Below are 72,089 nucleotides of genomic sequence, written 5' to 3'. Positions count from 1 at the left end.
GCTTGATGTAGCACTACAGATACCTGGTGACACAACGCACCATCAACAGCAACTCGTGACAGACGTCAAGGTAACAGCATTACGTCATGTCCCAATATGTGACAAGACATCAGAATTTTGGGTCTTCGTTTTCAACTGGGTTGTTTGCTTGCTGCTGGCAGTGACTGCAAGCAGCACTGTATTTCATGCCGATGCTTAAAGGAGCCCTGCAAAACTTTTCCAAGAAACCATCGAATGGCTTTATTAAAAGGAGTTAATTGTATCCCGATTGTACAGCTGAAATACGTTTTAGAAATCCGTCAAGCACGAGCGGAGTTACAGGGACTTGTCGCACGCTTTAAGCGCTTTCTCTCTCATTTCGTACCAGCGAGCGCGCACAAAGTTACACGGGGGCGGGGGGCGGGGGAGGGCTAGTGAAAAAAGGGCAAGAAGCTACGTCCGTTCGTCAGCGTGCGTCATGACCTTGAGAACTTTCTTTACTTTTTTGTCTTCAAACACGCGGCTTGCTTTCAGTGTGATTGCGAGCGAGCGCGCGGGCACGTCGCGCCCTACCGCGGCGACCGCAGTAACTATGCAGCTCACGATGTTCAAGTCAGCCAATGGCCGTGGACTTGGTGTTTATGGCGCGGCCATCTGGGTTTATGGCTAGATTTGTCGAGAGAAGAGGGAACGATATCTAGCTGACTTTGAGGATTCATTGTAAATTCCAGGCCGCGTGCTATGCTCTAATGTTTGGCTCGCGCGTTCTGAGGAGCCTCGACTACCAATCGGCAGCGTTTTCTGACCATGCTGAAAAGTGTCGCAGGATCCCTTTAAAGCGACACCCAGCCACATCCTCGACTGGAGACAAAAGGGCGTCGCATGCGGGTTTAGCTTTTCAAGCAAAAAGCGTAGGCTACTCACCAGTAGCTGAGGCAGAGGGCAATGGCCACCAGGGACAAGGTGATGACGCCGAAGAGCGGCACGTACCGGTTGAAGAAACGATGGTGCCAGTCATCTGCGTAAAGTGAACCATGATGCTGGTGTGCTTAGACTTGGGTGCACGTCGAAAAACCCCAGGTGGTCGAAATTGATCTAGAGTATCCCACTTCAGCACGCCTCCTAATTGTATCGTGGTTTTCGCGCATAAAACCCCAAAAAATACTTTTCGTAGCAGATTTGTTTTGTACCATTTACCTGTGCTTCCTACACTGCTGATATCGTGCTGGCGTAATAACCAAGTATTATGAACAACAGGTGCACGGCCGAATTGTGACTGGAACAGCGGTCACGCGCTTGACTAAAGGACACTGAACTGAGACACCAAGTCACATTGAACTGATAGAGTGAGTACTCTTTCAGAAGCCAATGTTTGTTTGTTTTTGCTGCGGGAATCGCGCCACACTATTGAAAAAGAGACAAATGTCAAACTTCAATTTCTCGAATGCCGATATAAAAACCCCAGCTCCTCTATGAGGGCGTGATCTCGCAGATGTTAATAGATTTTCTCATATTTGGGCACCTAAATTGTGGCGTACTAGAATTTTTTCGTGTTCCACCCATACTTAGATTCCTTTGATTATTCGAAGTACTTTGTTTTTACTAGTAAAAGTGTACTGGGCCCAAGCTGAACGCCGTCGAAATCAATGACGTCGCGTTCGGCTAGTGTGGGAATCTCACGGCGGCATCGCCGCCTGAATTTACTTTTTGTGTGTTTTCCTGGCTTGTCAAGCCTTCCGCCGAGCTGAGAGTGGCTCTACGTATCTCTTAGTTTTCTACTTATGGCGTCTCTTCGAAGGAGTTGAGACTCCAGAGCACGTCCTGTGCACCCTCCACCCCCACCTATGTACTGATTAAGCACAATGACAGACGTTTTTCACCTTCAGTTGATTAATCACCGTAGAAAATTTCAAAAAGCATTTTCCATCTTTCATTGAAAACAGTCATAACACGAAAGTCATACATATTTTCACATAAGCAGCTCCAGCATCGTTGTAGGTTAGTACAAGTGTTTGATTTCGCACAGTGCATTGTAATACAAAAAAATGACAAGAAAGAAGGAAAGAAGAAAACAAAAGGAAGAGAATATGGCAGCATATTCGAACGGGCCCCATAGGCACATCCTTACGGAGAAGCTGCTTCGCATTTGCGTCCTTTACACCGGGCTCTTACGCCCCCGACGCGACCTGCCTACCTGGACCTGTACTACCCACATTCTGCAACAGTGCATGATCTTCAAAATGTCGGCGATCGTTCCTGGCCGAACCTGCCTAAAATACGTTCCCTGGCTGGACTATAACGTCTAGTGTATCAAACGACCGAAAGCGAAAACCTGAAGTAAATGAAACACTGGAAGTAGAAACAGGAAATAATAAGAGGCCGGAAGCTAGTTAATTAGAAACCGGAAGCTCGTTACGGAACCAGAAGGGAAAACCGCAAGTTAATCGAGAAACACCTCGTACGGTCGTTGAAAGGACTATCGTGCTACGTCATTTCCGTCACGGAAATGACGGCCAATTCTTGGTGAAGGCAGGCGTTCAACATTTTCGTGCAATAAAGTGAGGTGTAGTTGTAAACTATTCATTACAAAGCAGCACAAACAGGCTCACATCAACAGAAAACTAGAGGACTGCTTGTCAAGTCAACCGAAAAGCTCTTACATGAGTAACAAAGGAAAGTATGATCGTATCTGTCTCGCCAAGACAATGGCAGCAATGAAGAAACGGAACATCTCCAGCTGCACCTACGAATTGTAGCGCTCGTTTAAAGGGCTAACGGCAATACTACACAGCACAGCGCATCGCTTTGAAGTGTATCTGGCTGGTTGATATTGATTAAATAATAAATTAAAAAGTCTAAACCGAAACAATAGGTGGGCTGCTTAAACATAACATGCTGACTAAAGATATGGTTGTTAATTTGCATATTTTCATCTTTCAGATGTTCTGTGAGGAAATGGATCACCTGCTTACAAAACCGACGTTATCTAAGTCATGATCCTCTGTAAAAAGTCTCCGTATGCAACAATTCTTTTTTCCGTAGACTGCAAGAACTGTTCCGCGCCTCTTTATGATATACGGACTCGGCAACTTAGAATACTAAATTCAATTCTCGAATCAAATAGTAAGGGTCTTTCTATCCGTGCGTTCCAAAGTTTCAGAATTCGTGCAGCAATAGTAAAGGCATGTATACGTGAACTCCAATTTGTTTGTTTTTTGTTTGTTTTGTTTCTTCGAACTGCTAGTCCTCAAAAAGGGTCACCACAGGAGTGGCAACACAGAATATAAGGCCTGGTATACGTCACACGTAACTTGCACACAGAATAAAGTCACAACAGAAGGATGTACACAGCTGTAGGTACAATAGCGCCATTGTTTAAACAGCGCAAAAAGACGAAGACAAGAGAAGGAGGACTACACAGTACAGGCGCTGACTAACAACTGTTGGGTTTATTGAGCATAAAGGAATAAATACACGTAATTCGAGTGCGCGCGCATCATCGCATTACAGATAATTGTCACTTATTTCAAGCAGACTAAATTCGCAGTCAGGAAGACAGATAGATGGGGTGGAAATGCAAACATCATGGTTGTATTTTATGGGAAAAGCTTCCTTCATTTCACGAGACCTTTGGTCAACGTGCCTGAAGATGACATGCGTGCGATTAAACAACGGTTTACAGCCACAAGAACGACAATGAGCAGACAAATGTGAAGTAGGCGTGCCTTTTGAAGTGTTATTGTGCTGGCGTAGTCTCTCGTTAAGGCAGGCACCCGTCTGTCCAATATATTTCCACAAGTTAGCGGGATGTCATACACTACACCACATGCACATGATACAAAACGGGTGCGATGATTGACGGAGCACAAATTTCTCTGTGACTGGCCATTCTTCCTGTCTATCGCGGCACATGCTTTTCCAACCTTGCCACGAGCAGAAAAAAAACAACATTTAGCCCCGCCACGGTGGTCTAGTGGTTATGGCGCTCGACTGCTGACCCGAAGGTCGCGGGATCGAATCCCGGCCGCGGCGGCTGCATTTTCGGTGGAGGCGAAAATGCTTGAGGCCCGTGTACTTAGATTTAGGTGCACGTTAAAGAACCCCAGGTGGTCGAAATTTCCGGAGCCCTCCACTACGGCGTCTCTCATAATCATATGGTGGTTTTGGGACGTTAAACCCCAGATATTATTATTAAAAAAACAACATTTACGTCATAGCCCTTAGCAATCTTTTTGAGCCTATGCGAGAGCCCATGGACATATGGGATCACGGCAACATTCTTTGGCTTTTTGGTGGCGTTGGTGCACTGACCAGTTCGATAGGCGGACAGTTTTGAATGATTTTAGCAACCTCAGCGAGATGGACGATAGGGTTGAGACAGGAAAGCCAGCATTCTTTAGCCTAACCAATTGTTCCTGAAAGCTGACTTCAATTTTATGATAGCACGACTTCGTCATTGTCGAGTTTAGTGAATTGTAGGCAATGCCGTTTTAAACAATGAAGTTAAACCAACTAGCCCAATTTTGCACACTGTTGCAGTACAATAGCGCACCCGTTTTTTGCTATTAGGCAGTATACTTCCCAGCACCAACAACTCATATTACATCTCAATACTTTTATTTGATTGGTGCGAAAACAAAGTACGACCAAAGTTCAAACGAAACAAAAAAAAAGCCTCTCATACTTACGTTTATGCGCGTTGTGCTCCCCGAGCATGTAAGTCCTGAAGGACGCCCAGAAGCCCGGCTCCTTCTCTTCGTCGGCCATGGTACCGGAAGTGACGACAACCATATCGCGCGATACACTATCTTCACCGCGCACCACCGCTTCCGGTTGCCGCCCAAGCACAACCAGCAGCGCGGCGACCAGGCAAAACACGAAACGAGCCGCCGATGCCGGAAACATGGCGGTCTCGTGAAAACAAAACAAACGTCTTGTCCCTAAAAAGCGGGTGTCACCGACGTCTTTCAGGCCGTCGCCTGCTCGAGGATGCTTTACGCATCGTCTGCATTCCGTCCTGCTTGCACTGCAGAGTTTAAATAGGGTACTCAAAGCTTTGCGTTAGCGTTTGTCACCACTACGCATGCGTCATACGCTATCCTCTTGGGTACCCACGTTAAGTGCCGAAATGCGCGCGCGAACGAACGCTAACTTTGCGTACCCTATTCTAAAACTGCCTTAACACTGCGAGCGACGCAAGCGCACGCTGCTGGGAGAAACACGGAGGTTAGCGCACGAACCACACAAGCGAGGCCAACGAGCGACACAACGAGCAGGTCTTGCGCACGATTGTAAGGAACACACGGAGCCTAATGAAAAGCTGCGCCGCTTGTCAGATGGTCGACGCCTGCGCGCGAGAGACGGTTCGCGAAACGAACAGCCGCCGTGGAGAGGATACCGAACGCACTCGAGGTACTGGCGTTGGCCCCCGGCTTGTCACGCAGGGCTTGCGGCTGCAGCTGCTCCAAGTGTAAGGGGTTACTCCGAGGACTCCGTAGGTAATGGCGTACGTATGCGAAACGCATCCGTCTTCGGCCACCTGTAAGCGCATTGTGTCGCCGCACTGGTCAGCGGCGAATGCGAACCGCTCGCTGCATCATCCCCGCGGGAACTTATTGTGTATCGCAACAGCAGAGACGTCAGCCTCGACCCTTTTGACGCCTATTGTAGGTTTAGAGAGAGTTAGGAGTCTGACAGTTTTTCACCGAAATCGGCTGTACAGATCTCACGGGGAGCAGGAAAGGAGGTTGTGCGTTCGATATCCGGCTGTCGCGTTCCGACTGCCTGTAGCGTTGCGTGAAGATTTATTTCCCTAATTAAACTTGTATGCGTTTCAAGTAGGACGCCCTCACCTTTCAAGGTCAGGACTTACGACCGTCATATCGTACGTCAAGAGCAATTTTGTACTCATGACAATAATATCAGCAAGCGTATGCAAAATACCTCCAAAAATTCGGGTTCCACCATCCACACAGGCAGCGTACAAAGTTCACCAGATCTAACACATAACAGGGTAGCGCGAAAAAGCACAGACAAAAAAGACAGTACACAGGACGGGCGCAAACTTTCTCATTATTGATCAAATTAGTTGCAAGCCTATAAAGCAACCCAGTTAACCGCGTCAAGCCACCTATATATATTGGTAGCTGGACGCGGTTCACTTAATTAGTGGAAGCTTCAAAGCATGCGTAGCCGTGTCAAGCTACGCACTGGTAGCATGACAATTGTTAACGAAGTCGTCCACAACCGAGAGTGACGTAAAGAAGCCAGCAACGCGAAACAAACGCAATAAATATTTAATCTTAACGTGATCTCCCCGTAATCGGACCGACCGATACCAAAACACCAAAACAAATCCGCGCATGTCATGTATACACTTAGTGATTATAATTAGTGTAACAAGCACGCATATGTGTGATACTGGCGCTCTATGTAGCAAGGCGAGACAAGAAAAACTCGCGTCTTTCCTTTTTTTTTAATTTTATCGCTTTATTTTTTCTCACCTATGTAGGCTGTCTAATGCCTGCCGTGTATAAAAGAAATCGTAAAGAGCAAACTGCGCGACATATCTTTCGCGTGTGCATGCTGGCACGTTCTCCGCCGTATGCAAAAAAAAAAAAAAAACAGCCGTTCCATTCGTAAGAATTCTCGTTCTATTTCTTCTTGTTTGTGCGCAGCTCTACGCAGCTGCAGGTGTCTGTGTCACTTGTTGAATTCGGACAAACGGAGTGAGGTGAAAAGCATCGTGAGCTACGCAGAAAATTCGCCCGGATATTGTAAGAGCTCGGATGACGCTGGAGAAATTTGAATGCGACCGCGTCATTCCGAGTTCAGCTTATTTACCGTACTTTCTTTTTCTTTTTCATAATTTAATTCCGCCACTGCCTCGCTGTATTTTCTGAGGCCAAGAAAACCGGCAAAATTTGTAGGAGATGCAGGAAATCCTCCCTATCTGATACAGCCAGGGAGGGCTGAAACAGCTTAAACTCTTATCGAACGCTGCAGTGGGGAGTGGTAGCTTGTTAAATGACGGCTTTCTTCCACACATTCCGACTATCCAAATTTGTGATGGCGTACTACGGATAAGTGTGTTCGCATTGGCATAGCTACTCTTCTAGTTCACTGTAGCATAGCTTCAAAACATACACACACGTCTTGAATTAAGTACAATAGCAAATAGCAAATGTATACATAAACTTCCCTACGGCTCCCCCTTCTTGCTCTGTCTCTCTCAAATGCGTTACATAAATGCGCTTGTGCTCGTGTGTTCTCAGTGCTTTCTTCTTCTATCGCGGCGCCCTTTCATTATGATAAGCCCATAATAACTCGTCCAATTGTCAGTTCCATACCTAACATAAATACTATGTATGTACTATGTACTATGCATGGTATATACGTCATGTAAGAGGGCACCACTCTGAGAGGCGGTGTCTAATAGCGGCATATTAACAATTAAAATTAACAACACGCACTTTATATACATATACACAACTAATGAAACCGACAGACAATTGTCTGTCGGTTTCATTAGGTGGTGACCTGGTGAATACTGGGCTGGTGGATACACCTGTTGAGGCCGCAGGTAGATCGGCTGTATTTGCAATGTCTCCTGCAGTGGGCTGGCCAAGGTTGGGTCTGGGTCGAGGGTGCCAGCGCAACTTGGAAGACCCGGTTGCTCAGGGGGAAATGCCCGAGTGTCCAGGCAGTCTTCCTCATCTTGCCAAGGCAACTCAACACAACCACTCCCATTCTTTAAGGCCTCATTTAGAATTTGTATATCTTCATGCGACAAATTATCCCAGTTGAAGAACTCCAGGCTCAAACGCGCGTCGCCCATGTCAGAAACCTCTGCGTCATGGCATAGAAACGCCGCAAACCGACATGTTTGCATATTCAAAATAGAATTATTAGAGAGTGTGCGCACATTTTCATAGGCAATTGTGCCTATTGTGCCTAGTGTAGGCAATTGTGCAATTGTCTTTAGTGTATTTGGCAAGCAGTAACACAATGCCTCAAAACCATAGTTAGTGCGCGGCCTCGGAACGTACCAATGTTCGGAGTGTCGGTTTAGGCGCATAGAAGGATCTATAGTTGTAGGTTAGCTAAACTGCGTATACAACCGCGACTTTTTACGGTATCAGATCTAACTTCTCCCGTTTGATGAGGCATACAAGGCTTTTGCCTTAATAAGTAGAGATTGATAATCGTGGGTTAAATTCGAGGAAATACGGCTCATCTAGCTACGTCTCGAAAGCGCACGCGGTGCGCTCGTTGCCTTGACTCGACGCATGACTCGCACGTAGAAGGGTCGACGCACCTGTGATCTTTTCAGGCCCGGGCCCGAACACGCAAAGGCTTTCCAAGCAAAGGCTGCTGCGTGGTGTCGGCGCAGCTGCGAAAGAGACCCGTCTGCAAAGGCTCGCGTCACGGATCCGACGTCTCTGTTAGCGCAGCGTCCAGTCTCTCGTCAGTGAGCGCCGAAGAGCGCGTATGTGATTGCCATGCACGTAGTCCACGAGGAGAGGCGAGTGACCGGTGTGCCGATGGCCCTAGACGATGTCACTGTCGTAGCGTACACTGATGCCAGCGTTAGTGGCACCACCATTCATACCGCTCTTGTGTGCCCATTAATACCAGAGGCTGGCCGGACATGCTCGTATTTTGCGGATCCTGCACCAACGGCACACCTTGCCGAGCTTGCCGCCATGCGTGACGGATTGGACGCGCTGCTTCCTTGTCTTCGAGCTGATATATATTCTCAGCTGATCATTCGTACAGACTCGACGCAAGCTAGTCACGATATACGAAGAGTGTATCGGTCTACATAACCTTCGGATAGCATTCACCACCTTGTTGCCTCCGCAACTGCACGAATACGCGTTCAGTGGGTGCCTCAGGCCGCTTTGCCGGACCTTGTGAAAGCCGATTTGGCAGCTCACCCACATGTTACACAGCAACCCCTACCGCGTGTTCCTGAGGACGCTCAAGGACAGATGCTCCGGGAAAAAGAAAGCCTCCGACGTACCACACGAGCTCTTGTACCTCCGTGTTCGTCAGACCTCCCTGATGGTTTAACCCGCCGAGAGGAGGTTGGGTTGCGGAGGCTTCGTGTCGAGGTTGCACTTACCCCATCTGTGACCACTCTCTATATGGGCGCAACGTTACCGTGGCCCATATTGCAAATCGTGCCCATTTTGTGAAGCCTCAATCCGCGATGTGACTGCCACACACTTGTTCTGGACTTGAACAGGCCTACAATTAAGCCGTCTTCGCCACCTCCGTGCAACGGGCCTCAGGCCTGGCCGACCACCCGACCTCGACCGCTGCATCCATGGACGTTACCACCGCTCAGTTAGACTTTATACACGAATCAAATTTGGATTTGTATTTTTGATAGCACGAATTACTATGCCTAAAGGCAGGCTCGAGAAATTTAAAAAAAAAAGGGGGGGGGGGGAAGGAAACTCACGACAGTAATCGCTGTACCCTCCTTAGCCTCATGTGCCACACAAAGCCTGTATGGTTAGTGGACTCGCTCGCAAAGCGGGAGCGCTGTTGCACCGCGTTAGAACCGACTCCGTGCACGCCCCGGCGTGGTTATTTTGAGATTTGGTCCATTTCTCCAAAATCGATACCTTTGTAACAAAGATGAAGAAGAATAAAAGAAAGGTACCATTTATGGTGAGGATAGCAGGGTAAAAGCTACAATATCTGCAGTTTGACTAGCCCCGCCACCACGTCACAGTGGCAGCAACGTGCGGCACACAAAGAATTTTAGTTGTAGGCAAAAATCTTAGCTCACATTGCAAAATTCGGGAACATAAAAAGCTCAAGATGTCGTATTTACACCAGAAAACGAAACATCCAAAGACACCACATTGAGAATTAATTTTTTAAGCATTACACGTAAAGTGTCGTCTGTTAGTTTGAATTTGTTCAGTACATTTTGTAGCGAAGATTGGGCAATGCGCTTCCCCGCACTGGACCTTCTGCAGTGGCATCGGCGACATTGAGCATTTTATTTGGCTATGCCCGTAGTCCAACAAAGAAAGAGAACCGATAGCCCGCGAAAGGGTGGTGTTACATTTGAAGGCGTCGTTTTTCCCGGGGGGTCACCTGCGGAAACGACGAAGAGAGTGCAACGCCTGCTGATCGCCTTCCTGTGATACGCGGGACTGATCGACAGCTGATGACACAACCGTACTATCAAATCACGAGAGGCTCGGGCGGAAACAATTACCGGCTTTGTATGCCAGGCTAATCTCGACTGTTGCGACACCACCACTGCCAACACAACCATGTGCCCGTGTTCTCGATTTGACAGACATCGCAATATCCACCGTGTGTTGGGCAGACTTCGTAATCGACTTTGTGCCGAAAATCTTGGTAGTCTGGTTCCGCAGCTTACCAGCCCAGAGGACCTTACCAGCCTTTCTGCAGGTCTTCAAGGCAACAGGCTCCCACATCTGGAGAAAAAATTAGAGTACAAACCATCTGTAGATTTTTCGGGCCGGACAAAGAGTTGACCCGAGGAATATACACCAGGGCACATGAACGTCAACGTGAAAGTGCGGCTACCAGACATCTCAGTCGAGGATTAGGGTCACCTCCAGAGTTTTAGTTTTGATTTCAAATTAAGTAGTAGTAGTAGTAGTAGTAGTAGTAGTAGTAGTAGTAGTAGTGGTAGTAGTAGTAGTAGTAGTAGTAGTAGTAGTAGTAGAAAAACTTTATTGTGTACAGAAACCAGACGGGCTATAACCCCAGTGCCCCGCATGGAGTACGCAGAAATTTATATATTCTTGATGCTGGCCAAGAAGCTCGCCATAAACGAAATATTTTGCCGGTATGGATCTAGTGCTTGCTAAAAGTTATAATTTCAAAATATATGCCATCTGTGAAGTGCTTGAGCCTGCTTATCATCGCAATACGATGGTCTCAAGAACTCTCGCCGCGGTTCGAGAGCAGGTGTGTAGCGAACCAATATTTTCTAACGCCACTAAGTCGGGCAAGGCTGGTCCTGGTCTGGCTAGCCTTTTACCCTATCAACTCTCTCTTTCCCACCTCTTGCTATACCATGCTATACTATACTATACTATACTATACTATACTATACTATACTATACTATACTATACTATACTATACTATACTATACTATACTATACTATACTATACATGGCTACGCTTGCTCTCGCCAGGAATATTTTTCGCCAAGTATTCCTCTTTTTCTCTCTCTCTGTACTCGTCTTGTCGTCCATCAGAATTATTGCATCCCACGCCGGAGAAATGGGAGCACATGTTCTGGGAACGAAGCAGAAAACGACAGTGAAAAAGGGAGCGCGGGCCGGTTCGTGATGATGGCAATTTTCTATCTACGAAACAAGGCCAGCACTTAGCCTATCAGCTCTGCTGTAAAAAACAAACGCAGTGTACTATACAGCAGAACCTCGGTGATACGATCACGGCTCGTACGAATTTCGGGTTGATACGAATGCTCCTGTGGTCCCGGCAAAGGCCCATTAACCTGCAATGTAATGGAGTGCGGTTATTGGGAACCGATTTTCACCCCGCGACGTCTGATGCGAACGTACGCTACTCCTCAGGTGCGAACAGGTGCTGCCCGCGCTGTCGCGGCAATCACGCTCAAGCATGCGCGCCGCGACGTAGCCTCCGAGATTGTGCGCGCGAATCTTGGAGACCTAATGCGCCTCCGTGTGCCTTCGCGTTTAGATTACAGACGGCGCTGGCAAAGCTCTCCTTAAGTCACTTTCGCCGCGGTACTCTGATGCGATGCGGAAAAGCGTACTTAAAATTAGGAATAACCTACTAGCTGTTTTAGGTCACATCACATCTGGTTCATTAATCACACACGCGCGCATGCGCCGTATATTTGCGAACACAAGCATGATCGTTGACGTCCAAGAACTTTACCGGTAATCATGCAGAGCAGTCTATGACGCTGCCGCGGCCCTGAGAAACAATAAATGAAATTGTACACCAGCTTTCTTCTGTCGCATACTAATTTTCCATGTTTTTTGGTGATACAAATTTCGGATGATACGAATATTTTTGGTGACCCCGCGAGATTCGTATCACCGAGGTTTTACTGTAATTTGGATATGCTTAGGATGTAATTAGCGGATTCCGAAGAAAGACGCGAAGTCTTGGTCTTCAGAAGAACAATGACACATCGGAATTTATTCCCGGGCAGAGAATGGTGAATCCCAAGCGCGACATCGCTTAAGTAGAGGTCAACGCAATTTAAGATTATATCTACCGTCATCGTGTATGAAACCGGGTGATGACAGGCAGTCACTTAGCCCGCTTGAACTCGTTGGCCTTTACCGCGTCTGTTAGTCTATGGTTTTGTCGATCTCCCCTTGATATCATATATCTCTGCTCCACGAAAGCCTCTTTCTACATTTTACAGTGCGATGTCTACAACAGCCTCGCGGTTCCATCGATTTCTTTGGAAGTTATTTTTTTTATATAACTGTAGGTTGATGTCGACTTTCGTTGGCTAGCAGTTGGGAATTGGAGATTTTCATTACAATAATAAGCGCTTTCTGAATTATACACATGAAACCTTGCATTGCACTCACGCTGCAACTAAAACAATTACCTTGTCGCACTGTCAAATGGCCCAAGGTCGCGTTGATACACAGATCAAGCTCCCGCAGCTCGCGACTTCGCATCGTGCGAGCGCTCGCTGCTGAGTAATATGCAGAACGCAGGATGCTCCTCGATTTGTTGCACAAGGCTGAAGGGCTACGGAAGTCGCAGGCAGCAAACCCTGCCTTTCCTTCTCTATTATTACTTCCTCTACTTCTTCCCTTGTGACCCTGAGCCGACGCCCGCGCACGATATATTCACCTCATCAAGCGAAGCTTTTAGGGGCGAAGCTCCTTAAGGCGGCACCCGTTCGTCCCTCGTCGTGCTCGTAGTAGTGAGTAACAAGTCTTACCCTTTGACCTCCAAGGTGGTGCCGGTGGGAGATTTCTCCTGTGCGTTGTTGAACAATAAAAAATTCGCAGCGTGCGCGTTAACTAAAAGCCGAATTCTTCTGTCTCTGTAGAAGTGTAAGTGTTAGCTAAAAGCCGACTTCTTCTGTCTCTCATTCCCATTAGCAGCCATTGTTTACCTCCAAGGTAGTGCCTGGTGAGATTTCTCCTGTGCGTGATTAAACAATAAAAATTTTGTTCAAAACGCCGTTGATTGATGAAATAAACCAACGAAAGACGCCAGATGTTTTGTAAAAACAAAACGAAAGAACGCCAGATGTTTCTAAAGCAAAACGAAAAAGACGCCAGCTGCTTAACGAAAGACGCAAGGTGTTTTCTAAAGCAATGGTTTTCTAAACAATGAAAATTCACAGCGTACATGTAAAATTAAAGTGAGCTGCAAGTCGTCATAACTCATCGAACCTTTAGTATAAACGCGCCCGATCTCACGTCGGTGATGATGTACTGGGCAGAATTCACGGAAGATTCACGGTTTACCGATGAACCTCCGCAGCTTCGCCCACTCATCATCATTCACTCCGTGGATATGCTGTGATTTTTTTGTGACTCAGATATCCGTGCCGGTGTTGTACGCGAAAGACCCGGCACCGGCGAGCGTACAGAAATGCGGCCCTCGATGGTGCGCCGGTGACATGCGTATTTGTACGCGCAGTTTTACAACAACTGATCTCTCGATCATGGGCTTGTCGGTGATCGGTCGTTTCTGATACGGCAATATGATCTTTTATCGAGGTGACTCGCCATTTGATGTCCCCACGTTTCATTGCTGCCTGGATATGAACGCATGAGCGTCGTTGTTGCCTGTAGCAAGAGAAGTGTTGCGCTGCTAAGCACGTGGATTAAGGTGCAATTCTAGGCATGAATCGGGAAGGGAAAAAGCTGGAAGGAAGCATTCCACAACGCAATAGAAAGAGATACGTCACGCACGCGGACACCAAGCTTCGCTTGCCCCCATTTTCGCGATGATGCCAGGTTTCCATTTTTTTTTTTTATTGTCCGAATTCAATCGCCAAGAGCATTGCCCCGATTTCAGCAAAACACCGTGCCTTTATTGCCAGTTTTTTTTTTGCAGTCTTTTTTTTTCTGCGCTTTGTACTCGAAGTCCAAACGAGACTGAAGTTCCGGAGAACATGGAGGCTTCGACCGGTTAGAAGTCGTTGAACGGGAAGTATTTATGGAGCCAACGTTTCAAAAAGAGGACTCATCTTAGTCAGGGAAGTGTTTATCCCTACGTACCCTGTAACCACTCCTGCCTAACGCCTCCCGTCGGAGACCAGCAGTGCGGTAGAATTAAGCGAATAAGCTTTTATGGCGCTGGGCCTTAGCGGAATTGTTTATCAAGGAGTGCACCGGAATTCGTCCCCAGCCAACCCCCCTGTTGAGCGTTGGTTAAAAATAAAAAGTTCATAAAAAGGAGATAATGGTTGAAGTTAAGAGTTGTACAGGATACATAAGATATGGGAGCATAAGTAAGATTAGGACCAGTTAACTATCAGGATAACGAAAATTAACTGAAAGGCTTCACTGAAAGCCAGACTTCTTGTGAACAGCTAGGATCGCTGCGGTACCTGGCGGAACATATCTCAATCACGCACTTCTTTATGCGTGGCCTCTGCGATCGGCTTCGGCAGCGCAACGGCGTGCTGTTGGAGTTGATTGCGGAGGCCACGCACAGGAAAGCGCATCTCGACTGGTCGAGTGCGCATAAATTGAATGAAAGAGTAGACTTGTTTTGGGTGTATGCCATTAAGATGACACATACCCGTAACAGCACAGTCTCACTCTAAAGTCTACCCAAGTGAACCAAAAGGTTAAACGCTGCGGGTTAGCACAACGTTAAGGTAGTCAAGTTTTTATAGTAATCTGAAAATGGCGCTTCAGAGACAGGGTAGTGAACGGAAAGGTGGAGGCCGGAAACGGTGAACTTTATTATATACACAGGGCTTTTAGTATATTTACAAAACGAAACAAAACAGTACCACGTGAAAAAGAAATGAGTTAGATGAAGACGGGGCCTCCGCGTTGCTTCGGGAAAACGGGGGTCGAGCAAAGATCGTATCGGCCGTCACTCGAATCCCCAGGCTCCCACGTGGAATCTAGGTGAGACGATCTGAAAAGCGAAAGCAGGACGCGATAGCACAATCAATGACGACGTCGTTTCAAAGTGACCTGCCTACTTTAAGCTTACCAAAATGAACTTGAACCAATATTTGTAGCGAATTTCCGCAGGAGGAACTGTCGCAAGTGAACGAAGCATTCACTCGAGCGAGGCTCGGAGATATATATATATATATATATATACATTTCACCGGTTTTTCTAAACTTGAGGTGTTGCTGGTTCGTGCAAGGTGCGCCTGTGTTTATGGAGAATTGGAAAATGTGTGGAAACATCACCACTGTAGCAGGATAAGCGGCTCTAATAAAGTGTACCACCCCACATGTGTGCAACTATCAAACAACCACAAATAACGGACGGCTAGCAATAGGGTGCTGATAGTGTTGTCATAATACAAGCACCGTAGGCTTCACAAATGCAATACACTGTAATCAGTGGCGTGGTCCTCGATCTGAAGTGGGGGCCGTGCAGGCAATTGTGGTCGAATGTCATTTTGTACTCTATAAAGAAATTTCGGAGGCGGACGGGGGGGGGGGGGTGTAGCGTGCATTTCGTCTTAACTGCAGTTTTTAACATGGAAGCTGTTTAAGCTATCGGTAACTTGTGCTCCCTCGTGCAAAACTCCTCAGGTGGCTGTGCGCCACAGGAATTGGGCAAGTCCCACTACCGCGTACAGCAGGTGCGAGTTGTCAAACGAAAAACGAACACGTGAAAAAGAGAAAGATAGAAGGCAATGAACAGAGAGAAACGAGAAAGAAAGAAAAATAAAAAGAAACAAAGAGGGCCGCCCGGCTCCACTCTTCCTTTAGGCTTGGCAACACTGGCGCGAAGCTGCCATAATTTTTTTTTTTTCATATAGTTTCTACTGATCTATAAACGTAGAACATTTCGCAGTAATCAGGGGAGCCCTTTAGGCGCGACGTTTCTTGACACAACCGCATAAATAACAGGCAACGAACCCAAGACAAGCAGCAAGAAAACCGATGTTCACTTGTTGAGGATAACTAAAACCAGTTGTGGAAGTGGTCCAAGATACAACTTATAATGCGAAGGATGTGTCTCCCGAAATCGATAAGCGTCCGATGCACCATCATTCAGCTTGCCCCTGCGGCTATCCTTCCCGCCCACTAGATTTAGTACTTGTATACAGAGACTTAGCCCTGGGATTGTTAGCCAGCGCGATTCACGGCCAACAGGCGGATGCAGTACGACTTTTCTACTGAAAACAACGATTAATTGTTTGCGGTCTTGATGTCGTTGCCTGTTATGCCTAGATGAATCGGCATATTACAGGTGAGCTCTGAAAGAAAAGTCGCCGCGTCACTTGGTGGCGCATTACACGGGAGTGAGTATTAGAATACACTGCACTACCATCTGTTATAGCTATTCGATCACGATTCAGTCACCAGAAGTAAAGGAAGCATACCAGGCCCGTAGCCAGGAAAGTTTTTTTTTTGGGGGGGGGGGGGGGGAGGGAGGGGGCACTTGCTGAAGGCCTTAAGCTATTTGAGAAAAACACCTATTTTCGTTATTTATTTTTGATAAAACCACCCACTTCATCCAAATTTCGAGGGGGCGGGGGGAGGTGCCCGGGCTTTCACCGCAAGGGCGAAGCAATGAATGCGATAGCAACAAATTGTAATGTTATACTAAGTGAGGCTGGCAGCTAACTCTTTTGGATCCGATCTCGCGTAACTACGTAACGCTGGTGTAAGAGATTACGGCGGCTCCAGGGAGAGACGCTCTTTCCGCGCAGTCTCTTCGCGTTGAGAGCGCAGCACTTAGAAAGTTATACGAGCCGCCCACTGATGGAGTCTCAGATAGCGCGCGCGCCAGCGATCACGACCGCGCCCTTAGAATCAAAGTTCAAAGTTGCTGCTCGAGTGTCACCTATGCGACACCTAAGCTCCTCGAGCGTACGCTTCTGTGCGTTCTGTTAAAGGGACACTAAGGAGAAAAAGTCATCATCATCATCATCATCATCATCAGCCTGTTACGCCCACTGCAGGGCAAAGGCCTCTCCCATCAGGCACGTAGGCAAGGGGGGGGGCCCGGGGGGCCCGGGCCCCCCTCCCCCCCCCCCGAAATTTTTCCAGCCTTTTATATTCCCAGGCAACTTTTTTTCGTTTTTGCCATGGAAAGACTTTCTTTCGAACAATTAGGCCTTGGGCCCCCCCCCGAAAAAAAATCCTGGCTACGTGCCTGTCTCCCATGTTCCGCCAATCAACCCGGTCCTGTGCTTTCTGCTGCCACGTTATACCTACTAACTTCTTAACCTCATCTACCCACCTAATTTTCTGTCTCCCCCTCACGCGTTTGCCATCTCTTGGAATCCAGTCAGTTACCCTTAATGACCACCGGTTATCCTGCCGACGTGCTACGTGCCCGGCCCATATCCATTTCTTGATTTCAACTATGATGTCTTTAACCCCCGTTTGTTCCCTGACCCACTCTGCTCTCTTCCTGTCTCTTAAGGTTACACCTATCATTTTCCTTTCCATCGCTCACTGCGTCGTCCTCAATTTAAGTTGAACCCTCTTTGTAAGTCTCCAGGTTTCTGCTCCGTAGGTAAGTACCGGTAAGATGCAGCTGTTATATACCTTCCTCTTGAGGGATAGTGGTAGATTACCATTCATGATTTGATAATGCTTGCCGAATGAGCCCCAACCCATCCTTATTCTTCTAGTTATTTCACTCTCATGGTTCGGCTCCGCGGTTACTACCTGTCCTAAGTAGAGGTACTCTTTTACAACTTACAGTGTCTCGCCACCTATAGCAAAGCGCTGTTCTCTGCCAAGATTATTCCACATTAGCTTTATGCATATTAATTTTCAGACCTACTCTTCTACTTTCCGTATCCAGTTCAGTAATCATGAGCTGTAATTCGTCTCCCGCGTTACTCATCAATGCAATGTCATCAGCGAATCGTAGGTTACTGAGATACTCTCCATTAACTCTTATCCCCAACTCTTCCCAATCTAGGGCCCTGAAAACCTCCTGTAAACACGCGGTGAATAACATTGGAGAGATCGTGTCTCCCTGCCGTACGCCCTTTATTGGGATTCTGTCGCTTTCTTTATGGAGGACTATAGTGGCTGTGGATCCGCCGTAAATTTCTTCCATCAAGTTTATATGGGCTTCGTCGATGCCCTGATTCCGCAGTGCCTGCATGACTGCTGATGTCTCCACCGAATCAAATTCCTTCTCGTAATCTATGAAGGCTATGTATAGGGGTTGGTTGTATTCCGCGCATTTCTCTATCACCTGATTGATAGTATGAATATGGTCTATTGTTGAGAATCCTGTACGAAATCCTGCCTGGTCCCTTGGTTGATTGAACTCTAATGTGGTATTAATTCTGTTAGCAATTACTTTTGTAAATAGCTTGTAGACAACGGACAGTAAGCTTATGGGCCTGTAATTTTTCAGGTCCTTGTCGTCCCCTTTCTTATGGATCAAGATGATGTTGGCATTCTTCCAAGATTCTGGTATCCTCCCCGTCGAGAGGCACTTCGTATACAGGGTGGCCAGTTTCTCTAACATAATCTCTCCACCGTCTTTCAACAGGTCTGATGTTACCTGATCCTCACCAGCTGCTTTGCCTCTTTGCATTCCCTTTAGGGAGAAAAAGTATTTTTCTCGTATTAGTAAATTACTATTTCGCAATACCGAAATCAACACGCTCGCAGCGAGAAGGAAATTCGGGTGGCGACGCCACCTTGAAGTTGCCGCACCAATCGCCGTGACGTCACAGATTTCGACGGCGTCTACTAGGGCCTACGTAGTTCCTAATCGGTAAGTATGAAGCACATTGTCCTCTGAGAGGGCCACAGACATAGCATACCAAGTTTCAGCAAATTTCGTTGAGCCAGTGTGGTCGAAATACGAATAAAACATTTTGAATTCCGTGACGTCACGTGCGGAGGTTTCGGCGAAATCTAGAATTAAATCTTCGACCTTGATTTCTTCTTGCATTAAAGAACATATAATGGCGAAGTTAACGACAATACAGTTTTCAGAGTATAATTTATCAGTCTAAGTTGATTCATTGTTTCCCTTTAATGTCCCTATAAGATTCTTGCCGGTTTACGACTTTTCTTCAGTGACCGTGAGATCTCGATCTCCGCGTCACGTGCACCCCTCAGGATAAACACAGGAACAGCATAGCCTATACGGCGAGAACCCTATACCGAGAATCGTCGTCTGAACGCAAGATAATTGACGATCATGAGGGTAAAATACTACAGAAGGGCGTCATACAAGAATCGCCGAGTCATTGGGCAGCTCCAGTGAGTTTTGTCAAGAAGAAAGACGGCGCCTGGAGATTCTGTGTCAACTATCGTCGTCTGAACTCCGTCACGATCAAAGTGATTGTCCGCTTCGGAAAATAAATTAGGGGAAGGATCAGTTTTAAAGCCGCAGTGACTATTCTGTGGTCCAGACCACAGGATAAACTGCAGCTTTATTCTGTGGACCAGACCACGAAATAAAGTGCAGCGTTATGTGGGCCATACAATAAAGTTGTGCCACTCGTTGTGCGCAGTGGGCCGTGCAGAATGTACCGTAGTCCAAGCAGCGCACCTCTCTTGACGACGGTTTCTGTGCACCGGACCACAGAATATAGCCCCAATCTATTATGTGGACAACTGCAGCTTTGTTGTGCAGGATAAACTGCAGCTTTGTTCTGTGAACTAGACCACAAATAAAGTGCAGCTTTATTTTGTGGACCACACCAAAAAGACTTGTGCTGTGGACCGTGCGCACCAGACATCGCTGTAGCCCGAACAGTCCACCTCTCTTGACGACGGGTTTCTCTCACAAATTGTGAGGGTTTATTCTGTGGTCTAGTTGTCTAGTTCACAGAACAAGCACTGCGCCCTCCTCTCTTGACGACAGCTTCTCTCGCGAATCGAAAATATTCGCTCGCAGCTTTGTGAATAAGCCCAGACCAAGGAGGTCATTTACGGGCATAGTACGCGAGATGGAAGACGCTTATGCGTGAAAGCTTCGAAATGCGAAGGCCAAGCCCACCTTTGGCATGCTTGCTGGTCTGACATGCCAAAGCAGATAAACTTGTGAATTGAAGCAGCAAAAAGAAGGCTTGTAACAAATGACAGCGGTTCTAAAAATTTCTGGGCCTGATCTATCACGTGCGGAAGACTTAAGTCACCTTCACCACAGTACATTAGTGTCGTGCAAAAAGAAAGGTGCATCAAGATCTGCTCGGGAGGCTCAAATTTTGAGCGATCCCCCCTATTGTGCGAATGCGGCCACAAATCTCCTTAAGAACAGCGTCAACGCCTCCGCGAGAAGGGAATCGTAACGACAAAGGGCGACGCTACTAAAATATTCTGGCCCTGATCTATCGCGTCAGGACGCACTTCAGTCGCTTTCACCGCAGTGCATTAGTGTCGTGCAAAAAAAAGGTGCACTGAGATTGGCAAGGGGCTGTTCTAGCTGTTTCTGTAAAGTTTTCAGACGATGACGATCATACAAGTACTCGTAATTATACGGCTCGCGCAAGTGTATGTACTTGAGTGACAAAGTGTGCTGTGTCCAGTGACTAGTAGGTTCTCAGCAATCTTATTGAGCTTTTTTTTTTTTTGCTTGACACAGGTGTACTGCGGCGAAAGTGGCTTAAGCGTTGCGTACTCGATGGATCAAGGCCAGAAAACTTTATACGCGCTGTCACTTGTTATTGTTTTCTTTTCGCGGTCGCGTTAACGTTCTTTTACGGGTGATTTATGGCCGCGCCCATTCAGAAGGATTGCTCAAAATTCGAGCCTCCCGTGCAAATGTTGGTGCACTTTTTCACATGACACAGGCGTACTGTGGTGAAAGTGACTTCAGTGTTCCGCGCGCGATAGATAAGGTCCACGAAATTTTAGAACCGCTGTCATTTGTTATTATACGCCTTCGTTTTGCCGTTTCCGTTCCCAGTAACAAGTTTATCTGCGGCTGATATCAAGACTCGCATGTGTCAAAACATTGGAATCTTTCACGCATACGCCAACATATGCGGCTTCAATATCGATACTTCATACTTCAATATCGATTCACAAAACTGCGATATTGCGATTCGCGAGAGATGCTGTCGTCAAGGGAGGAGTGAGTAGCACTTGTTCTGTGGACCAGACCACAGAATAAACACTCGCAGTTTGTGACAGAAAACCATCGTTAAGAGAGGTGGGCTGTTTGGGCTACAGCGAAGTCTGGTGCGCACGGTCCACAGCACAAGTGTTTTTGGTGTGGTCTACAAAATAAAGCTGCATTTTATTTTGTGGTCTGGTTCAGAGAACAAAGCTGCAGTTTACCATGTGGTCTGGTTCACAGAATAGATTGGAACTATATTCTGTGGTCTGGTGCACAGAAACCGTCGTCAAGAGAGGTGGGCTGCTTGGGCTACAGTACATTCTGCACAGCCCATAGCGCGCAAGTTTACTGTGTGGTCCACAAAATAACGCTGCATTTTATTTTGTGGTCTGGTCCACAGAATAAAGCTGGAGTTTATCCTGTGGTGTGGACCACAGAATAGGCACCGCGTTTTAAAGCCATCGAACCGTTACAACGTTGAAGGCGACGAGGCCCCAATTAAAAAAAAAATGTGATGCAGCTCTAGTAGACTTAGCTTACCGCATTGCAGGAATTTGAGGATTCAGCGGCACGGGTCAAAACTGTACGTGAAATCGTCGATGGCAATCAAACCAGGCCTTCCGTTCGTGTAGGCTTCAATGAAGAACTGTAAGCGGGAAAATACACCAGCGTCAAAACCCTTTGATATATGCAGGCAATGGGTATCGCTTAGAAAAACAGTCATGTCAGGTAGGTTTGCGAAAGAGAAAAGGCAGGGAGCTGGCTATATACACTGTAAATCACTTTGCACCCTTAAAGCGATTTCAAGCATGCAAAACACCCTTTTTTCTAGCCAGAATGTTCAAAAATGAGGGTGTTTTCCTTCCCCAAATAGCATTTTGGTTAGCGTAAGGGGTAATGTTTTACCTAAAACACCCTTGAGGAGCTAAGGGTGTTATGGGTAATCGAAACATTTGTGGCCCACCACAACAGCTTGCCAGAGAATAATTGGGACTCGCTGATTAAAAATCCGTTGGATACTGACGAGTTTAGATTGAAAGAACTCTCTCCTTTAGGGCTATCTGCAAGCGCACCATAAATTCATGCCTATTCTGTGAATGTTTAATTATACGGAACAGGAATATCCCCACCGGCACTGAACGGCGACTCAAGAAAATTGAAGGACACTTCGTGAATTCCAAGGTGTTTTCGGCGAAAGCCCGTGCCTATCGACTCCGCCTACGGACGTCGTCACCGCGTTGCACAACAGTTGCGCAACGCGCGTTGGAAGAAGCAACGCGCAACTGTTGCGCGTTGACGGACGGACGCCGCCGCCGCGTTGCGCCGCTGTGCCATCACGTGATTGCTGAGAAATTGCGAGGGGGAGAGGCCACAGCTAACAGCGTTCCAGAGCACGGACGGACGCCGCGAGCATGAGACATAAAAGACTTTCGCCTTAATACCGTGGCTACATATACCAGATGGTCGGGGTAAGGCTGTGTAGCGCCATGGGGTATTTTACAATATGCTACGTAGTGTGTATGGTTGGGCGAGAGTGCACCTATGCTGGTGTCATTTGTAGTTTAATGTTCCCAGTCTGGTATACTATTTTTCGCGACTTTTCAGTGGTAAGGATGTTTAGATGATTCGCTTCTCCATTAGAGGTGGGCCGAGTTTCATCCTTTCCAGCTCATCTCTGGATGGCGGCCTGATCCGCACCGTGTTGAACGTCACGTGATAAAGCTCATTTCGCATGCTTTTGGTCGGCCCACAAGGCAGTGAAGGCACTTATACATTTTAGCACAACGGGCTAGTGTAAACGCCTTCGACTACTGTAGCGCAACCCACACGTAAGCGTCAGTGGATTTTTAAGGCGAAAGCCTTACATGCCTCATCAAGCGCGAAAACTGACCGGCGTCCCGCGTCGGCGTCTCCCGTCGTCGTCCACACCGGTGAATCAAAGACAAATTATGATCACGCGATGACGACACCCTATGACATGACGTCACCAATGAGCCAGAATTTGTGACGTCATGTGACGTCACGTCATCACATGCACCTCAGCTTGGTCAACGGTGGGGCCATCCCGGAAGCAGTGCAAAACCAGGTGAGGTACCTCCGATCATGGAGGCAATGCGAAACCACATCATATGCAGAAAGCTTTCGGAGGGTGACGGGACAGGAACAATACGTCGACTCAGAAGAAAATGAAGACTCCTTTCGCCTTCCAGTCGTCTTAGGTGCGTGCATGAGGGACCCTGGGAATTTTGACCATTTCCTTCCTTCCTTACCTCCTCTCATTTTTCCCATTACCCTCTCTCCTTCCCCCGGTATACGGTATCCAAAGGGACATGTTCCCGCTTAACCTCTCCGCCTTCTGCCTTTGTTTTATTCCTTCCTCTCATGGTTTGCTTCGTAGAAAAGCTGTACTTTGGCCTTTTAAGTGCCACACTCAGGAAATGATTTTAAGGCAAACCGTGGTAGGGAACTAAGGGTTGGTTCTGAACAGCTCGGTTTCTCTAACGTGCTCCCAAATCTCAGTGCACTGCTAGATTTCGCGCCCACCGAGGAGCAGCGTTAAAGTGCTTGAGGTGCTACCTCATCGTCCTTAGATTGTTGGAAACATCATGGCTGGTTTGTGGGGTTAAACGTCTCAAAGCCACTCGGGCTATGAGAGACGCTGTAGTGAAGGGATCAGCACCACTTTGGCCACCTGGGATTCTTCAACGTGCACTGAAATCGCGCGGTAAACGGAGCTCTCGCACTTCGCCTCCATCGAAATGCGACCGCCGCGGCCGAGATCGAGCCCGCGTCTTCAGGTCAGCAGCCGAGCGCCGTAACCACTGCGCCACTGCCTTGTTGGGAACATGACGACGGAGAATATTACCTATGTCGATATGAGTGATATGTCAATAAAGATGAGCCCATTTAAAAACACGTGAAGTGAGACTCATTTGGCCTCGCTACTTACGGAGCTCCCGCAGAGTCTTCCTCTATCCATGGATCAGAGTACGAGATAACGTACACGCATTTACCTCTCTGATTCTTAACTCGCACGGTTATGCATTCCCTAAGACGACTCGAAGGCGAAAGCCATCTTCTAAGTTGATGTATTCATTCCACCTCTCCCTGAAACATTCCGCACCTCACGTGATGTTTAACTGCCTCCGGGATCGGCGCACCCTTCATTAAGCGATGATGTGATGACATCATGTGACGCCATTAATTTTGGCGATCTGTGATGTCACAACCTCATCTGAAACCATGGTACTTTTCATCTAAAGTGGATGCTCGGGCGAGTTACGACATAGATGAAGTACAAGCAGCGCAAAAGACACGAGGACCAATAAATGATACAAGCAATCCAATGATAAAAGCCATTCAACATCACTATCGCCATAAACATCACGCGTATGAACGTCCTTAAGAATATCGATTTGTCAGATAAAGATAGGATGCCTTTGTTGTAAGTCAGTGCTCTTGTCTGACTTTACACTGGTCCTCTTGTCTTCTGCGCTGTTTTTATTTCAAGCACTTTTTGGAGCGTTCGAATTGCCATTCGCAGCCAACGCGAATGGTCACTTATCGCGTTTCATGGGGCATCTAAGGCTTTCGCGAGAATTTTTCAAAATGTGTAATAGCGGAGTTAGACGCGTTTGATGATCGAAATGCGGCCCTCGCTCGTTTCGCTCTTTCCTTCGATACACTTTGTTATATCATCTCTTCCTCGCTTATTTAAGCACAGAACGCTCCTAATTGCAAGCACACAAAGAGGTTCTTGCTGCTGCTGACATGACCAGATTATCCTCAGGAGGTGACGTCACTACCAACGCAGGGGTTGCCGAAAGGTTCGAAGAGGAGTACGGGATTGCTTTTTGTTTTGTTTTTTGGCACGCCCGCGGCGCGTAGCGCTGTCACGTTGATCATGACGGCATTCTGAACTCGATGCGCGCGTTTACTTGAAAGGCTAAAAAAATACCGGAGGTGATTTAGGAGCCCTTGAGTAAAGTTCCAAACTGCAGACTCACCCGCACGTCCTGGTGCACGGTCATGTTGATGGCGAAATTCTTCCAGACGAAGTCCGTGCGTCGCTCCAGGGAGAAAAGCGGCCGATTGCCCATGTCTTGGGCCACGACCTGGATGCGCTCGGCGCCCGGACCGTTCACAATGTACATCATCTGGAGGCATACCATGGAGTTCGGGAATCCCGGAAGGTAGGGAGTGATCAGCCGCGACACACCGGCCGGAACCAGCTGAGAGTCCACCGCCATATAGCGTCCTGCGCAGAGGCGGTTATACATAGATTCCTTTGCAAGGCGATAACGCTTTACCCAGGGTTTTTTTTTTCTTTTTTAAGGTACAGTGACAGGAAGTACTGAACTGGTTTGGGATAAATTTGCCACCGCTTTGAAGCGCACCTACTGCCACGCAGCATCCTGCAAACAGTTGGATATTCTAGGACGTTAACGCTGAGGGTACACAATTGTGTTCGACACTTATTTTTGCTAGTTGCGTAGAGCAAGATAGATAGAGGTTTGGATTAATTGAACCTCCAGCCTAATAAATGTTTTCATTTAACTTCATTTTGCAGTGTACTGCTGCATACGATCGCTTTGCTGAAGGCACTACCATGTTCGACGAAGTCGTTCGACGTGCCGCTTTCCGCGAGTCACTTCAAAAGCATCGTTTTTCTTTGCTCGAAAAAAAAAACGTAACTGAAAACGAATTTGCTCTATACTTCTATCCTGAGAGTTGATTCCATTTTTCCAAAAACAGAACATGAATGACTTCAGAATAAACATTTATTTACAACGTAATTAGGATGAATTACTATGAAACACCTAAATCAACGTGTTGTGACAATATTTTTGTTGCAATAGTATTTAGAGTGCCTCGAAACAATATTGCGTAAGTTTGACGCATTTGCAGTCAGTTCTCCATAGGTGGCGTCTGAAAGGGCTAAAGGAAACGACAAACAATTTTTATGGTACTTGTTTTCTTTGGCGCAACGGAAAGCTTACCGGTCGAGTGTTTATAGTCACGGAATGGTGACGCTGAAAATGCTTTGAAACAATTGTAATAAAACAAATATCTATCTGCGGCGACTGTGGAGTCATATATACATAAGAGATGATGCAAACAGTGGGAGGTGAGCGCTAGAGTGGTTCGTGTTCGTGCGCGTGAGTGCACTCCACGCGCATGCGCCGCGGCTCGACACGTTGCACTAGCTGCCGCGTAGGCAGCGCCGCTTCTCAGCGTGCAATTCCTTTTACCTCGTAATTAACACATAATAGAGCGGGGACGAATAATATACATACCCCAATTTTGAGCACTGATTATGGTGCGCACGAAAGCAACAGACTATACTTATAGGTACAGCGAAGTGAACGACTCCATAATCCAGCTTTAAGGCACCTCCGCTAGGCTGCGCGACATACCGGTCTTTTGTGACCTTTAAACGCCATTTAAAAAAAAAACCTACTCAGATCGCGGAAAGGACGCTTGAATCTGTCACTATAATTCACGGTCTTTTCATTTCCACCAGGATCTAGTCACAAGTTCTGGCCAGTTGTCGGTCCCTTCAATAATATGGACAGTGACGAGAAGCCCTAAAGTCCCTTCGAATCAACTCTAATGCGCATCTACAGCCATGTAGCGCATTCCACACAGAGGTCATCGCTCTAGACCCTTTTACAGACGATAACAGCTTAGGTCTGGGACATTTAGAATAAGCGGTGATGAGCAGCACTAAATCAGATTAGAATAAGCTTGTCCACCCGCATAGCCCCTGCACACCGGTGGCCATTGTAGAAGACATCTTAAGCGATGACGCTTAGTCCAAGGACCTTGAAAATGGACAGTGGTCAGCCGCACGAATCTGGCTCAAACGGATTAGTGGGGCAGCATTAATTTGCGCGTATGCTTTATTAAAACGTAGCTTTCTTTGGCCACTGTCCCGGAGACTCGTGATGTCGGTTCGGCCAAAGCAGTGTCCATGCTTCACGTAACAAAAAGCCCTTGGTTACTACTCCTAGAGGCTCATATGCGGCCCATTTGGACAACCTGTTTAGGTGTTGTGGTTAACGACTGTTCTTTGCGGAATTACGCACTTAAAGCGACAGACGGCAGCTCTCAATATCTTCAGCACAATGTACGTGATAAAACACGCATAGGTACTTCCATGAAGCCTTTCAAGAGTAAAATATACCTTAGTTCACGTTGTCGGCGACCTTCAAGTGATCTTGAGACAAAAGCCAGAGCCATTATCCGCGAAGTGAGCTGTGAGAGCACTGGACGCACAAGGACATACGAGCGTTCTGCATGATGCCATGTGGCGATAGGGCGTGCCGGTGCTCGCGACCGTCTCCTTCGATTAAAGTTACCTGTTGCTGCTCGAACGACGCAGCCCGTTCCGTTCTGTTACGCCTTGAGGCGGCTCATTCACACCTGCGATTTTCAGCAGTCGCGCGACCATTTGCGACTGGCGACCAAAAAGCGACTGAAGGCGACCGATGTTCACACCTGCGTGCGACTTACGCCCATGGACACAGAATTCACGTCTGCACGCATTGCAATTGCACCGCAAAATAAGCCGACGTCCTGTTCCTGCGCATGTGATTGGTTCAGAGGTTTACGACCGCAGTCGCGCGACTGAAAAATCTAGCAGCGAGCGACTGCGCCAAAGTAGTCTCTTTGCGTCCAAAACGGCCATTCGCGGCTAACTTGACCGCGCGACTGGTCGCAGGTGAGGAAGCCTTAAGGCAGGGTTGCCAGGTTAAAAACAAAATATAGCCTCAAAATCAGGAAACATTAGCCAAAAAGCAGTCAAATTGAGCCAAGGACAGCAAAGGTAGCCACGCGTGTTTGGGAACAACTTCGACGTTTTTTTTTTTTTTTTAACTGACTAAATGCAAAAGCCTTTCGGCGGAAATGTAAGTAAGTAGAGCACAAACCCTTCAAAATCAGAATTGCTGAGATTAAAGTATAAATTGATAACTTTAACAATCACTTCCTACACAATGACGAAGTTTCTTGCGCTGTTATAATAATAATAATAATAATAATAATAATAATAATAATAATAATAATAATAATAATAATAATAATAATAATAATAATAATAATAATAATAATAATAATAATAATAAATACTTTGGGTTTTACGTTCTAAAACCACGATACGATTACCGGGGACGCCATGCGCTGTTGCAAAAGAAATATAACACTCTTCACGCGTTTTGCATGACTTTTCTTAAAATGACTATATATACAACGACAATACAGTATACGCATTAGTGTGCTCAAAAACAGTTGCTGGGATTGCAGCATAAACTGTAGTCACTTTCGCAATAATTTCTTCCGTGGTGACGAAGTCCGAGTAGCTAATATCCGAGAGATGCAGTCCTTATGTAACCCTATCAAGTGAAAAGCTGTTCGTCGGATACCCGATTTATAATGTTGAGTTCAGAGTGCCCTGGAAGCGGGGCGCTTTCGATTGTCCAGTTCCCTTCCAATTATACGGTTTGAAGTCTGGTTCCGAAATAGGGAGCCTGCAAATTTAATCACCGTGCAACAGTTTTCCCCGAGTCCCTACCATGTATCCAAAGACCTTTTTTTTTGCTCTAGTGCGCGAGGCCTGCACGCATTGCCATTGCCCCGCAAAATAAGCCGACGTCGGCAGGTTATAAACATGTAGCTTTTTTTGTCTATTCTATCTCCACCATTCTCCCTTACCCCTGCTTAGGCAACTGAGCCCCATTCATTTAATTAAAGTTCATTTTCTGTCCAATGCAAGTGCTCAATTCAATTTTGGGAGCCGCAAGCACTCTTTGGCCGCCATGTCTTGACACCCCGTACTCGAACGCCAGCGGCTGCGATGTCACCGGATACTTATAATTTAGCTCAAATCGACGGAAGAAGAAAGTAGCCAAAAAGTAGCCAAGTAGCCAAGACTATTCTGCCGCCACCAGCCTCAAAAAGTAGCCAAAATTAGCGTAAAGTAGCCAGACCTGGCAACCCTGCCTTAAGGGCAAGCTTTCGAAATAAAAGAAGTGTCAGCGCGTTTTTTTTTTTTTTTTTGAGACGCGTACTATATATGTTTGCAAACATGCGGTTTGTCCACAGTCTCCACTATCTGGCGAAGTATGCCGCACTTTGGCTAAGTATGCCGCACTTACCCTTTCTGCCGGCGATGCTGTCGGAGACGAGCTTGAAGTGCGCTCCGATGTTCTTTTGGTTCCGCATGCCACACGCATGGCCCTCGAAGGTGCACCGGAAGCTCCTCACTTCACGTCGGACAGCGTGCGAACATGTGAAAGGAATGCAGCTGATTGGAGGAGGCAAGTACGATTCTTTACACACAAACAAAAATCCTTCGCATGCGATGTTTCAAATCACGGCTCCCTCTGAACACTCTGGACGAATCGGAAAGTGAACCTTACACCGACCGCTCCTGGTCTCCATGCAAGAAACAGGCTTGCACCCTTTTCAATACGGATAAAAAAGCAAGCGTATCACACAAAAGAAATCAAGAAAACGTTGGGGCAAGCTGCCACTTACAGAGAAGCTTTGGAAGCATTCTACATAACGAAACATGAAAAGAGCTGCGCCAGCGATAAGTCGGGTGAGTTGTCTAAACGCCACGGTATAGGAAGTTAAGATTCTGCCTATTGCGACGGATGGCTGCTCGCGCATGCGCAGGGTTGTTTTTAAATTAGCCTTTGTAATCATATGTACTTTTTTCATTTGCAAGCACCAGCTTGTCCCGTCGTGTTTGTGTTTTACGCTGGTTTTTACCCGTATTGACAATGTACCAACTACAGCCCAGTGCAACGCCTTCTTATTAGATCTATTTACTAAGGCGAAAGCTTTATGTCTCATGCGAACATGACCTCGAACGAAAAGTCGGCGTGAGCGTGACCTTGAGCACGAGCTGAGCTTTCATTTAGTCTTTGCGGCGTTCGCGAAAAAAAAAAAAGCGGCGTTCGCGTGACTACAGAAATTTTCAAAAGGCTAAGATGTGTTCCCGTGGTGTAAAGTGCACGGTAAAACAGTCACACCAGCGGATGGCTTTCGCCATTCAGTCGTCTTAGCCGAACGCATAAGTGGTAATGTAGCAGATGCCTCAACGGGTATGCAACTGATTGGGTTTTACGTACCAGAGCCACATACGATTATGAAATACGTAGTGGAGGGCTCCGAAAATTTCCGCCACCAGTGGTTCTTTAACGTTCACCTGAATCAAAGAACACTGGCCTCTAGCATATCGCCACCACCCAAATGCGGTCGCCGCGGCCGGGATTGGATCCCGCAACCTTGGGGTCAGGAGTCGAGCACCATAACCACTATACCACCGTGCATGGCGGGTCGAATGCGCAGAGGACACTGAATTTATTTATGCGGTAGGGCATACTGGCGCCAATCAAGAAAAGTTGATGCATAGTGTCGGAATGAACATTTGACAAAGCTGGCCGTCGATAGAACGTTGTGATCGTCACCGGTTGCTTAGCGCGATACAGATCAAGCAAGTCTTGGCGGAACAGACATGGAACAGACTCAAGTACTATAGTGCTTTGTCTATTTTCTATTTTATTACTTTTTATTCCTGTAGCAGCTGTTCCCCAGCGCACGGTAGCACATCGGCCGTGCGTCCATTTAACCTTCCTGCATTTCCTTGGTTTCTCTCATACGTGTATGTCTGCGCGCACGCGTGATTGGCGTAGTCACAAGGTGCACGGCTGATCGCGATTAAGCCCGATTGGAATCATTTCTCAACAGTGATTAGCTCCCTTGTACAGCTTGCGTAAAGAAGCCGATCATGATCAAATAAATTGGTTCCGGATCAGGCGAAATCGCTATCAAAAGTGCCCGTGGGACACCAGTACGAGTTAACGAGTCGTGAGAACACAGGCCGGAGCCTTCCTTAGAGTTAGCTAAAGGGAATGATTTTTCGTTCACTATTCTATTTAAGCCACAAGCAGACCTTCCTTCACTAAAGCTACTCCGTTCTAGGCAGTCCTATTAGTTCGCCTCGGTATCTCTAACGTGAAAACATACTTTTAAGGCCAAAATATCTAGGCTTTCAGGTTAAAACGCAGCGTGGCCGAGACGGGGACAGACTTTTTGCCAACACTAACTCTCGAGTGCTGTTTAACAATTTTCACTTATAAACTTCGATGACCGGGATAGTTTCTTTTGCCTTATTCGGGGCAAACAAGTAGCACGACTTCCTAAACGGGTACGAAAACAAAAAAAATAGTACAAAGGACAAGCGCTATTTCTGAGTGGCGCTCGCTATGCGTTTCTGTGTTCCGAGAGCCGCATTCCAAGATGTTTGAGATGTCGCACTTATATCTGTTCCAGTGCTGATTGGCTCGTTGAGGAAAGGCGGTCAAGTATACGGTCGCTTCGGTCATTGGATACGCCAGTTTCTACGTCACGGAAAGCGACGTTGTCCCCGAAAGTGGTCGTATAGCACACGGCCCATGTTCTCAGCTCGGTCGCGCAGCGTTTCAACCTATAAGCCAGATACAACTTAAGTACGGAGAGGCCCTGCCTAATACCGAAGCGCGGCAGCCGATCGCCTCCGCGACTAAAGAAATAGTCCCGCTCATGCACTCGGCAGTGTTCTCCGAAGGCGGGATCACCGGCAGTCCGGCTCATGACGTCAGTCCGGAGCGCACGCCCATTGGGGCAGGATTGTGTTCATCCGCCTTTGAGGATCAAATGCCGCGGACTTATAAAAGTTGTATCCGACTTGGGTACATGAATCGACTCACCCGTACGAAAGCTTTGATAAGTCACTATCGCTTACCAAAAGAAAAGGGTCGCCGAGGTTGCCTGTAATCGCTGTGCAAGGGGTTGTACTGTACAGGCAGGTACGGCCTATCATACGGCGACACGGGCGCCGGCCTATGAGAGTTAGGCACCACCATAGCGTGGGGAGCCAAACCTGGGATAAAAAGAATTTATGTATAAGAAAACGTGGGAAGGTAGGCTATGTTAGAGCCGGCTATCCCAACAACATGATATTAGTATTGAAGAAACACGAAAACAATAACTATAGAGAACAAAAAAAAAATAAGCAGCATATATACGATCTCTGGCGTACAAGGAATGGGTAGTGTCTATATATGGGCAGAGTCCAGTTTACACAGAAGGCTCATATAGATCACCTGCGAATAGAGTCCGTATAGACAGATGTTAATAGTGCTTACATATAACATGACTATGATGTATGTTCATTCACAACAAAATATTATGAAAAGGAGCAATAACGGCAATTATAAACGGCTCATTAAACTTCTGTCCATTAAAAATCACAAAGAGCGCTCATTGCGCCTCTGACGGGGTGCGGCCGTGGTCCAAGAACTTTGCTAAGTGCGGGTGGTCTTTCCCGATCACTCAATTGAACACTCTGTTCGTATTGCAGTAATTATGTAATCACACGCTTCAATGACGCGCCGGGATTATCGTACGGTGCGGCGACGTTGTTTCGATGCGGCACAGGAAACGAGTAGACAGAACCAGCTGAAGTTGTTTATGCATACGCGAGAACATCATTGGATTGCGATTGCATGAGGGCAGTGTTGCTGTCTTGGCAGTGGACAGCCTACAATTGACATTAGCTAACACGAGCCATAACTAAGCCAGGATGTTTCAGCGCTAACGGATGCCTCACTAAAGTACACCAACATCACCCTACCTTATAGCGGTCATTTTGCCACAATTAACGGCAAAATATTTCATCGCTTAGCCATATTTAGCCAGCATTACCCTACGGTCGATTCCACGAAAGATCGAAAAAGGGTGTATATTTGATGTTTCCGATTTTCTTGATAATTTTGTATGTTGTGCACATATGATTGCACAGCACGAAATCGCAGTTCGTTTTCAAGTAAAAAATTTTTTTCAACACAGCAAAATTCGACAAGTGGCGCCGGTTGACGACGACCATTTTACGAAGAATGCGTTTTCGTAACTTCGGAACCATGCTGTCATCTACTCAAGCTATATATTACAAATATCTTTCTTTTTGGCGGAAGTAGAAGTAAAGAGGAAATAGCTCTTATCATTTCATGGAATTCTGAGTAAATTATGTATTTTTAAAAATTCACGAAAAACGCTGCGTTTTTGAAAATCAGTCAAATTTGGGACGCTATGGCTACTTCTGTGAACATCTTAGCTTGTTCATATTTGCAGTATGAATAGGCCTTTATGTGACTAATGAACCTCTGCATTTGTATTTCTCTAATAATTTTCAAAGTAGTAAATTTTCATGCTCGAAACACCAAAAAGAGAAAAGTGCTCCTCCATTCAAAAATCTATAATAAAAAAAACCCAATCTCAATTTTGTTCAAAGTCCCCCAAAATGTTCTCGAAGGGCTGCAGAATGATATTATGAAAAAACATGTTGCATCATTTTTATTAGAACAAAAGCAGAAAATGTCAAACATTGTGTTTCCAGAGCGTGGTGGCCACTGCGTAAAGGACATCTCTAGTAACAAGAAAATACAGTAACACGTCTCTTTTCTTCTCTGAGCTTCGCTAAACAGCAGTAATGATCTATTGTTGGAAAGTGGGAACTGTTTTGTAAAGAAAAAAAAAAGATCGTTCCAATTAAATGCATTTGCGACACCACTTACATTCCTCGTCGACGGGCAGCACGGACATTTTCATTCCTCTGGATAATTTTTTTAGTAAATGCGCTTATGTAAAAGTAACGAAGCTAAACGCGAAATATGTGTAGCTGAGTCGATCATGCATTGTAAGACTGAGAAATCGCAAATGGCGGCCGTGGTGAACGGCGAGTACCGTAGTGCAACCTAAGCACAGCAGCCACACATTGTTTGCCAGGCTTTGTCGCTATGCACGAGAAAAAGCTGGGGTGTCGATTGCGTTGGTTACACGATACATTTTTCACCGCTCGTCGCTCTCCCGCCCGGTCTCTGGATCCGCACCGTGCGGATCGTGTGGCCCGCGCTACAAGCACTCGTGTAAACGGAGTAGCATGCGTTAGGCGGACAGGTGCAAAGGGCGGCGCGATGGACGCCCGCCTGAGCAGACGACAGCAACGAGTACGGCTGTGCCAGTCAGCCAAACACCACCTGAGATAGAAGTTAAGCATCCAAATTGTGCTTCACTTTGATGCGATCACTATCCTACGCTCTGAAGGTGGCTATGGGTACGCGTTATAGCCATGGCTGAGATTTTGTACGGACTGCCTCATGGTGCACAAAAAGAAAATTCCGCTGCAGCAGAATTTTCGTTACGTAGAAGATATCGGATCGAGACTCTTTTGCGGAGGGTCATGAAGCAGGATGCGCGCTCAATTCAAGAGGGAAACCAGATCTGCCAGCACTCCTTCAAGAGAAAGAAGGATATGCAAAACAAAGCAGATGCAATGCAAACAAAACGTGTTTTGTCCGTGGCCAGAACTGCTGCCACCAATCTTCACGTAATCGATTCTTTTTAAACTCTGCATTGATCACATAAGGTTTGACAACGTACACATTTGGGCCAACAAAAACCACACCTCTTGGCGACCGCTCTGCAGAAATTCATTTCCATTCATGAAGAGACCTTGGCTTTTATACCAATCTCTCAATTCTGGCACAGCACATCATCATAAGAGACGCATGGAGGGAATGCGTTCCTTAGCACTCAAGATATGAATTATACTCAACTGAAATAGATGAAAGAAAAGGAGGCTACAACTGAAAGTGCATACTGTGGACTGAGGGATGTCTAACACTGGCGTGAAGTCGAAAACCACGCGAATGCATTTAATTGGAACGGTATTTTTCTTTATAAAACAGTTCCCAATTTCCGACCATAGATTACTGTTGTTTAGCGAAGCTCAGAAAAGAAAAAAGACTTGTTACTGTATTTTCTTGTTACTAGAGATGTCCTTTGCGCAGTAGCCACCACGCTCTGGAAACACAATGTTTGACATTTTCTGCTTTTGTTGTAATAAAAATGATGCAACATGTTTTTTCATAATATCATTCTGCAGTCCTTTGAGAACATTTTGGGGGACTTTGAACAAAATTGAGATTGGGTTTTTTTTATTATAGATTTTTGAATGGAGGAGCACTTTTCTCTTTTTGGTGTTTCGAGCATGAAAATTTACTACTTTGAAAATTATTAGAGAAATACAAATGCAGAGGTTCATTATTCACATAAAGGCCTATTCATACTGCAAATATGAACAAGCTAAGATGTTCACAGAAGTAGCCATAGCGTCCCAAATTTGACTGATTTTCAAAAACGCAGCGTTTTTCGTGAATTTTTAAAAATACATAATTTACTCAGAATTCCATGAAATGATAAGAGCTATTTTCTCTTTACTTCTACTTCCGCCAAAAAGAAAGATATTTGTAATATATAGCTTCAGTGGCTGCCAGCATGATTGTGAATTTACGAAAACGCACTCTTCGTAAAATGGTCGTCGTCAACCGGCGACACTTGTCGAATTTTCCTGTGTTGAAAAAAATTTTTATTGGAAAAAGAACTGCGATTTCGTGCTGTGCAGTCATATGTGCACAACATACAAAATTATCAGGAAAATCGGAAACATCAAATATACACCCTTTTTCGATCTTTCGTGGAATCGACCCTACGACAGTGCACTCTAAGGAAAAAACGTCATTTGACTCTTTTCGGAGAGTCCTGACTTGCGACGTATATGACTGTCTTTAAAGAGGCACAGCTCCCTCTGTGGGGGTCATTGTACTCTCTTTTGAGAGTCGTGTGACCCACAAGAGAGTTAACGTGCCTCTTTAGAGAGAGTCATACGTGTCAAGTCAGGACTCTTAGAAAGGAGTCACTCTTTCTTCTTAGAGTGTGTCATTAAGCCAAAACTAATCGACATTCGCAGTCGTTCAGCCAATACTAGCTAAAACTAGCTACCGTTTGTCAATGTTTGTTGTAGGAGAGCAAATATGGTAGGCCGAAACCACCGCTCGCCGTTCAGTAATCGCGGAGGGCAGTAGGGGGTGCGGGGGGGGGGGGGGGGGGGGGTGCGCCTAGTTACGTTCTTGTAAATGGATGGTGGTAGAAGTGACGTTAGTAATACGCGTAACGCAGTAGTACACGTAACACAGCGCTTTATACACGCAGCGTTTATATGACGGAGCGTTCAATTGAATATACGACGTAGCTTTGTAATTGCACACCTTTGACCATCCGGGGCAGCATCTTGTAATTAAATGAAAGCGTACCGGCATTCCTAGTATGAAGCGACCAGTGTAAGCGACCTGCCCACGGAGCTAATATTGTCAGTCCGTACGACATCAGCTGTTGGAATTGACTGCGGCCAACTGCGTATCGAGCTGGAAATAACCAAAACTGAATCACAATCTGCACTCGTGTGAGCCATTAGGGTCATCTATATGAAGAATTTTTTTTCGCCGACAGTTTACTAACATCTCAGGCTAACAAGACCATGTTTCTTTCTCTTGTTTCTTGATCACTAGCTGTCTGTTTTGCCTATCGGTTGCATCAGTATTTCATGTTCCAATAAATAGGCTTGACCGAGCCCTCGGTGTCTAGACTCAGTGCTTCGCTACCACGAACCTAGTTTTCTTTTGCAGCAACACAACATACGGCACAGACAAGTTGTAAAGAAATAGCAACGAAAACGCAACAGAAACACAATAAAACACACCATCCCCAAAACTAGCAATATTAATCACTCGTATATGTAATAAATACTGGTTTAGGGCTGGTAAAAAGGTTGTTGGCTCTTACTATATTCCAAATAAAATTCCAAGGTAATGCTCATTAAATTCGAGTAATGTATTTCCATAAACACTTTTTACACTGCGACAGGTTAAAGAGCTAAGTCTCGGCTCTCTTATCCCTTGCAGACAACAAAAACATGCTTATGCGAAAAGGTTCATTTCTAACCAACACTTGATCAAAACTCGCAGGCTCCCTTGTGCATTCGCCTAAGACGACTCGAAGGCGAAAGCCATGCTTTTCTTCTCAGTCGATGTATTGATCCTCCCCCCCCCCCCCCCCCCCGCCGCCCTAAGCCTTCTGCGCTTCACGAGGTCCTGCAGTGCCTCCAAGATCAGAGGCATGCCTCCAATCCTGGAGGCACTGCTTTGCAAGCTTTCTGCACTTCACCTGGTTTTGCACTGCCTGCGTGATCGGCCCACCTTTGACCAAGCGAGGATGTCATAATATGACGTCATCATGCGACTTTACGCTATGCGACGCCATAGTGACTTCATGAGTGCACAAATATATGCGACGTCATGGTGACGTTATATGTTGAAATAACCACGTCACAAATTTGCATCGGTCGTGTTAACGCCCACGCCGCGGGACACCCCTGACAGTCGATTTTTGTGTTTAATGATGCATTTAATAATAATATTATCTATTATCTTTAACGTCCGAAAACCATGATATGATGAGAGACGGCGTAGTGGAGGGCTCCGGAAATTTCGACCACCTGGGGTTCGTTGACGTGCACCTAAATGTAAGTAGACGGGCTGCAAACATTTTCGCCTCCATCGAAAATGCAGACGCTGCGGCCGGGATTCGATCCCGCGACCTTCGGATGAGCAGTCGAGCGCCATAACTCAGACCACCGTGGCGGGGCCATGATGCATTTAAGGCTTTCGCCTTAATATCGTCAGATGACCTTGTATATGAGTAGGCTGCTGAGAATCAATATAAGATAAAAATACATCTGTGCACTGATACGTTGACATAGAGAACGTTATAACTTATGGTGTGTCTATTTGTCCGCTTGAGTAGCGCAGACAAACACGGCATTGCCATGCACATTGCAACGTCGTGAGAACGAAGCCACCGCATCCTGGATACCCGACACCGTAGCTTCGTATCCGGAACCACCACGCCGGAGCAACCACAAACACCAAAAACGATATAAAGGAAAACGGCAGTTCTATTTACCTGCGTCGTTCTGAGGTCTTAGGGACAGGACTTCACCGTGCACATCTAATCCGTCCGCCGCGTGGATCTCATTGGGCTCGTCGTTGGTGTCTGAGTAGAACGAAATAAAAAGAAAAATGTCAGTTACGAACACATTCTCTATCGTCGAATGTAGTGCATGGTTACAGCCTAAATATAGAGGGGGGAAGAAGATTGATGGAGTCGGTGCGACGTAATGCATTGAAGGTTTAACCCACGCTAAGGAAGAAAAAAAAAGCGATGTGTTACTAGTTTCGGTGACCCATGCATGCCTTGCCACGTATGTGACTCTCTTTAAAGAGTCCCGTTAACTCCCTTTTGGCTCCCACGACTCTCCTACGAGAGTATAATGACCTCCGAAGAGAGCTCACGTGTCTTTAAAGAGAGTCACATAAGCGGCAAGTCAGGACTATCACAAAAAAAAAAGAAGTCAGAGGATTTTTTTTTTAGAGTAATGCATGGCACGTACCTGCACGTTTGCCGAGATCACGAGTGTCATATCAGAAAAAAAAAGGTATAACAAAACAAACTGAAGGAATTAGGTAGTTAAGTGTTAGCGCAGACAGCCGTCAAAGCAGCCAGAGCTTTGGGGATGGAGCTCAATTCTGGCGTGTAGCGCCAGAACCTATATATCATTGAAGCACGAGGCGTACTGGGGAACTCGATCAGGATTTTTTTATCAGCTTGCCCCCTTTTTCTTCACGTCACGGCGTGCAGACCTCTTACAGGCGTGTCAACGCGGCCCTTTCTACTCTGCTAAGACTTCTAAAACAACGAAGCACTCATTCACTACAATAACACAACTAAGAGCGCAGAGATTGCAGTGTAATCGTTGTGTAAACTTGCCCAACGGTCTTATTAACGGACTTACCGCTTTCGGTAGTCGATGCTGTGTCGCCACCATCGATAGACGATACCTCCGGTACTTCGTATTCATCTGCATGCAAGAAGAAAAAAGGATTGCTTACAAGCAACAAAGTTTTGCGATCTTTTTTTTTTCTTTTTTGCATGCGAACATCATTCCTTTGGCTGTTAAAAATGCGAACGTACATGTCGTCCAGTGCTTAGCGTCGTTCACTTGAAAATGGCGCATCACGCGCAATCCGACAACATTTCGCTGGCCGTCGGCACGAATCAAGGAAATTAAACAAATGTTTCATAATTGTTCGGTTTTTACGTCCGAAAACCTCGATATGATCAGGAGAGACGCCATAGCGGAAGGCTCCAGAAATTTCGAGCGCACGGGGTTCTTTATCGTGCATTTAAATATTTCATTGGACAGTGAAAGCGGTAACTTATATAGGTCAAAAAAAAAAGACGAGGGGGGGGGGGGATCATAACGATAGTAAACGCGTTACAAGTGCAAAATTAGGTATTTAAAATGTACACACAAGCTTTTAAAGAGCAAGTATATGGGTATCTCGTAAGTCATCACTCAAACAGCGTCTGCACTTACGTCTTGAGCCAGGTTACAAAGAGTTTCGTACAGTGGTCTAAAAAAAAAAATGTGCGCCAATAACCCACACCGTGTGCTTACCAGGAAGTGGTCCATCGACGACGTTCGAAGGCTCCGGCGGGTCTGTAAATGGCAAGAGAAATAGTTAACAACAAAGTCAACCTGCAACATCTGCAGTGTGGAGAGTACGACATTCGACAGCGCACGGAGTTGCTCACACGACACGCCATGCAACCAACCACCACCACCACCACAGCCTGCGACCACCACCAAAGCGAAGGTTAGTGCATAGCATTACGCCGTAGGCGCGTGTTAGAAAAAGCACCGGTTTTATAAGGTTAGTGTGGACGTAAGAGCGACGAAGATGCGAAGATCGCTAATGACAGGCTTCGCTATAGCTGTTATCTGCATATACAATTGATCTCCTTTCGTACTAAGATCTTAATACCTGGGGTTTTACGTCCCAAAACCACCATATGATTATGAGGAATGCCGTAGTGGAGGGCTCCAGAAATGTCGACCGCCTGTTCCTTAACGTGCACCTAAATCTAAGGGCACGGGCCTCCCGCGTTTCGCCTCCGTCCAAATGACACCAGCGTGGCCGGGATCGAACCCGCGACCTTCGGATCAGCAGCTGAGTACCGTGACCACTGACCAACCGCAGCGACCCATAACACATTAATGAGGGATATATACGGTAGGTTAGTCATTGGTCGCGCCGGTTAAACCGAATACCCGGATACGCCGAACAGTGAGCCCATAAACCCGACGTTCCAATAAACCACTTAACACGAAGCGCCCTTTCGGTTAAACCGGGTTTCCTCAGCCGCCGCTGACGCCTGCTGCTTGCATTTCCTGGGGGCATACGCGTGTGTAACCGTAGATGAGCGACTTCGCTAGTTTCACGAGAACCAAAGTGCGAATGCGTGTACATCGCCGGTTACGCGACTGTCGACAGTGACGTGGAAACTTGCAGTGCTGACACCGCAAAAAGAACAATTGAACAAGTCCGAGATCCCTCTGAATGGCTGGTGAAATTTGTTGACGCTGCTAAATAGGAGTGTGCGAATATTCTAAAATCTCTCATGTCGAACTGAATAGCGTCGTACCTGATTTGATATTAGAATGTAATAGCTGCTATTTGTTATGACGAATATTTTTTTTTACGCTACGGCTATTTTCAAATGTTAACTACATTGAAATAAACGCTAAATTGGTACAAAGGTATCCTAAACGCGTCCCGACAAGCATAGCATATAGAACAGGGGTTCTCAAATGGGTTTCCGCGACGCCATTGCTCGCGAAAAAAACAGTTTTTGGAGGCGAATTTTTTACCTATTCCCAGTTCTAGGTCCTGCTCCAGAAACTGCATCAACATTCTGAGCAAGATCGCCTCGGCTGCCCGAACACCTCAATTAAAAACTAAGCCTGCTACAGCAGACTTATGTTTCAGATCTTATGTTTCTAAGTCTAGCCGTTCAATACCAGACTATTCGATTCGCTTAAAGCACTACTCGATACGTATTCGATTCAGTCCTAAAATTCACAATTCGCATACATTTCTTAAGGTATATAAAATCTGTTTATATTTATTTTTCATTGTGACGGGGTTCCACTCGCTACAGCTGTCGCACGTGTTATCGCTCGGCGCAAGTCGCGTCTGAATGCATGGGAACCATCTCGAGTGTTTCCGAATGTTCTAATCAGATTGCGTACTCGGTGCAAGTAGTCGAGTACGTTCTGCAACTTACACGAACACAGGTGATAGCGCCGGAACGTGCGACGATGCACGTACAAAAGCCGATGCGTTTCACCGAAGATCAGTTTATCAACGAGTGTGCTCGCCGCTACCTTTGTAATGCTAGTGTTTAGTTTTGCTGGGCAAAACTTCACCCAATAAGGAGTCCAATGTTTACCGCTTTAATAATAATTGTTGGGGTTTAACGTCCCAAAACCACGATATGGTTATGAGGGACGCTGTATTGGAGGGTTCCGGAAATTTCGACCATCTGGTGGTTTTAACGTGCACTGACATCGCACAGTACACGGGGCTCCAGCATTTCGCCTCCATCTAAAATGTATTTCCGATACCTCAAAGGACCCCGGAGGGCTTTTACGCGAGGGTTGGGCGCATAAATTTCATTTAACACAATGTTAGTTCTTCGATGATGGGTTTAAAATGAAGAGGGTCCTCATGAAGCACAGCTGAAGTGGGACGGTCATTCGAGTCTGTGGATGTTCGAACAAATAATTTAGATGGTTAATGGTTCGGGCTTGAGGAAATGAGGGCTGGAGGAAATGAGGCCACCGCGGCAGGGATTCGATCCCACGACCTTCGGGTCAATGTTTACCGCTCTGACTGTCGCGTTCTTCGCCATCACGACCACAGATCAATATCGCAGTAGGAATTAACATACCAGTTAATTGCTATGCTCGGTCGAAATTAACAATACCGAGATAAGTAAAAGCGAAGGTGGACTCAAAGCTAACTTTTCGCAGGTGGAGGCTGAACCCTCATTCCACATGATATGCGGTCACATGACATGCGGTCATTCGCCAGTTACGCTGCAAAGAGGCCCCACTTGAACATTTTCGCCTTGGACAAATCCAAGGCGAAAGCCTTGGATTTGTCGTGACACGCGAAAGAGTGACAGTCGGCGTCAACACGAACGGCACAAAAAGCATCACGTGACAACGTCATTTGTGACGTCACAAGACATCATCGCTTGGTCAAGCGCGGGCCGATAGAGGAATACGAGATGTTCGCATCAAGCGGGTTCCCGCATCGTAAACGTATGAAGCGGAGGTTTCGTTTCAACGAAGAGCTCTGTTCAGCGAAATTCGTGCTATTAGAAAGCATGTTTGCGAGCGGATGAAGGACGTATCACAATCGGCGTGGCATGCTGCACATGCTCAGAGCGACCAGCGAGCGAAACACTTAGGTCATACCCCGGATGTACGGAAGCTCGGTGTGGTGCGCTATCTGCGCCTGAAAACGACTGGGTCGATGATCGACTGGAAAAAAAATAAAACGGCACAACAACAAACACTCGTACGCGCACTACACACAGGCCCTTCGGAAGACAATCGTTTGTATACATTGAAGGCTTTTGATTTCATACCTTTTTTGAGTCTTCAGAATCACTACAAGACTACTATAATCAATTATTCAATCAAAGAAACATTTCTCGAAGATAAAAAGTTCATTCAATCAAGCAAATGAACTTCAACTTCTCCACGAAAAATAATAAAAGGGAATTGCAATTTTAAGTAAATACTTTCAAGGTTCACAGAATTTCTTCAACACGCAAAAAAAAAAAAGCGTTATTTCTTTGCTTATTTAGAATACTGGAATACTGCTGCTCTCAGCCAAGAGTCTCATATGCAATCTTTGGATCATGAATGTTCTATATTCGACCCTCTAAGAGTAGCAGGCGCAACATTTGTGCGCCAAAATCTGCTTATATCACGTAAATAAAGAGAAAGCATAGTAGGAGGTTAGTGCAAAAAGGCAATACAAAAATACGGAAGTGCTACAAAATGGTAGGAATGTAATTGATACAAGTACAATGAATGTAGGAAAAAAGAGGTTATATACTATAAAAAAAGCAATAGCTTGAAACATGTGCTGGATGTGAAACATTCGCGAAAACAACTAAAGTGAAATTAGGCTCGTCATGAGAGCGGGCTAACTGGTATTCCTGAACTAAACTTGAAGCGCGGTAGACATCAGCTTGTCCATTCCCGTCCTGTCGCGTATAGAAATGCATTTGCGCTTGAATTTCATTACAAATAAGAACCTACTGTACACGATACCAAACGCCCAAACGTCTGCCTTCTCATTCATTTGACTCATCTGACACGTTACACGTATTAGTCAAAGTGGCAGCGTAAATTTTGGAAGTGTTTTAAAGCGTCCGGGACACATTTTGAAGGTTTTGATGTGTTATTGTTTTTAAACACAGCGTGCACAAACGCGCACACAGCTTTTGAAACGTGATAGATAAGATGATCTCGTAAGATGATAGACCTCAAGTATAGGTAGTGCATAAGCGCCGCGTCGAAATACTCGCGACGTTATATCACCTTATAGAAGACTATGCGGCGTCACGTTTCGACATCGCAAGCACAGTAGATAATCGCATGTTGAGACGCGTGCCTTTTTGCTTCTTTTACTGCGGCCGGCTTTCACATGTACAAGTCACGCCTGAACATAACAAAACCTTATCAAATGTTTGCGATTGTTTTAATCGGATCAGATTGCGTAAAGTCATACATGGGCAGTATTTGCTCAACGCAGGTCGCCTAAGATAGAAAATACCGCAGATTTTCCTTTCATTATGCTTTTAGCGGCCAGGGACCGCCCTCAATGACCTACCCGGGACTTCACGTAGGTGCTGGCGTATACATGAGGTCCTGTATTTTAGACTTCACACGGTAAAGGGGAGGTGAGCATGTCCGCGACAGAGGTCAGTAAACGGCCGTTAAGGGGACTAGTGGCGGGAAAGCGGCAAGTAATAACAAGAACTAAATAGCATGAAAACCAAAGTTATTCTACAACCAAGTTAACAGGGGCGGCCCCTCCTGGATAACTGCGGTTTTATGCTCGAAAACCACGATATGATTATGAAGCACGCAGTAGTGGAGGGCTCCGGAAATTTCCCCCATCTGGAGTTCCTTAACGTGCGCTGACACCGCACAGTACACGGGCCTCTAGCATTTCGCCTCCATCGAAATACGACCGCCGAGGCCGGGATCGAACCCGCGACCTTCGGGTCAGCAGCCGAGCACCCTAACCGCTGAACCACTGCGGCGGACGGACCCTCCTGGGGCCGCACCTGTTACGTGCCGCGCAGGCGTTTCGCAAGTTGACATCATCGCGACCGAGTGATTTACGCGTCTGCGCTTATTTGTTTGCAATGGCCGGATTTGGCGAAGGAAAGAAGGAAAACAAAAGGAGAAGGCAGAAGGCAGGGAGGTTAACCAGAAAAACTTCCGGTTGGCTACCCTACATTGGGGGATCGGGGAAGGCTACCCTACACTGGGGGATCGGGGAAGGGGGATAGAAAGACGAGAAATAGGAGGGAAGAGGAAAAAAAAAACAGACGAGATGCAGTGAATTCACTGCAGCATGCGGGATTGCACCACAAGTCAGAGGCGTTCGCATAAGCCCGTCGTTCTCAAAAAACACAAGAGTGCTTTCACTGCCTTGTGGGCCGTCGAGAGATGTGGACGGAGCTGTAGTAGCACCTGCACGGAAATTGGCCGATCATCCAGTCGCCGCAGTGCATTGGAAAGTACTTGTCTCTCCGAGGCAAAACGAGGGCAGTGGCACAGCAAGTGTTCGATGTTTTCTTCGGTGCCGCAAACATCGCATGCCGCACTGTCAGTCATCCCGATTAACGTTGTATATGCCTTCGTAAAAGCAACTCCCAACCAAAGGCGAAGGGCCCTCGTTTAAGTCGCGAGAATCTAAGAACCGAAATCCGCTCGACTGGAGAACACGTTCCCATCGACCCTTCCGTCTCAAACACAACACACTCATTCAACAGCTACGCACACGAAGTGCAAGCAACCGTATACACTCGTACGTAAGTGCTTCCTTGCCGCTCGCCCTATATGATACGTAGAGCGAGGCGGAAGTCTGAAAAAAAAAAGATAGAACAGCTGTACGGGTCGAAGTCTGATAACGTATGCACACGTAGAGAAAAGAATAAATGAGAAAAGCATCTCGAGTGGCTTTCAACGGTTTATCTACAGACACCTCTACTCCGAAGCTCGCTGTGAAATGAACACATCGGAAAATTTAAAAAATTTTCACTACATAAGACAGGATATTTTTAAATGCCGCATGAGTGCTTGCGTCTGTTGCCGGGATACGTAAGAAAAACAATCATCGGGCCGTGAACGAATAAAGACACTGGGGCATTTGCACAGCTAAGTCAGCATGTAGGTTAAAGTTGCCAGTATTGGCCAACAGTTACCAACATTTAACCAACAGCGGTAAACGTTAGCCGGCGCTAGCAAACGCTAGCGACTGCAGGTAGTTCGCGATTAAATACGGTATAGGCACGCAACTCGGCTTTGTTAATTGCCTAACCAAGGGAAGACTAATCGAGAATTTCTGGGGTTTTACATGTCAAAACCACGATATGACTATGAGGGACGCCGTATTAGAGGGCTCCAGAAATTTCGACCCCCTGGGGTTGTTTAACGCGCACATAAATCTACGTACACGACAGGGGCGTAACCAGAAATTTTTTTTGCGGGGCTGTTTAACCATACCTTATTCATGTTAGTACGTGTGTTTGTATGTGCGCGTCTACATATGGGCGTACAGAACTGAAAAAATGGAAGAGATATACACCGGCTGATAATCCCTAAACTAGGGATAATGTGGATTACTTGGGTCTGTGCCCAACATGCGACTTCGACGCGATGTTATATGGTTATGTATAAGTTTTCGTTTATAGTTAAAGGGACACTAAAGAGAAAACAGACTTTTCTCATATTAGTAAATTAACTCATAATACCAAACTCCCCACGCTCACCACGAGAAGACGCTTGGTAAGCGAGAAAACGCGCAAAAAGAAAATGCGGGGTGGCGACGCCACCTTGAAGTTCCCTCACCAACCGCCATGACGTCAGATTTTGACGGCGTCTGCTAGTACCTACGTAGTTCCTAATCGGTAAAAATGAAATGCATTGTCCTCTGAGGGGCCAGAGACTCAACATACCAAGTTTCAGGAAATTTCGTTGGGCCAATGTCACCAAAATACGAGAAATGCACTTTGAAATCCGTGACGTCACGCGCGGATACTTCGGCGCGAAGTTTAAAAATGAGACTGACCTCTATTTTATATTCTGTTATTAAACCTATGACGGTGAAATCAATTACAGTTTGAGTAAAAGTTATCAATGTAAACAGATTCATTGTTTAACTTTAGCGTCCCTTTAATTTGCGTGACAGGACATGTCCAGCAGTTCGCAGCGTCCAGCACAGATACGATGCATTCGCGAAGGTTGCCTTTCGCGTCAACGACGACGTAGCCGTGACATTTAACGTATCAGCAGTTTTATCGACGAAGGCTGACAACAGCTAGTCACCCCGTTTGCGAAAAAGACTGCAGCGGGGGTACATTCTTTGCCGGTGACACGAATGTGTTCTGGTTGGCATTCTGACCGTTATCACAGAAACGTTACACATTCCACATTATCGCAACCGCAACAGGAAAGGCTCGTCAACAGCAAGAAAACGTTAAGAAGAAGGTTTAGCTCGGTGGCTCTTATCTAAGTGCGTCAAAACCGCGATATTTTTTCGAGGCGACCAATTAACCAAATTTGATAAGGCTTGAATCATTTAAAAAAAAAACTTATTAGCTGTAGGACATATCTTATTTTAATTCCTTTTGATAAGAATCGTAGAAATTTAAAATTTTAAGACTACTACGAAGTTTGCATTTCGACAATGACTAACGGTGTCGCACTTGTACCAATTGTACATAATAGCACACCTAAACAGCCCTGAAGTATAATTCTACTTTGTGGGTAACGATTTACAAATCATTTGTAAGCGTTCTGAATAAATCCGCGCGAGCTGTTATGTATCGAATCTATCCTCTTTAGAAAGTGCTATAGCTTTTTTTTCTCTCTAAGCTGTTCTCTAAGCTGTATACAGCTTAGAGAACTTCGATATATGATATTGGTGCAGAGATGCGGCCTTGTAAACCAAGTGCTTCTGTATTTTGCTTTTTCCATTGTTTAACGATTTCGACAGTTGTATATATTACATGCCCTAAGACGAAAACTTATTTTCTAAATAGTCGCTATTATTGAACTTTGTCAAATTAAACTTCACATAAGTCTGAAAATTCTCGTACGAGTTGTGCTATGTTTTGCATGAATTTGAACAGCTGTCGTTGGAAATGTCCTCAAGCCAACACTTCGTAACATTGAAAATCTGAGAGTTCGTAAGCTTGTAGCTCACAAGCTATGGAATAGGTTAGACAGTGCTCGAAATAAAGTACGAAGTATCACAACGCGATACCTTTGAAAAGATAGTCACAGTGAAAGCATCGTTTTACGCGCCATGTTTTTACTTTGAGAAATAGCATCCCATTTCAACTCAACATTTTGCGCTCAGAGAAAGCGACAGCCCCCCCCCCTTTCCAACCAACAAAAAAAAGTGAAAGAAAAAAAATGAAAACGTTAAAATCTATTCTAGGGAGAACTGAGGTATCCAACGACAAACTTTCTAAAGGCTCAAACAGAGCGCTATTGCGTTTTTTTTTTAGGGGCGAAGCTCCTTAAGGCGGCACCCGTTCGTCCCTCGTCGTGCTCGTAGTAGTGAGTAACAAGTCTTACCCTTTGACCTCCAAGGTGGTGCCGGTGGGAGATTTCTCCTGTGCGTTGTTGAATAAAAAATTCGCAGCGTGCGCGTTAACTAAACGCCGAATTCTTCTGTCTCTGTAGAAGTGTAAGTGTTAGCTAAAAGCCGACTTCTTCTGTCTCTCATTCCCATTAGCAGCCATTGTTTACCTCCAAGGTAGTGTTTGGTGAGATTTCTCCTGTGCGTGATTAAACAATAAAAAATTTTGTTCAAAACGCCGTTGATTGATGAAATAAACCAACGAAAGACGCCAGATGTTTTGTAAAAACAAAACGAAAGAACGCCAGATGTTTCTAAAGCAAAACGAAAAAGACGCCAGCTGCTTAACGAAAGACGCAAGGTGTTTTCTAAAGCAATGGTTTTCTAAACAATGAAAATTCACAGCGTACATGTAAAATTAAAGTGAGCTGCAAGTCGTCATAACTCATCGAACCTTTAGTATAAACGCGCCCGATCTCACGTCGGTGATGATGTACTGGGCAGAATTCACTGAAGGTTCACGGTTTACCGATGAACCTCCGCAGCTTCGCCCACTCATCATCATTCACTCCGTGGATATGCTGTGATTTTTTTTTCATCACTGCCTACATTGTGGCTCGTAATTAACGAATGCACGTAACAGCGGACACTGGTGTTTTAGGTCTGAAAGGTTTAGCAAATTAGTTTTGCGGAAGACTGCAAGGCGGAGGAAGGGTTGTTAAAGCGAAAGATACCCACTTGTTTGTAGCCCAAAGCTAGAAAGAAATCCATACAAAAATCGCAGAATGGGAATTCGTGCTGGTTCCGGGATCGCACCCAGGACCAACACTTTCGCGGTGTGGTCGCTCTACCATTAATCGTTGTGTTTGCTTCAAGTTAGATAATTCGCCCTCACGCTGCCATAGCTAGCATCCTTAATAACACGTGGGGTTTAACGTCCCAAAACCACGATATGATTATGAGAGACGCCGTAGTGGAGGGCTCCGGAAATTTCGACCACCTGGGGTTCTTTAACGTGCACCTAAATCTAAGTACACGGGCCTCAAACATTTTCGCCTCCATCGAAAATGCAGCCGCCGCAGCCGGGATTCGATCCCGCGACCTTCGGGTCAGCAGTCGAGCGCTGCAACCACTGGACCACCGTGGCGGGGCATAGCTATAGCATCCTTGTAAGCTCAACTGGTAGATCGACCGCCTCGGGAATGCGTTGGTCCCGGGTTCGATCCCTGGACCAGAACGAAGTTTCAACTAAGAGGCTTATTTCCGAGTAACCAGTATGGATTTCCTTGTAGCTTTGTGCTACAAACGGGTGGCTGTCAACGTGCCCTTTCTTTTTTTTTTTGCTTTTAAGGGTCAAATTGCAAGATCGGACTAATTGGTAATATCTGATATCACGTCTTATCGCGAAAAGCTTTGCGCGGTAGGCCCGGATGAATACAAACACGAGCGCTAAACCATATACAGTGGAACCTCGTTGATGCGATTCGGCATAATACGGTCTTCGTTTTTTAACACGAAAGTGTTATATGCCGGGGTCCACCAAGACTTCAGTGACGCATTTCCGTCACGGAAATGACGTCGAAAAAATATACACAATCAGATGGCAAAGAAAAAAGGTACCGTCAACGGGCATCGAACCCACGACCGCTCGGTCCGCAACAACAGATGCTGGGCACGCTATCCACTGCGCCACGGTCACAGGCTCTGGAGGCTTTACGAACGCGCCTTTTATATCTACCACTCTCCCGGTCGGCTGGGTGGTGTGACCTCTGGGAGTGGTAATGTAATTCGTCATTGCTGTGGCCTCCGCGACTAGCACCTGCAACGCGTTACGCGTCCGTCCCATTCGGCGCGTTTTCAATAGAAGTTGAATTTTGTCAATGCCTTAACACACCGCGAGGTGGCGACCTTTGCCCAAGCGTCGTAAAAGCCATAGAGTTTCCTAAAATTAACTAGAGGGGACTCTGGCGCTGCGATCGTTCAGCTACCATGGGAATGATGGGTAGTACACAAATTTGCCTAGTCTTCGTGCTTGCGGCTTCAAACGTACTTGTGGCTTTGTTTATTGTGTGTTTTGGCTTTTGTTTCGGATAAAAGAATAGACTGTTGTGAACTTCGTGACCAGGTTTGAATCGCTGAGCCTAAAGAAGTTAAAGTGGCGAAGTGAAACTGCTGACTTTTGCTGAACTTCGTTTTTCGACAAAGCGGATGCAGCCGACGCGGCGCCAAACGGAGCCGAAAGTACGAAGTTTAGACAAATTTGTGTACTACCCATCATTCCCATGCTGGCTGAAGCGTCATGCGTTGCAGCTCCCATAGACACTGAAGCCAGAGTTCCCTCTAGTAAGTATTGTAGGAAACTTTATGGTAAAAGCCTCGGCCTCGCTCAGCATCACGCTAATAAAAACAAAAAAACTCTGCGACGCGCGCCTGCCTCACCTGGCTGTAACACCGCGTTCCATGCTCACGCGCTCGCCCCGAGAAAAATCGCGGCCGGGCTACCGGGGCGGCACGACGCGCTTTGCGTTTCCCTCTAGTCCGGCCGTGGTGTTCAATCACATTTTAACATGCCGCGGGATGGAGACCAAGTTCTGCGTCCAATATGCGACGTTCTTCTGGCTATCACACCTCGTTCTCTGATTACGCTTTCACCGTTAACTACTACACCTACTACAAGGGTTTGTTTAATCATTTAGCAGGGACGTTAGTCGCCGGGATGGAGATGTACCACCAATCATCAAAGTGGGTGCATCCACGTTAAACGGCGCCATTAGCTGCCAGACATCAATATACATTGTGCAAACTCTCTTACATCAATGTACAGTAAGCATTCAGTTACTTCTGTAAGGGCACGCTTTACTTTCGTGTTATTCCGATTCCTATGACAGGGATCAACCGTGTTTTTTTTTTTTTTTCTCGGCCGACACTCCTTGGAAATAATGGGTTTTCATGCTGTTATACGGTCACATTTTTGCCCAAAATTGGGCAGTACGACCTCGGAAGAGGATCTAGACCGATATATCTAGAAATAATACGTTTATTCTTCGTTCTACTAGTTTCTTTTTTCTTTTTTTCACTCTTCAGAAAAGTTTACTCCTAGACGTTGAAAAGAAGTGCAGCGCCAATTGACCAGCTACTTTAGTGCTACTCAATAAAAGTGAGTTGCTGACGGATTATGCATTATTTTCCTCTTGTTTTTAACATCGTTGGTTAATACGAGACTCGTATAATGCGTTTTATTTTCCGGTTCCCGTGAAAAACGTGCCAACGAGATTCCACTGTATAGACTTTAGAAGGGACCCGCGTGATGCGGATGCAAAAAGCGAACCCACGTGCACGGCAAATGGTACAACGGCTATGCGAGCCCCGAGTACGCAAGATTGTAAATTAGGACATTAACCCTGTAATCCCCAATGTGACACATCAAGATCAACAGAAACGTCATGTTCACTTATTTCTAGCCACGGAGAGTACGTGCACGAGAAAAACAACAAAACGTCACTCGAGTTGTAATTTCAATATTACACTAACTAGTAATTAGTTTGGCGAACTAACGGTCAATGAAGACTCGCTCCGAGTGACTATATGCGCTATTTTACTCGCCATAACCACGATTCCCACTCACATTAGAATCTAGAGCCATCAATATAACGCAGCATATGGGATAGAGCCTTGTAGGGTTTAAGGGCCCGCCAAACTAGAAGTACAGCCGTGATCAACGTGAGAGGGAACATTGGAATAACCTTTTAAAGTTCACAGAGGCTAAACGCAGTTGGCAAGCGCAAAAGTGTTAACACCGAATGGTCAAGCGAAAAGGTCCCTCACAATTCAATACGTCACATTTATATCGCCACATTGCAAGTGATCGTTTATTAAACAATTTTGGTGTTCCCTCTCACGCCGCTCATGAATGTACATGTATAACTAAACTGAGTGCAAGGTGGAGTTTGTTCAAACTCTTGTATTGGTCAGAGCTGAGGGGGAAAAAAATCAATGCCCACTTGACCTCTCATTCGGATATGACTGCGGACATGCTCCGAAAAATGCGATACCTGCGGCAACTGAACCTACGGTTCCGCGCAATATCACGGGAGTTTCAGCAGCGTTTATCAGTCATCGATACAGAGAAGGATTTCATCGCAGATTATGAAAGACTAAAGAGCTTTTCCTGAACGAAAGAGGAAGAATTCAACCGAGATTACAGCCCGGGCATTTCGCGACGACAGCGAGCCATTCGGGCTGTACTTAAGGTTGCTCTATCTTATCGCCGCCGACATTTTATGAGTGGCACATCGTTTTCATTCCGTCGTCACGTGTTCTCGGGCCGAGGCAATTTACTGGCGCGAACAGAAGCCCGAATTCTCATACGGTTAAATTCTACGACGGCAGCGCTATACATTAATTGCACAGATGGCAAAATTACTCCTAAAAGTAATTAAGTTACATTACTAATTATTTTACTATGATGTCTAAATGTAATTAAAATGCACGACAAATAACGGGTGGTCGAAGGCAATGACATGACGTTACTATTAATTTTTATGGGTAATGAAATTACTTTCGCTTCGAATTCAGATGCTACGCGGCTTTTCTTTGGGCCTGCCTCGTTTATACGCTTGAGGTTTGGCACTTATCTTACTTTCCTTTCCATTTTTGGTCAATATTTTATGCCATAAGGGAGTAGGACATGCTATATTTTACTCAAAACTAATTGGAAAAGTAATGAGTCATTTTCTTTAAATTACTCGCTCGAAGTAATTCATTGAATTACTAAATTGGCAGCCCGCAAAATAAATTCATTGCATTGCTTAGTGCATCAAGAAGTTAATTACTGTAATTTCTTTACTGCCAAGTCTAATGAACTGATAACTTGTACGTGACGTCATGGAACAAGCTTAACGTATTAGCAGTGCCGTCGGGAGGTTACGATGACGTCAGCGAAGAGCGTTCACCGCAGCGGTTGAATTCGTTGCGATAAAGAAGTGGCCGGAAAGTCACTGGCCTTACATGCGAGAATGACGAACCGAAGTAGAGTGCAATGTATACTGATCCTACTACTGATTGAAGGCTTAAAAGTATCACCACTTCTCGGGCTTTACGTTCACGGAGTAACACTCGCAAACGTTCGCTCAACGCACCGTCTGTAGAGAGAAACCGGGTTGCGTAAGACGGCTAGCCTCTGTTCAGGCGCAAGTGTGTGAAACGAACCACTTCGATATAAAATTTCCAAACAATTGCTGCGAGTATACTAATTGGTTCGTTCAAACGCGCTCCCCGGGCTAGTTGGTCCAGACTTGAGAATGGCACTGCGGCTACTACACGGACGTGAAGGGCAGGACAAGTGCCATCCTGTCCATCCTGGCACTCGTCCCATCCTTCGTGACCGTTTATTTCCTGTCGTGCCGTTACCAAGTCTGAATTGGTTCGTTGACTTAAAAACAGTTGCGAAGCTCTGCTCAAGATGTGAGCTGTCCGCTGGCTCCAACTGCAAGTATTAACTAAATGGGCATAACTAAAGCGCCTAACAAAAATATGCGACGAGCTAAATGGTATAAGTAAATGCATCGCAGAACCGCAACACAGTTGTGCGATTGAGCATTAGCTCTCCATTTTTCCACAGGGCGCATGGTACAAGGGGTATACATCAGTGCACGAAGTCGTATACGTCATCGATAAATGGTCATTGAAAGCAATAAAATTTGCCCCGCCCCTTCACTGCGGAAGGCCCAATCAACCGCTACGACGCTCTGAGAGTAACCACGACGTATTCTGAAGATGGGAAAATAATGGCTCGTTTCTTTGACACAGCCTTAATGAAAACCAACAGACGATGCAGCCAATGAAGCTATATAGGGACGCTATTTGTACTCTTCCGACTATTGTAATTGTCACAAACGTGAAAGTAAACGGACGAAAAGACAGCTTATCGCCGGCAGAGGCCGAACCTGCAGCCACGTTATCTGAAGATTCACGTTCGGCCCCTGCCGGCGGCGGGTTGTCTTTTCGGCCACTTTACTTTCTTCACATTTATGTAATATTACTACAGCACAGCTGGAATATTACAAATAACGCCCCCTATATCTTCCTTGCCTTCATGGTTAGACAACGACATATTCTATATTCACAACTCGTAGAACCACTGGCACTCAGCGTTGGTCTCCCAATGCAAAAGGTCACCTAAGATAACGTCCAGCACCAAGATATTTGAGCATCGCTGAAGTGAAAGGTAAAAAAACGTCAGCCACTCACTAGTGTTGATTTCCGTCGATGCCAGGTGCGACAGCAGCGTTAACGAAAGCAGCAAAAGCGTCGGCACCACGCTTGGCACGATCCCTCGTGGTCTGGCAGCCATCCTTTGCGCGGGCTTTTCGGCTGGCGCGAAATACGAAACTCGTCGGGATGAGTCGATGCTCGGACGAGTCGACGAGGAGACTGCGAGCGGGCGGGAAAGAGTGCAGCCGGCGACGCCTCGGTTCTCCTTTTGTCTTCGGGCACGGTACAACACTTCCCCGTCGCAAGAGGATACCACGTCTCGCCTCCGCACTGCCTGTCAATCAGGAACGAACAGTGAGTCCTTAACGCGGTGGTAAACACAATAGGCATACTATCAAGCGCAGGCAACCAACCGGCTACCGGTTTTGCAAAGAGACGCGGCTTTTTGTCTTTCCTTTGCTCCGGGATGGTAGAAAGACAAGACAGTATCGAACTACGCAACATTTTTTTCCGGCACGCGCTCGTCCTGTCTGCGGAAACGGCCGCTACGCAACTTTCCTCTACGGCCGTGAGCATATTCCTTTCTGAACAGGATGCGCGCGTCGCGGTCTAAAGAAAGCATCGCCGGCCGCGTTTGTTAAAAGATGTGCCGAGTATGTATACTATAGAGCGAGTTTAAGCGAACCTTAGAACTTAAAGAAGTGGCCGAAGAAGGCACCCGAGCTCACCAAGCCTACGAGAGAGCTACAGGGTTCCGTTTTCACGGTTTGTGGGCGTGGCCCCGCGTGGCCCGACGACTCCACGACTCCGCAGAAAACGAAAGTTCGTTGCAACTCACGGCCCTTGCAGACAATGCCTAAGTGGCCACCTCGACTTCTCCCGCCAAACGTTAGCTCCGAGCTTGCTTCGGGTTCACTTCCGTGGAACGGACACTGGACACCATCGGCCTGAACTAGAGTCGAACGAACGTTCGGTTGACGGTGCTAGGTGACGAGCGTAGGCATGACGTTCGGCAACACCCCCTCAATTCAAGGTGTACTATAGGTTCTTAGCCGTGACAGCGGTACAGAAAGAATGAACAGTAAGAAGCGGTGCTCACGTCAGTGCAACAGGAGGGGAGGTCCGTCAACCGACGTCTGGCCACTGGTTATGAGGACATACGGCGGGGAACGGCTACGGGTTCCCAGCAATAAACGCACGTGGGAAGACGACGGGTGCTCCTATCACGGTGTAGTGTGAAGGCGATGGACGACGGGCCGCCGTCTCGTACGCCGCTCTTCTTTCGCGCGCTACAGACAATGGGTGGATGTTCGACAACCTGAGAGCGCGAGCGACACAGATCCGATGTGTACTACGGAACGAAAAGGCGAGGGGGGGAGGGGGGGAGTCAATGAACGCGCTTGCCGGTTCGCCGATGTGGGGGCTCTGACACCGAAATCCACGCCGGCAGTTGTGGGATCAAGCGCGTAGCGCGCGGGCTTCTTCGTTCGGACCCTCCCCCTCGGTGCCGTCGCCGACGTCTGGATAGGTGGCGCGCCGTGTGCTGCCGCAAATCAGATTACCTATCCTTTATCGCGGACTTTGGCTGGCGACGAGAGGAAAGCCCTCGCCCTCTTTTCGTTGTTCACCGTCGTCGCGCCGCGCAGGTTGTTTGCTTTTACGTAACCCCTTTTACTGTTTTGTTTATCTGTGTTTTTTTTTTTGCCCTGGCTCTCTCGCGCGCTGACGCGAATGAGCCGGCCCTTGCCTTCCAGGCTTGAACACGTGCAGCAGAGACGTGCCTGCTCGTACGAAGAGGTACCGGAAGCCTTTCGCTGCAAGCGGAAACTGAAAGGGAGACGGCCTGCCTCAGGCCACGGGTTAGACGGCGTGCTCAAAAAAAAAAAAAAAAATGAAGCGTGTTGACCTCAGCGCACACCCACTGCAGTGACCGCTGTGCTGCTGACTGCAAGTCTAGAAGGTGTTGGTTCGATCGGGTTCCAAATTCCCATTGACTCGTTCTCCCCCCATATGTCATTACCAAACTTCTGCCTGCCTGCCGCGTTCGAGATTTGTTCTGAGGTGTCTCGAAGTTTTCGATCAGCTTACAGCGCAAAAACGACGAGGACAGAGACCAAGAATGCGACGACACGAGCTTGGTCTCTGTCCTCGTCGTTTTTGCGCTGTAAGCTGATCGAAAATGAACTATAACCAACTAGCCCAGATTTCCCTTCTTGTCTCGAAGTTGTTAAATTTTTGGTCAGACTACAGGCTGGTCCTGTCTCGCATTGGCGCCCTACAATATTTACTCGAATTACTTCACCATGCACAGAAGAATTCCCTGTCCATGCGGAAACCATTTGCAACAAGAAAGGCGCACAAAAGTAACCCTCGCCACTTAAGTGAAGGGGGGACAGGGGGCCGACCTTCTCCCCTTCCAGTGGCGTAGCCAGGGGGGGGCACACCGGGCCCGTGCCCCCCCCCCCGAAATTTTTTTTGCCATGGCATACATAGCTCAAAATGACACTCGATCACATCGCCTGCCCGACCCCCCCTTCAGATCAAGGAGGTGCCCCCCCCTCCCGAAAAAAATTCCTGGCTACGCCCCTGCCCCTTTCTAATCAACTAAAGGTGTGTGTGTGTGGGGGGGGGGGGGGGAGTCGGCCCCATTTATTTACTCAGTCTCTCCTTTTTTTAAACAGCTGGATTATGGCCAGGCATGCTTTTCACAATAATGACAGCCGAGGACCCGGATATTGCATTCTAATAACTGTGTACCTCCCGTCTTTGTCCCCAGAAAACTGGCTACCTACGGCCGGCCATTGCGAAAAGCACCATTGCTTCAAAAAAGAACAAGGGACCAGGAAGAAACACAGACGAGCGCTGACTTTTTTGCGCTGTTAGTCACATAATGGATCACCATTGCTTCGTTTTCACTTTTACATCCATCGAGAAGCTCGTTTTCTTTCGGACTCGAGCAAGAGTTTTAATTTTGCTCTTGTTCGAACAAGCTTTTAATCTTGCGCTGGCAGCAGCTCGTAAAGGCAACGTTTAGTCTAATACGGTGGAGGCACGTTCGATCTCGTATATTAAGGTCTCGCGGCTTGGTAGAAGACGCGCGACGTACAATTTGTATAGAGGTCCGTGTTGGAAGCAACGCTAGCATGTATACGCTAACTCGAAAGGTCTCCGCAGCTGCACTAGTTTCTATTCAGGTTTCGTAATCATATATAACTATGGATGACATCCGCCGCAGCATGAATCAGTGTCCATAAAATCCTTTAGGTCTTCTAATTATCCGTTAAGCTATCGTCTCCAAATGCAAAGTTTGAAGCAATCATCTCTCAAATTTGATTATAGAGAAATCGAAAGCTACAACGGAGGACACTTGGATAGATCTCAGCTCGTGAGAAACACTCGGGCCGGACGTTTCAGCTTCGGCGGTTAACCATCTGTGGGGGTGCTTGGGCGGTGTTTTTTAGATGCGAAGCATCTTATGGCCGAGTTCAACCCGGTGGTGGTGGTGGTGGTTTGCGGCGTGACCACCCTTACAGCGCATCCTCCTCCCCCTCCTCTCCTACGCTCCCCCCTCTCGCGCTCCTCATTCTCTCCTGCGCAACGCCGCGATGAGCGCCAGCGAATGCGCGTCCCCTCCCTCTCTATCTCCTCTCCTACGCTCCCCCCCCTCTCGCGCGCTTGTCGACCGCGTTCCCCGCTCTCCCTGTGAGAATTAACGGCCAGGCTAGAGGGAAGACACGATGCGCGTAGCGTTCCTCTTCGCGTTCCACGACGCGAGGTCGGTAGCATGCCCAACGAACGCCAACGGAACGCGATCGTGCAAGTGCTCCGGCTTCGCATCGCCTCATGGTCCCCTTTAGCGGGAGATGGTGTAATCTTTTTTTCAGCAGCGAAGCTTGTCTTAGTCCACCATTCGCCGTCCGTCGGCGTAACGCGGGCAAGACATGCAGAGCAGCAGCGCTTGCAACGATGCTTGCGTTCCGGCGCAACCGTGCGAGTAATACGGGTTTTGGGAGAGTAAGCGGCTGTGCTGGGTCACGATCGCGCTGGAACGCTACGGCAGCGCGGCCGTGAATGGTCCTATCGTCGCCCCATAGCTTAACATGATGTGTCAAATAAAGAGCAATGATACAACACAAAAATACTTAGAAAAGACTTCCAAAACATAAAAAAAGACTTTAATAAAATAGCGCAGCTTGCACTAAGTCGCGCAAGGCTGTCACAGACGAGCTGGTGGGCACGTTTCAGTATCTTATGCTAACTTTTCTTGTATAGAATGCTGCCGGTTCATGATGATGATGATAACTTTTTTCTACCTACGACACACGGCAAACCTCGATCATAACAGCTCTGCCGTATAACATTGAAAGTCAATACTATACAATACAGAAATACTTATAAATACTTGCAAAACACAGAAATACTTTGAAAGACTGGCAAAAGAAATAAACATAGAAAGGCAATAGCCTGAAGAAGGGGGGCATCAGCTTCGCTGTTTCGACGGCTTTCACGGAGTGGTGCTGGTTGCATTTTTTTTTATGTATAAAAATAAGGAAGAGGCGCGGCCTATGTCTCACCAGAAGTGATGCGAATCCAAACAGGACAGATGTTCTGGCTTCGACGTGATGAGCGATCCTTGAAACGGGATCGTCGATGGAGCTTCGACAGGAGTACACCTGTCTTCGTCAGTGCAGCAACCAAGTGCCTTCCTAAGCAGCGTTTTTATGCACGCCTCGCTCACTCTCCCCCACATCAAAAGTGGAGAGTAGGAGAGCAAGCTTGCGCGCACGGTCAGGGAAAGGGGCGAACAAAGGGGGGAGGGGGCTATTGGAGATAGCAAGGTGGGAGTGACGAAGGAAGGATTGGTATTTTGCAGAAAGAAACGTAATGCAGTTGAGTCATGCTCCCGCTGGGCTTGCAGAAGATAGTGCCGCTGTTGTCTTCTTCCCAACTGAGAGGGCAGCAACTGATAACGACCACAGTTTGATGGTCAGCACGGTTAAAGAAAAACCCTTACGGTTATGGGTTAAGCTGCAGTTAAGGGCATAGCTGCAGGCATCTTAAGATGGTCTGACATCATTTGAGACAGTAATTAAGAAAGCTAAATTAATTAGCTTTGTAATTGTTCGAGTTAGGCGGTTATGTCAAATGGGAAGCGGCCTCTGGTAGTTATTGTAGTGTAATGAAATTCAACCAAATTCAACGGCAAAACCGAAGCGCTGATGAGCGCAACAGGCAGGCGACTAGAATGACGTCACTGTTCAAGACAACGATTACTGAGGTGTAGTCCTTCCGCGTCCGTTAACGCATGCGTGCTATAACTGCAAGTGCAGCCCGCACACCCATACAACGAAGTCGGTTCATGGTTGATATAACGACGCTCACTCAATCTGGACGTCTCAGGAGAATATGGCAGTCGCGCTCTTCCGCGTTTCGGTTTCGGTTTCGCCACTGAACTTGGGTGAATTTCATTACTTCGCAATTATTACAGGAGGTCGCTTTTTCGAAATCTCAAGCTGCAATGAGTTCTTCGCATGAAGGACTTCAATTCTCTCATGTGGCATAACCGCCTAGTTTCACTTGTTAAAGAGATAATTAATTTATATTTCCTAATTACTTTCCCAAACGATGTATTTAGCCATCTTAAGACGCCTGCGGCTACAGAAGAGGTAATTGTGAAGGCATCGAACAAATATCGCGTTTCTCTGATTGTTGAGGATTTTCGGACACACTTCCTGAAAGACCCTGTATAACATGTGCATAGGCTCCAATTTTAAAATGTAATTCACGTAGTTAGATCTGGAGGAATGTGATGTCTTCTCAAACAACGACGTTTATTATCTCTCTCTATCTCTCTTTCGACTGAAATTTGCAGGCTTTTTTTTTTTTTGCGTTCAAAGAAAAGAAGCAAAAGATGTCTACATTTCGGGATATTGGCGATTTTTCCCGAACCACCCCCGCAGCACTCCACCCGGATTGCTAAGCGACCGAATTCCGAAACCACAGCGTCTTCTGCGTACAGGTCTCTTCACATTTCCATATCGTCACGCCAATGTCGGGAAGACGAACGTCGAGAGTGTTGCTTTAGTGACGCATTATGCAAACACCCCATAAGTGGGAGGGTAATAAGATATCATTGGCATCACTTCTCAAATGCCGCCGAGAGGAAGCGATGAAAAAAAAAAAGAAATCTATGGTCCATTTATCTAGCGCTAAAAAAAAAGAGCGAAAGCGTACAGTCTCACGACACACTCATGGTGGTGGTGGAAATACTTTATTGCTTGTTCAGGGGAAGGGGTAGAAAGGGAAAAGCGAGTAGGTGGGTCCCTATTCCAGGACTCCACTGATCCTGGCTAAGCGCTCCGCCTGGTGCAAGAGGCCTCTCTGGGCCTCCAGCCCTGGCCGAGCGAGGAGGGTCTCTCGCGGCTCCCTACAGTACATACGTAACATAGGCGAGTTTGCCTCCTGTGGTCTTGCTGCGTATTCCCACGTCACATGTGGCAGTGACGTCCGCGCACCACACCATGGACAAGCGCTGCCATACACTAATCTATACCTTGATGCTCCGAGTCGAGTGCATCGCAGACCCTTACAACTTTTGCCCACTATAATTCGCATTTAATTCACATTTAATTAAATTTACTGCACAGACGGTTCGCCTTTGATTACAATTATTTTACCTTAATTCGCATTTGATTGACCTTGTACAATAATTATCACTTCTGATCAGCTGTCATACACCCCTACTACATTATAGGGACGCTAGAGAGACAAACGATTTTTCTCGTATTAGTAAAATTACTCTTTCACAATTTCAAAATCACTACGCTTGCTGCGAGAGGACGCTTGGCAAGCCAGAAAACGCTCGAAAAGAAAATGCGGGTGGCTACGCCGACTTGAAATTCCCACACCAAATGCTGCGGCGTTTTGACGGTATCTACTAGGTCCCACGAAGTTCCTAAACAGTAAAAATTAATTACATTGCCCTCTTAGTGCGCCATAGACTTAACATACCAAGTTTCCGGAAAATTTCGTTGTGCCAATGGGGGAGGGAGTGGGGGGGGGAGGCGCCAAGTCTTCCCCATACCTTGACTCAGTCGGACCTGCGCTTAGTCGGACCTGTGCCAAATTTATGGCCGCGCAGGTTTCTGCCGATAATGGCGGTTGAGGTCCCCTGACGTTGCATTCCAAGAACTGCTTACTTCCCACCTTAACCCCTTGGAATTAAAGCAGGGGACCAATGGTATCAGAACTGTCAACTGGGCGAGTTGGTGTGCTTCCATCTTGAACGTCATACCTGATCATACCTCACTGATAGCTCGCGTCACGTCCACGTCTCATCAGCCACATAGCCTTTTGTTCTTTGTTTTGTCACATTGACAATGCGCGATGGTTTTTTGCTTTCCTATAGGTTTTCCAGATGCTATTTATTCTACTTCTTTTCGGAATAAATTTTAGTTGCGTGTCCGCGCTGCAGTCTGTCTTTTCTATCCTCGTCTTTGTTTTTGTCGCGCTAATATTCGTTGAAGACCGATAGAAATCCGTTGTTAGAAGTACGTCATCGCTTGATTTCCATTTATGCATCCATTGCGAATCTTGATTCCTTTCGCACTCGACCAATTCAATTGGGGGTGGGGGGGGGGGGGGGTGCTTTTTGCAGCTTCCATGAATAAATGGAGTAGCAGGAGGTCTCAAAACGAGGACTCAGGCAGTCAAGAGCGTCCTCTAATAACAAAAGTGCGACAAAAGAGGATTCTGTAATTGTTTAAAGAAAAATGAGGTGGTAACTACGTCTGTCACATATTGACTGTACATTTAGCGGCGGAGCTGTTCTGATCCTGCACCGTCTGCATGTCTGTCCGGTGTCACGCAGGTCACGTGACCAAAGGGGGTGTGTGATCGAAATGATGATGACGATGATGATCGAAATGAGTCTATACCCTCACATACACTCGCCCGCTTCCAGCTTAGATGGCATTCACGGCGTGGAACGGGCTGAGCTTTTTAATTAGTTCTGTTTTTTTTTTTGCCTATACTGCGCCCTCTTACAGAGAGAAGCAGACGCATGCGACCTATTGTGGACATGTTCCGGCTTTCAATCGGAACGCCCCAGTCTCCGCGTACTGCAATCCGGCCTCGAGCTGAACTGCATTTCTGCACGCATGCAAATCTACATCCGACAATGGCATCGCAACGCTGTGACGACAGGAAAACGTTAGAGTGCAACAGACGTGGAACTTCCTCTCGCATAAAACACTTCCTCTTGTAAACTTCGCGTCCTGTTATGGTTTCACGCAGAAATCACTAAACGGAACTGAACAGCGTTGTAATGCCCACGGAGGAAGAAAGAAGTTACCCCAGTTCCCACCCAGTGTGAAATCTGCAGAACCAGCGGAGCTGCGGTTCTCGTGTTTCCCTCGTGATTTTCTGCGATGTCTACTGTTTAGTGATTTTGTGTGAGTGTCTGTGATTACGTTATTTGTAGAGCAGAGGTGCACGGGAAAGAACCCGCGGCAGCCCCTGAAACACCCGCCCCTGCTACAGTGACTTTAGGCCGTATTGACGCTCGAGCATCCGGGCATTATACATGATGTGGAAGTAGTTAACAAGATCCGATGCAGTGACCATAGAATGGTAAGATCTAGAATTCAACTAGACGTGAGGAAGGAACGGCAGAAACTGATACGCAAGAAGCCGATTAATGAACTAGCTCTGCGAGGGAAAGTACAGGAATTCAGAGTTTCACTTCAGAATAGGTACGCAGCTTTAACCGAGGAAACCGACCTTAGCGTTGACGCAATGAATGATAATCTGACTAGTATCATTAAGGAGTGTGCAGTGGAAGTCGGGGGTACAGTCGTTAGACAGGACACTGGTAAGCTATCCCAAGAGACGAAAAACCTCATTAAGAAACGTCAAGCTATGAAAGCCTCAAATGCAACAGACAAAATAGAGCTGGCGGAGCTTTCGAAGTTGATCAATAGGCGTAAAGTAGCCGACATAAGAAAGTATAATATGGAGAGAATTGAGCATGCTCTAAAGAACGGAAGAAGCATCAAAGCTACGAAGACAAAACTGTGCATAGGCAAAAATCAGATGTATGCATTAAGGGACAAGGATGGCAAGGTCACAACCAATATGGATAGAATAGTTGAGGTAGCGGAAGAATTCTACAGAGATCTGTACAGCAGCCGAGACAGTCAGGATGATAATGTAAGAAGCAGTAATATCCCAGAGGAATCTGACATCCCACCAGTATTAACAGGAGAAGTAAAAAAAGCCCTAAAGGGAATGCAAAGAGGCAAAGCCGCTGGTGAGGATCAGGTAACATCAGACCTGTTGAAAGACGGTGGAGAGATTATGTTAGAGAAACTGGCCACCCTGTATACGAAGTGTCTCTCGACAGGGAGGATACCAGAATCTTGGAAGAATGCCAACATCATCTTGATCCATAAGAAAGGGGACGTCAAGGACCTGAAAAATTACAGGCCCATCAGCTTACTGTCCGTTGTCTACAAGGTATTCACAAAAGTAATTGCTAACAGAATTAATACGACATTAGAGTTTAATCAACCAAGGGACCAGGCAGGATTTCGTACAGGCTTCTCAACAATAGACCATATTCATACTATCAATCAGGTGATAGAGAAATGCGCGGAATACAACCAACCCCTATACATAGCCTTCATAGATTACGAGAAGGCATTTGATTCGGTGGAGACATCAGCAGTCATGCAAGCACTGCGCAATCAGGGCATCGACGAAGCCTATATAAACATAATGGCAGACATCTACAGCGCATCCACAGCCACTATAGTCCTTCATAAAGAAAGCGACAGAATCCCAATAAAGAAGGGCGTACGACAGGGAGACACGATCTCTCCAATGCTATTCACCGCGTGTTTACAGGAGGTTTTCAGGGCCCTAGATTGGGAAGAATTAGGGATAAGAGTTAATGGAGAGTATCTCAGTAACCTTCGATTCGCTGATGACATTGCATTGATGAGTAACGCGGGAGACGAATTACAGCTCATGATTACTGAACTGGATACGGAAAGTAGAAGAGTAGGTCTGAAAATTAATATGCATAAAACTAAAGTAATGTGGAACAATCTTGGCAGAGAACAGCGCTTTGCGATAGGTGGCGAGACGCTGGAAGTTGTAAAGAAGTACGTCTACTTAGGACAGGTAGTAACCGCGGAGCCGAACCATGAGAGTGAAATAACTAGAAGAATAAGGATGGGATGGGGCTCATTCGGCAAGCACTATCAAATCATGAATGGTAGTCTACCACTATCTCTCAAGAGAAAGGTATATAACAGCTGCATCTTACCGGTACTTACCTACGGAGCAGAAACCTGGAGACTTACAAAGAGGGTTCAACTTAAATTGAGGACGACGCAGCGAGCGATGGAAAGGAAAATGATAGATGTAACCTTAAGAGACAGGAAGAGAGCAGAGTGGGTCAGGGAACAAACGGGGGTTAAGGATATCATAGTTGAAATTAAGAAGAAGAAATGGATATGGGCCGGCCACGTAGCACGTCGGCAAGATAACCGGTGGTCATTAAGGGTAACTGACTGGATTCCAAGAGATGGCAAACGCGTGAGGGGGAGACAAAAAATTAGGTGGGTAGATGAGATTAAGAAGTTTGCAGGCATAACGTGGCAGCAGAAAGCACAGGACCGGGTTGATTGGCGGAACATGGGAGAGGCCTTTGCCCTGCAGTGGGCGTAGACAGGCTGATGATGATGATGATGATGATGACGCTCGAGCCACCTTTCCCTTTTCACTGTGCGCTTCGTCCGTGACCTAAAGTCCCTTGATCTAGAAAGTAGCGACACTCTCCTCCGCGCGCGCGTTTTCCTCCTCAATTCTCCTCGGATTTCTCCCCTCCCCTGGCCGGCGCGCTGCGCACGGCACGCTGAACCCTCCACTGGCTCGCCGCAGCCGCATTAAAATCACTGCGCGCGCTTGTTTAATCGGCCCCTTGAAGCGTCAAATGAGAACCTGTTTCTTAAGCAATAGTCATGACGAAAGTGGGCTTCCGATAGAACAAAGTGACAAATATATTTTTAAAGACGCTTCGGTATATACAAATAAGCGCTTCGAAAAAAAATGAGTATATCAACTGGCGGCTGAGCGGTTTACCTTCCCGTCGCCGCCTGGGCTGTCCTTAACACGGTGTATTAACGTATATAATGTAACCAGCATAAAGTATAGGCGAGAATTTTTTTCATAATTGTGGTCTTGATGAGCTAAAAGAAGGCACCCAAGAAGGAATGTGGTGGTTTACTTAAATTGGGCCAAATGAGTGAGCCCGAAGCCTTTTTGTGTCAATGCCACTGTCAGACACGCACGCACGCACACGATGCATGCACGCAGGCACACACACACGCCTATACACACGTGATAAAGACACGCACATACGTACACACACGGACATGCATACACACGCGATACAGACACGCACACACATAGATACACACGATCATACGCACGGGATACAGGCAGGCACGCTCATACACATGCAATATAGATACGCACATACATACACACGCGCGTACACACGTGTTATAGACACACGTGCGTGGACATGCGAAGGGACACGCACGCACTTACATACACATGCGCATACACACGTGATATAGACACGCACGCACATACATACATATACACGCACATATAGACGCGATACAGACACGCACGCTCATACATACATACACACGCGATACAGACACGCACGCACATACATACACACGCGATACAGGCACGCACGCTCTTACCTACATACACACGCGATACAGACACGCACGCTCATACATACATACACACGCGATACAGACACGCACGCACATACATACATACACACGTGATACAACACGCACGCAGATATACACACGCGATACAGACACGCACGCTCATACATACATACACACGCGATACAGACACGCACGCTCATACATACATACACACGCGATACAGACACGCACGTTCATACATACATGCACACGCGATACAGACACGCACACACATAGATACACACGATCATACGCACGGGATACAGGCAGGCACGCTCATACACATGCAATATAGATACGCACATACATACACACGCGCGTACACACGTGTTATAGACACACGTGCGTGGACATGCGAAGGGACACGCACGCACTTACATACACATGCGCATACACACGTGATATAGACACGCACGCACATACATACATATACACGCACATATAGACGCGATACAGACACGCACGCTCATACATACATACACACGCGATACAGACACGCACGCACATACATACACACGCGATACAGGCACGCACGCTCTTACCTACATACACACGCGATACAGACACGCACGCTCATACATACATACACACGCGATACAGACACGCACGCACATACATACATACACACGTGATACAACACGCACGCAGATATACACACGCGATACAGACACGCACGCTCATACATACATACACACGCGATACAGACACGCACGCTCATACATACATACACACGCGATACAGACACGCACGTTCATACATACATGCACACGCGATACAGACACGCACGCACATACATACATACACACGCGATACAGACACGCACGCACATACATACATACACACGCTATGCAGACACGCACGCACACACATGCACACGCGATGCAGACACGCACGCGCATAAATACACACGCGATACTGAGACGCAGGCACATACATACACACGCGATACAGACACACACGCACATACACAGCGATACAGAAACGCACGCGCATGCACAAGTGATACAGAGTATACAGACACGCACGCGCAGGCGCACGCATACACATACGTGCGTACACGCACAAACACCGCCAATACACAAACGCACGCACATGCACTCACACGTTAACACGTGCGCACACGCACATACAAACGCAGGCGCACATACAAACACGCATACACCTGCACACACCCGTACACACACGCCTGGAGGGTTGACGCCTGGAGGGTTCATGGCGGGCGTGAGCAGCTGAAAGCGCGCGAAGCATGGAGGAAGCAAAAACTAAGGAGAGGCCCTATCGTATCCCAATGCATTGCGAAAAGTGTGGCGGAAGTGACGTCAGATTTATGGGGCAAACAAGCCGATATGAGGCAAACAAAACAGCAGACGCCCCGCGGCGTGCTCTCCGCGGTGGTTCGCTTCTGTTCGGATTTGTAGTCCCGGCGTAAACTTAGCGCGTATTGTGCGGTTCACACGCAGTAAAATGTTGCAAGCAGACGTTTACCAGGCTGTTCGTGCGCGGCAGGCCCGAGCGTTGCGTGCTGAAGTTCTTCGAGGAGCGTTTTTGTGCAACAGTACAAAAATTACCGCTACGTGCCGTAATCAAAAACATTCTGCCCCTGCCTCATCGTATTCGAACTCACCTAGCAGTGACTTATGCGTTCTGCTGAGCGTTAGGCCTTTCTTTTCCTTTCTTCTAGCCCGATTAGCGGTTCTTTGTTCGTGTATATGGAGTGAGCGCAGTAGCTATTCGGCGCAACGCCAACCTATAGTTGACGTAACTTCACGTCGAAAAGAAGACACCGCCGTATTGTATACGCGATCGTGCACGTAAAGTTTGTAATTCCAGTGCGCACACAACACAAGCACGCAGCGAGCGCACACCGCACGATACATACATCACGTAGTCCGATAACAACAACAAAAGTTTATTGCCCTTTCGTTTGAACGACACAGCCTCTAAAACGTACGATGTCTTCAGCGCGTGGCATGTACGGCGCGTCAGACGCCAAAAACAAAATTTCACGTATGTTCCGAGTTGACACAACGAGTAAGAAGCAACAGAGCGCACATCCGAGTGCTCCGCATGCAAATACCATGCCTTAGTGATCAGTAATGAAACGAACGTATACGTACACATGAAAAGTGACACCCGGCACTGCTCGCAGTATACACGCGATTTGCACAGGGTATACGCAACAGCTGGGCATTGCGTAGCTTTCCTAAAGAACCCACACAAAGAGCAGCATGCGTGAATCGACTACACCGCTAGCACGGCGAAAAACAAACAAACAAACAAAAACAAGGCTGCAAAGTTTCGCGATGCGCGCATGCGCTTGCAAACGTCGCAACGGAAGTCGCGAAAAGTTTCGCTGCGCCTTCGCTAGGAGGCGATGCGGGTGTTTGCGATGTGGCGGCTTCACGAGTGTGACGTCAGGGCCTCTCCTTAGTATTCCTTCCTCCATGGCGCGAAGTTTGCTTGCGCTCGCTTCTCGTGACGTCAGGGTCACCTGACTGGGAGCTATCGCGCGTCGCAGCCATTCAGCGTTGCGGATGCGCCGGCTCCGCGAAAGAGAGGGTGAAAAAAGAGGAGGTTGACGGCGCGGCGAGGATGAGCCGGCGTGGATAAAGGAGCGTCGCTACTTTCCAACATCGAGGGGCTTTACCGTGACCGAGGCAGTTAGGACATCTATTGGTGTATCTGCGAACCCGAGTGTCACATGCGACGCGGACACCCATCTGTCGTCAGGCTCAGCCCTAGAACAGCACCGTTGTTAAAAACTAGGAGAGAAAATTACGTCACGCTGCCAGCATTGGTAGGCAACCGCTCTGTGAAACCAGCAGTGTCGGCCCAACACGTGACCCTCTGCGTCAAGACCACGAAGTAAACGGGATTTGCCGAGACTCATTGACTCATTGCGTGAGCCAGCCGAACAAGCGCGCTTGTTCAGCTGGCTCACGGAGAAGGTTCGCGAACAGAACGAGACAGGGAGAACTAAAGCCTATCGCGCGCTCCGACTTTTTGATCACGTGATGGGCCGACATAGTCGCAATGTTCCCGCCTGTCTTTTTGTAGCGTTAGCTACACTTGCCTAGCCGGAGCCGATTTCGCGTGGATGGTCATGAGCCGTGCTGCGCATGCGCGAGGATCAGTGATGTCACACAGCTGGCTCACCGGAGCTGGCATCTCACGCGCTCTCCGCCACCACCGCGTGCGCCTCGCCGCTGCTGGTCTGCGCGTTCGGGAGGAGTGGCGTCGTAGGCGCGGCAGACACGCTGGCGCCGGCGCGCGCGCAGACTCCGCCACCACCGCGCGCGGCTCGCCGCTGCTGGTCTGCACCGCATTCGAGAGGAGTGACGTCGTAGCCATAGACACAGTGGCGCCGGCGCGCGCGCAGCTATTCGCCTTCGCCGTGCAGTCGCCGTCTGACACTGCGCTGGGGCCGCTTGATAGCGCCTCTGACTGGCGTTTGCAGGTGGGCAACGCCATGGAGAAGGAGAGCGCAAATGCTGCTCGACGGCGCAGAAGAGCCGAGAAGCTTATCTCATCGGATCCCGAAGTAGTTGCCTGGCATTAGCGGTTCAGCGTACGAAGAATGAACAGAAGAAGGCTAATAATCCTAGACAATCTGGAAAGCTAAGAATAATCAGCTGAACCTTTGCTAACGCTACGTATATCCTGGCATAGCCGAGCTAAGCCACGGCAATTTTTTTTTCTTCCTGCGTGGTAATAGGTATGGGAGCTGCGAGGATGGTCGTTCAACTGGTGTGAAAGTGGTGGCTACTACAGATGGATATTATCCCCGAACTTCGCCCTTTTGTACCTTCGAATGGCTTTTGCGATTTCGTGTAGATTGATCGTACCGGGCAAAATATGAGTTTTATAAACACAGAAATTCGTGATTATTACTAGAGGCCGGATTTTTATGCACTAAAGAAGCTTGTTTTGGGTGCCAAAAATAGGCAGGCAAAACAACGTTTTAGGCCTCCAATTTCGTAAACATAGGCACAATAAATTTTCACATAAATGCAAATATTTTCAAACGAAGACGTTACTGTGATCGAATATGTGTATCTTTGTTTCTGTATCCCAATGATATTAAATGCCATTGTTATCGCAATTTTCTGCAGCTGCTGATGACTGTGAAGCGGTGAAGGGAACGGGGTGACCTTGAAAGCCAACGTGATTGTTGATTTTATAACCGCACTCACAGCATCCCTTCAAACATGACGAATAAAATTGATTGATTGATTGATTGATTGATTGATTGATTGATTGATTGATTGATTGATTGATTGATTGATTGATTGATTGATTGATTGACAACAAAGTGATGCGTTTTACATCTCACTCGCCGAGGTTTGCCATTGGTTTTCTGTCGAGTAACGTTGGCCGATACTGGATACGCATGGCGCATTTGTATCGGCGCATTAGATCTGCGAAAATTCTTGCTGAAGAAGTTATTATTAGTTCGTATTTATCTCAAGAGGGCAGGTAATTCCATCAAAATATATCGCTTTCAAGCACCCGAGAGCATTGTCCTTTATTATCACTAGCTCTTCCTTCAATTTTCTTACCCTGCATGTCCAGCAAAAGGAATTTCAAAGTTAAAGATCTTTACGCGTTTTTCTATCCACTCACAAAATTTGTGATATGGTCCGTTGAAACGAGGGAGGGTGGGTAGTTGCCAGCAGGTTAGTTGGTTGGTCAAACATTACAAATAGTCCTGAGAGACGCGAGTAGCGCGCAGCGGGCTCCTCCCATCGTTGGGACGGGCGGTAAGGCTTAGCCTTGTCGACGGGGGTTGCAATTATTTTGTCCATTTCTTCTCGGAATGAAACCGTATTAAATATTGTCAGGCTGTGTTTTTTTATAGAGCAGCGCAATCTAAGATATTTTTATACGGAGAAATATATGTGGTCGTTGTAAAGACAAGCCTATACACACACGCGCGCGCACGCACACACACACACTTATTTCCTTTTAATTGTGTTCTTGTTTGTGTGTGTGAGCAAAGAAGCAAGCGCACGGTCTTCCAGCGTCGCATAGCCTTTACGCAATGGGGACGAGTCGAGGGCCCAGCCAAACATCGGTGGCGCCAGGGGCGTAGCCAAGGCGGGGGGGGGGGGGGGGGGTTCAACCCCCCCCCCCCCCGAAAATTTTCGATTTTGCTTGCACGAACACATAAAAACGCACGCACGAACATACATAAAGTATGGTTGAACCCCTCCCAAAAAAAAATTTCTGGCTACGCCCCTGGGTGGCGCTCAATAGCGTGTGAATGCGAGCCAGGTGGTACGCATCCATAATTAAAATACAGCGAAAAATAAACAGGTACGAGATGCACACAGGACTATAGCGCTAGGTGGCGCCATCAAATCCACCCCTCAGACAAAGCCATGGGCGTTGGCGGGGGGGATCAAAAAGGTATACCGATCTTAAGAGTGGCAAGTGCGACTCTTAGGGCGACAAGTGCTTCCGTTTTTTTTTTTTGTTGTTTTTTTTGCGCGCTACTTATTTTTAAGTCATGGATCTTAAAGGCCAGTCGTTCTGCTCGTTTAAGAGCTCGCCGTATGCGGCGTGTTTTTGAACTGCATGAGAGCCGATGCAGTATGCCCGTCATCAATCAGAGTCGAGACGTCGAAACTGAAGGCTGGAAAGGGTGCATCCGGCGATGACGGCTGTGACTTCTCCTGTTTTTGTATACGACACGGCCGAGCCCGCCGCAAGCCTAGGCGTCGGTCCCGCCGCCTGTCAATCAGGAACGGAACAGATACTTCTTAACTAACGTAGTGGTGGACTTCCTTTTCCGGCAGCCTTGAGAACGGGCTACGGGTCTCGCAAATTAACTCACGTGGTTGTCTTTTCCTACGCGCAACAAGCGCAGGTTAGCTAAGGAAATACAAAGAAAAAAGACCACGCTGATTCCGGGTATTGTGAAAATCGGTTTATGCGAACGGGTTGTGTGCGGTTTACGCGAACATCTAGTCTTGTAGTGTTTGTGGTTGATTGACGTTAGTTAGCGCTGACTGCCACGCCGAAGTGCAAGGTACTTCTGGGAAGTATGCCGAATCCTTGTGGCAGAGGCGATAAGCCTAGCGCATTTATTCGAGTATAGGTTGACATTTTTTTTTTCGG

At 46.9% G+C, this 72,089-nt stretch overlaps 2 protein-coding genes across 6 annotated transcripts in view; both read right to left on the bottom strand.

Annotated features, from left to right (window-relative positions):
* The window catches only part of LOC119372098 (uncharacterized), a 12,362-nt gene extending 6,923 nt beyond the window's left edge, over positions 1–5,439 (bottom strand). Inside the window, exons 1-2 of one of the 3 annotated variants that reach the window (XM_037642555.2) lie at positions 4,668–5,439; positions 904–997 (exon numbers count right to left, since the gene is read on the bottom strand). In XM_037642555.2, coding sequence (XP_037498483.1) covers positions 904–997; positions 4,668–4,884 — 311 coding nt within the window. In that variant the 5' untranslated portion in view covers positions 4,885–5,439. The remainder of the gene's footprint in view (positions 1–903; positions 998–4,667) is intronic. The other 2 variants (XM_037642556.2, XM_049419864.1) reach the window with 2 other exon arrangements.
* Positions 5,440–14,903: 9,464 nt separating this feature from the next.
* Positions 14,904–55,669, bottom strand: LOC119372097 (uncharacterized). Of its 3 annotated transcripts, none has more exons than XM_049419861.1 (11): positions 55,271–55,669; positions 54,208–54,505; positions 42,540–42,605; positions 39,672–39,713; positions 39,006–39,071; positions 38,117–38,206; positions 32,001–32,138; positions 29,365–29,472; positions 25,216–25,466; positions 21,749–21,854; positions 14,904–15,109 (listed from the first exon to the last, which is right to left on the bottom strand). In XM_049419861.1, exons 2-10 carry the CDS (start codon positions 54,308–54,310, stop codon positions 21,771–21,773), a joined length of 948 nt encoding a protein of 315 aa, XP_049275818.1. In that variant the 5' UTR covers positions 54,311–54,505; positions 55,271–55,669; the 3' UTR covers positions 14,904–15,109; positions 21,749–21,770. The 3 variants fall into 3 exon arrangements, with proteins under 3 accessions (XP_049275818.1, XP_049275819.1, XP_049275820.1); XM_049419862.1 differs by having other exon boundaries at positions 54,208–54,501; XM_049419863.1 differs by lacking the exon at positions 42,540–42,605 and having other exon boundaries at positions 55,271–55,666.
* Between the last annotated feature and the right edge of the window lie 16,420 nt (positions 55,670–72,089).

This window comes from Rhipicephalus sanguineus, chromosome 10, assembly GCF_013339695.2.
Source record: "Rhipicephalus sanguineus isolate Rsan-2018 chromosome 10, BIME_Rsan_1.4, whole genome shotgun sequence".
NCBI lineage: Eukaryota > Metazoa > Arthropoda > Arachnida > Ixodida > Ixodidae > Rhipicephalus > Rhipicephalus sanguineus.
Note: the sequence above shows the minus strand (reverse complement) of the source record. Positions and strands in the feature narration are given on the sequence as shown.

Bases quoted from the DNA above. Each gene is read 5' to 3' on its own strand.
- LOC119372097 (XM_049419861.1), bottom strand. From the start codon at position 54,310: ATGGCTGCCAGACCACGAGGGATCGTGCCAAGCGTGGTGCCGACGCTT. The intron at 29,473-32,000 runs GTAAGCGATAGT...TCCGACGTGAAG, and splicing joins TCGGCGACCCTTTTCTTTTG to TGAGGAGCTTCCGGTGCACC. The intron at 25,467-29,364 runs GTAAGTGCGGCA...GCCTCTGCGCAG, and splicing joins CAGCATCGCCGGCAGAAAGG to GACGCTATATGGCGGTGGAC.